This window comes from Saccoglossus kowalevskii, unplaced genomic scaffold, assembly GCF_978046115.1.
Source record: "Saccoglossus kowalevskii unplaced genomic scaffold, keSacKowa6.1 SCAFFOLD_139, whole genome shotgun sequence".
NCBI lineage: Eukaryota > Metazoa > Hemichordata > Enteropneusta > Harrimaniidae > Saccoglossus > Saccoglossus kowalevskii.
Genome location: NW_028188652.1, coordinates 31,439 through 89,633, shown reverse-complemented (window position 1 = coordinate 89,633; position 58,195 = coordinate 31,439). Strand labels below are relative to the sequence as shown.

At 36.1% G+C, this 58,195-nt stretch overlaps 1 protein-coding gene and 1 long non-coding RNA gene across 2 annotated transcripts; one reads left to right on the top strand and one right to left on the bottom strand.

Moving 5' to 3' along the window:
- Positions 1-19,857: 19,857 nt before the first annotated feature.
- LOC146725537 (uncharacterized) lies at positions 19,858-20,429 on the top strand. The gene is made up of 2 exons (XR_014928682.1): positions 19,858-19,906; positions 20,214-20,429. It is a non-coding gene; the product is annotated as an uncharacterized LOC146725537 (long non-coding RNA).
- Positions 20,430-32,197: 11,768 nt separating this feature from the next.
- On the bottom strand, positions 32,198-40,465 carry LOC146725536 (uncharacterized). The gene is made up of 11 exons (XM_085496323.1): positions 40,398-40,465; positions 39,997-40,127; positions 38,959-39,030; positions 38,746-38,841; positions 37,766-37,854; positions 37,270-37,372; positions 37,001-37,103; positions 35,206-35,313; positions 34,135-34,230; positions 33,273-33,371; positions 32,198-33,076 (listed from the first exon to the last, which is right to left on the bottom strand). Exons 1-11 carry the CDS (start codon positions 40,426-40,428, stop codon positions 32,847-32,849), a joined length of 1,158 nt encoding a protein of 385 aa, XP_085352449.1. The 5' UTR covers positions 40,429-40,465; the 3' UTR covers positions 32,198-32,846.
- Positions 40,466-58,195: the final 17,730 nt, after the last annotated feature.

Here is a 58,195-nt window from a genome sequence, read left to right as displayed (position 1 = left end):
TGGCCAACAAAATCCCGTAAAATATTTTTTTTTTTTATATTCCATTATCTCTCTACTACAAAGTTCGTCGCCATCGTCTCCTGTTTTTTTTAGGTTTTGGATATGAGTAATATGGCTGTTACAAACCAGTGAATGCATAATTCATCGGGTTCCAAGCCCAGTGGCTGTAGTGCCACAATACACACGCTTTATGGATAAGCTGTACTGTCATGTGACACACATAGTGAAATTCAAATTTGTATTGCGTTTTGCATTGGTTAGAATGCGACATAGTACCATTTCGATTAAAAATGTACAATTTGAGAATTTCAAAATATTACGATTTAAAATAAATGGATTCACATGCATTATCCATGCACTGCAAATCTATGTATGGTTTATGCCGTCCAATGGAAAATGACCTCATAAGCATATGTAAAAGTCATAGAAAGTCGTGATGAGAAGAAATGTTGTAATGTCTGGATCATGTGCATATATTGGGAGAAATAACATCTGAGCTCAGAAAATGTGAGATACAGAATATATTCTAGGGTCATGCCATAGACGACTTCTTCAGAACTGGATGATAATCGATCCATATTGCATTTTTTTAGTTTTAGCAGAATAAAGAAAAGATGTATTATTTGATAACAATACTTGTAAACGATATGGGGTTGCATTTACATAATCGTGATTGTACAGACGTTTTCCGGATTTCAATACAATTACTAAAATTTTTATTCAGATCAATAACAACTTAGTTAATGCACCTATGACCTTACTGACTACAGGGCAGATATGCTGACTATTTGTTACTCACTGTCTTCACCTCACATAAATAATATCGAATACACAACGCCGTACAAAGTACAAATTGACAAAATTAAGCATAAGATGCGTGGACAACTCGAACCGAACACGCACGATAGCAAATCGCGTTTCCCACCCGGCTACAGGGCATCTCTCAAAGGTATGCATATAAATAACTGAGGATACTAAGAACAAATCCCGTGAAACCCCAACCACATCAGTCGTAAGGTTGCGATTCTACTTTTTCTATCACCCCTCCCATAACTAGATAAAACATAGAACGTGTAAACAAAAAAGATAGATAGAATCTTACCAAATCACGCAATGCGTCCCTTAGACGAACAAAGTTGACAAAGTAACCGACCCTCAAAAACAAACAAACCCTTCTAACTCGACGAGAGCCTCATATTTACAAATTAAATTAAATTGAATTAAAAAAAGTCTGCAGTTCATTTTTCATTACCATATGGTGTACATATTGGCCATGGGGTGGTACCGTACATATTTGCAAAGCGGAAATGCTAAGTTAATAGTTTTTACTTTAAATCCAAACCACTGCAAACTGCCAAAACATGCTATTCAGTACTCTAGGCGTATGTCAACATTGTTTGTAACAAAGCACTGAAATAAGATATACGACGTTATTAATGGCAAATTGCTAAACTGTAAATAGGTGTTTTAAACGTAAACAACACCATATTTTTTAATTGGACAAGCCTGCCTCGTGTAGAAGAATTGGAAACACCTGTTTTATCTTACTGTTTTGAATGCACCGGTATACACTCCACATTTACGCGTTTTTTATTACACATTATTTGTATTTAAAGCAATATATTTCAGTACATAAGTTTATGTCACGAATTTTATGTTCGTCTGGCTGGTTTCCATTAGTTTATATCCGGTCGTCAAGGTACATACGAATTTATCCGAATGTTTAACTGTCGTGTTGATATACTGGCTTACAGTGTTTGGTTTTTCGGTTCAATGAATTGTTTCGTTTTAATATTGTTCATTGTTATATTGAAATGCAAATCACCGCAACAAATTGTATTCATAAAACCAAATATATTGACATTTTCTAAGTGTGTACTGCACATATCCCGGTGCGTTCGTGCGAAACTCCCAGCTGTTCGTCATTGGTGAGTATTAACCTACTGATTTGAGTTTTCATAATCGGCGTTGCATTGCAGAATATAACCTTCTGTTTGTTAATTGAAGGCTGTTCACAACAGTTCTTGTAGTATTTACGAGTGTTCTTATTACTCATGGAGAAATTTTGCGAGCGTACCCATCGCCTGAACATTGTCCCAGCTCAACACTTTGCAGTTAAAGATAAGGGGAGTTTCTTACTATTAATTTTAAGTAATATAAATATGGAAATTTGGACATTTTCATAGGTTAGAAATAATGTGTTTGAAGTTGCATATCTTTCTCCGTCAACAGAGTAGCTCATACCGCGCATAGACAATGAGTCATCGTAGAGTCAGTGTTTCATCCATCAGTTAATATTAAGTTTATATTTCAGAAACGTGGTTAGTACATGTATCGTTAATCGCATAGTGAACATACGTGACATATACAACACATGTTAATTATTTGGGATTGAAACATTCCAGATTAAACTTCAATCAACTAAGTCCGTGGGAATGCCCCCTTCGCATATTTCGTCTTTCAGAATTCAGTCCTGCCGAATACAGGAAATCAAGGCCAGTGACTTAAAATATTTAGTTGCAATGTTCGATCGCATACGTGCGCATTGTGAGTTGGGATGTTTTTAAATGACCGGGGCGTAACATATTGAATAATCCCAATTCGAAGAATGTTCCAGAATTCATAAATTCTCCAAGGAGCGTGCACAACATGCACTAATGCACGAAAGTCAAAGCTTATTGAACTTTCAGAACATGCTGATAAACTAAGTTTTCGTCTCCTTGGTGCCTGGCGATTTTGGAATATCGCGTAAGCCCCGTCGTACTTTGCAAAACCGTTATACATACAGTTGAAATTTACTTTAGGATTTTTTCAGAAAGTACCAGGGATTGAAAAAACACCATCAATAAGAATTATGTGTGCATGCATAAATTTATTTGTTTGTTAAAAACTATATGTACAGACTATATCCTGTAATAAAAACATCCCTGTTATCTTCCAGTTTACGTTTACGGCTGTCGTCACTGAGCTGTCGTTGTACCTACAAATATAAACATGGCTATTCATGGGTTTAGTTATCGTCATCGATCGTATATCCCCCGAGATTAAATGTGCGAGTGAAGAAGAAATATCATTTTCCTTACGATGAACAGTTGTTTCATGGAAAGTCATGAAACGCCTGAAAGTTGGGAATATTTCCCCAGTTTTATTAGCTCCGCTGTCGACTTTATCGAGCGGAGCTTGTCATATCAGTGATTGTCCGTTGTGTCCTTGTCAACTTTTTACTTTTTTGACTTTTTCTTGAAAACTACAAGTCTTATTGCTTTGATACTTAATGTATATGTAACTTGGGCGGACCTCTCTGTTAGATTTGTTCATTTCGTGATGGTATATTTAATTCTCTAATTTTGATGAATATTTTTGTAATTTTTGGTTTTTACATATTGTTTTACAGCTAAAACAAAGTCAGCTTAGACATTCAGTTGTAAGACATGACAAAATAAACGCTGCCAGTGATATTTTTTTCGAGAATAAAAGAACAAAATAAACTTTAATATCCACTCAAGGCTATCTCAAAAGACTGCAGGGAATTTACCCTTACCGACTCATATTTATGAATTATACAGGATTCAGCTAACCAAGTGTTTGTAACAGAGTATATCTAAAAATGCGCGAAAAAAACGAACTTTCGCGTGCAAACTTCGCCAATGGTTCCCCGACACTGATTCCTTTTTAACTTTTAATTTTTCCAAGACGCGCGAACTCTGCTCATGACTGGAGACGTCGTCTTCGTTGATAACTCGCCAATTTACCATAATCGTGGTGGTGAACTGTTTAGCTGATGTTTCAAATGATGGATATTCAATTTATATTCATCCCAACTTATTTGAATATTCTTCCGGAAATTTGAGCCATTGTTAAAAAGATCCTGGACAAAAAACCGTTACAAGCATCAGCAGTAATTTCTAGTACTGCCTGAAGAATCGCGTATTCTTTGTTTTCATCAGACATATCTCAAAATTTCCGAAAGCATGTTCTTCTGCATTAAAGTCGGGCGAATAAATTGGAGTGATTATGAATACCAATATGATCTACAAATAGAACAGTACACCACCACGATTATGGTGAATTAGCGAGTTATCAACGACGACGACGTCTCCGGTCGTGAGAGCTGGCATACCGCCATCCATGTCATGTGTTTGCTGCGTCATTGAAAAATTTCAAAAAGGAATCCTTGAATATGTTGGTTTTCTACTTGTTGGTCCGATAATCTAATTTGCTTGCAAACTAATTCATTAAGATTTACGAACATTAAATTTGTTATTACTGTGTTTCATTTCATTTATTGGTTTTCTCCTGAATTATGACATTTGATTGATTGTGCGCCATAATATTTTAATTCAAACACTACCAAACGCCGTAGATTATAAGTACAGCTGTATACCACTTGTAATTATTACGAAACGTTAATTAAACCCATCGCTAAAATGTAATTGTTACAGCTTATATTCGTATTATGTTTCATTTCAGAATTCGTCATTATGAAATTGATTACATTATTATCGCTATTAATGGGCTATTTTGCCGTCATTAATGCACGTGATTTAAGGGTACGTATAATTATTTGATATATAACAAATCATACAAAGTAAATTTCAGATCGAATCATTCCACGAGTCTGATATATTGGAATTTTTAATCACGTGTCCATCTGTACGTCTATGTACTTTTATCAGCACTTTGAGTAATTCTCTGGACATTGTCTGCAATGATTTAATGTCATTAGACCGGTGTGTTTTTTTTTCATTCCATTAAACGTGGCCAATATTAATTCATGATTTTCATCAAAATTGTGGATGTTGTGTTAAATATTGACTCAATAAAGTACGATTTCAAAATCACTAAATCGTTGGTATGGACATTTTTCTAGGTTGTCAAGAAACAAATTTCATTTGAATTATTGCGTATTGAGTGAATCTTTGAAAGGGTGTTCGTAAATATGGTTTTTAACTAAAATAGTGTTATACTTTTTATATACCTACTTATATATAATTTATACATTCAGCAGCAGATGGTAAATTTACCTCCCGATATATCAACAGGTGGGTGTTTATATTTAAATTTCTTGATTTTGTCAATTTCAGGGAGCTGAAATATTTCATGTTTAATAATGAATTTAAAACAAAAAAAAACATTATATTGTTATAGTTCTGTACACAGACACTGGCCACGAAAGCATATTTCCCTCTCTCGACATGATTATAGACACAATTTCGCGGTGTGCAGACTACCGATGATTTGTCAATTATTGTTGAACATTGTATTTTGGCATTTATTCCATGAAATTAAATGTCCATTCTTAGTCTTGATTGAACATTGATTCTGTAGAGTGTTTTTCTGTTTGATAGCCCTGTGTATGGTTGCGATATTGGAACCGTGTCCGAAGTACAGACATTTTCGTTGATATAAAACTTGGTTTAAATTCCTACCAAACATATGCTCGATTTACTTTCCCTGTACAATTAAATTTGCTGTATTACATTATACGCCTGGTTCAATGAACAATGGGTAATAAACACATTTGAAACAATTATTTGGACTAAATAAAATACTGTAAAACAGCAAAATACTAAGTGCATTGCGCTGCATTCGAGAAATGTTGTGATCAATGTTGTATGCTTGCAGATTAAGTGAGCATTATGTATCAACGTCGACTGTACACATATTAATTTAGAAAACATCATATATACCATTCCTTGTATTTTCAAGTGAGAGAATAGTCCACAAACTAAAAAATACATTTAGTTGATGTATGCATTTTCCTTTAATATAGAACCATTTGGATGTCTGATGGGAGATGGAACATTCTGGCCATCTGGTTCTTATCGTATAATGGACTGTGTCTTATGGTACGTACAAACATATATAATGCCACACATTATCTGTCATGTGGGTTTATGTAATATATGTTGTATGTGTTTCGATTGAAGTCAAAATTTACAATATTTGTTTTTTTTCTAATTCAGTCAATGCAAAGGCACATTGTTTGTGTGTATTGATAAGATTTGTGGTGAGTTGTTTTAATCATAATATTTCTCCAAATCTTGTAAACAGGATAATTCTAAATTCTTACGTTTTAATCAATTACTAGCATGTTTAAAAAATCTGTTGTATTTCAGAGATTTATTCTCAAATCTGTGAAGGCAAAATTACTCAGTAATTTAACTCATGTGAAATAGCAATTCAGCATACTGCCCCTTTTTCTGTTACATCCAATCAAGACACTGTATTACCTTTTTTGGATTTTAAGACAATTATCATCCACCACACATGCTGATATGTAAATATTCTCGTTCTGTATCAATTATGTAATGAAGTTTCATATCTGTTATTCTCCACTCAATGATTGTAGAAACATTTGCTTTGTTTTTAAATCGATTTAAAGTGTGTGTTGATTGAGTATATACATAACCAAAAAATATTAAACATTAATTTGTTAACACTTTTCAGTGTACTATATTATCTCAAATTCACAAAATCGTACTGTCATGTGATGACAAAGTAAACTTGTTGTGTTTCAACAGATGTCCATCCGTGTTTTGGTGGTGCTCATTTGATGTTATATGGTTCGCCAGTGTTCTGTGGTGGCACTCCTCAAATTGAAAATCTTATTATTGAAGAATGTCCATCCGGGTATTCCTGTCTCGCAGACTCTAACTATGAATATTCTCTGTGCTGTCCTGATGGTAAAATAATTTTATAATATCTTTAATATAATTCAGTTTCCACAATTGTATGAATAGTATGAATTTACCCTTTCAATTATGAATATTATTACGATTTGTTGTACTGACAGATACTATTTCCGGCTGCTTTGTGAATCGTACATTTATACCTAATGGTGATTACTATATTGACGATAATTGCACAGAATGGTGAGTTAGAGTAGTTAGTTGTGAGAAAGTTATTTGCTTTTTGATGTATATATATTCATTAACATGCCTTTTAACTTGATTACTATTTTTAACGTTATATTGTTTGTCGATGTGGCCCAGCAGTCAAATGAAATCTGGTGAATGTTGAAAATTTCACCTTATTTGTAACGTGGTTTATCTTTGATCAAAAGCTTCAAATGAAGGATTCCGTTGGTCACATGAGACATTTACAGTGTAACGTCTGCAGGCAGTACTCGTGTAGCTTATGACTAGATTGGATTAACCAAATGCAAGTGCTAATCTGAAATCGATGGTGTATTTCTTCATTGCTTCTAAATAAACAACGAAATTGTGTTGTTCAGCGACCACTCGGGGTGTGCTAAACATAATATAAATAAACTCATACACCAATAATTCGATTCACCTGAACTTTAACCATGATTAAATGTTGTTCTTTTATCTGTACATCAAGGTTAATGAAGCTAATGATGAATAGTCACATAGAGTACAAACAGACTGAACATTTGAAATTACTCGTACTCAATATTTAGATACTTGTTTGTAACATCAAACCCAAGCAATACTCTGAAACTATACTTCATACTGTAATTATTAATTTTTCTTTTTAGTCACTGTAAAGACGGTCGGATTATATGTAAAGATACACCATTATGTGGTACGTGTATATTCATTAAACGTTTTGTATAACACGTAGTTTTGAACAACAGGACTCATCTTATCACATTATGGTGTTCGGTGAAGTATAATATTTGAGCCAGCGATTATGATTTAGATATAAATGTATGTATTCTCGGACGGGGCTACGTCACGGAGCGTTCTATGTTTCTCGGCAACGCACCGCTGCACCATGTATTCCTATGGGCTCTATATGAGCTGTTGTGGACAGCTGGCCAAAAGCCGGTGAAGTCGAGAAATTAGCACAAACTTTACTTTGAGACAATCGTGGAAAACACACTTTATATATTTTGCACAGGTTAGAATAATCTTTTCAAGCTGTTGAAGGGAGTCACTGTTAACCCAAAACACAGTTTTTTACTGACAGTTTTCGAACGTTGTTTTTCTTGAGTGTAGTTGCAAGTCGGTGAAAATGCTCGAATGTTTGCTTCTCATAATTGTACGAGTTACTATTTGATTATCTGCGTTTATAACACAATTATTTGCAGATAAAATGTGTCCCATCGGTACACCCTACCAAGACGAGTATAACATGAACGTATTGTGCTCTAGTAGTACATTATCTAGGACCTGTCCAAGTTTGTTGTACTGTAACATGATAACAGATGCGTATGGTGTATGTTGCCTACAAAAATGTAAGTATATGAGCATGTTATTCCCATCTATACCATTAGGACATTGTTTATATGGAACTCGAATGCGCTACTCGGCGACTGTATGTCTATAACATCTACTCCATTCAGTAAAGATACATCGACGTTTGATTGTCAGATGATTGCCAGGTGAATTATTTCAATCATTACACTTGAAACTCATCAGTGTTTCCACTTTTGTAGCATTTGTTATAAATGAACCAATTATAACTCTCAATACAACACACCCTGCAAAAAATGGTGAGCCCCAAAGCAGGTTTTGGATTCTATGCAATATATATTTTAAACAAATATATCATACGAATATATGATAAAACTATATTCTACCTCAGTCTCCGGGATGATTTTTTATGTGAATTAATTCCCTTCTATTTATCAGCTGTTGATGATGCGTGCTATAATATTAAAGGCGTTACATATCCTAATGGCGCAATTGTAATATTGGACTGCGCTCTCTGGTAAGTTTCACATATAAATCATCGTTACGTAAACGACATGGTTCTCTAGATTGAGCATGCGCTGTTTCATAAACAAGCAGAATTGACAATTGTATTACATTAGTGTATTAACTTTTTGATTGTATTCCCAGTCAATGCCTGTATGGTGCGTTTGTATGTCTATATCCTCCTGGTCTTATTTGTGGTAAGTCACAACAATATTTAATGGTTATAGATTAACAGCAAATCAGTCGTAAGTTGTCTATTAACCACAACACATTATTTCATAGATCCATCAGAACCCATCTGCCCCAATGGTGATGATTACTATACAAGTACATCAACAGATGTTAATTTCTGTACACTTCCACTGGATGCACCATTGGATCTAACACAAGGGGATTGCCCGGCTGATTATTTTTGCCATCCTTTAGACCTCGGATACAGTATATGCTGCCCAGCAACTTGTAAGTCTTTCCTTTCAATAAAAATCGTCTTCAGTGGTGATTGTTAATGCGATCTTTCATCTCAACTCACATTGTTTACGGACACGAGATAATTGATGAGATCAATCAATAGTATGTGTATTTATATTTATATCTGTAGCTGGAGATTGCGTTGTTAATGGAGTTCTGATTCCAAATGGCGGAGTAATTTTGATGCCAGACTGTGTGTTATGGTGGGTATTATAGATTTCCCTATATTGTACATCATAAATGTAATGACATTTGCATATTCAATGCCCATTCTGAAGCAAAGACATGTTGTGACTACTTAGTACAATGCTGGTATCTTTCTCACTATAATGTTTTTTGTTAACATTTCCAGTAAATGTGTAAACGGTGGTATGAAATGCCTTGAAAAAATACCATGCGGTAAGTTATGTTAAATATGTAAGCAGATATTAGAAAAACAGCAACACATATACAATCACGTTCTTCTAGTGTGACTACGTTTATAATTAACGGTAGTATGTATATTATTCAGATGAAATATGTCCGAACGGAGGTGATCCTTATGTAGAGGATGGTGTTGGAACAGTGTTCTGTACAGGAGCTCTTCTGACATCAGAATACTACACAACGACAATTAAACATTGTCCCAGAGGATATGAATGTACTCCGCTAGATACGAGTGGTCTATCGGTGTGCTGTCCTATCAGTAAGTACCGTACCGCAGGTCATTTGCACTAATAAATATGGGCGAAAATAATCACACTTAATTATTGGCTAGAACACATATGATCAGCAACCTTGCACTATTTTTACCTGCCACGTAATATATTTTTAGCGAAAAACAATTTGAAAATTCCAATTTTAAACCAAATTCAATAAAAATCAAGTTTTATTTTGAATACAATGAATACATTTAAAGCCATAACTACTCCTCTTGATACAGCATGCCATATAAAGTCATTTTGAGATACAATATAACATGCAGTTGTTAACCATGTAAACCAAATCACCATTTACGTGTGTGATCAAAAGTAGTAGATGACAATATAGTGATGTCCTGGCTTTGTGAACAGCATCACAAAATAAAAACATGTTGTAATAGTCAAAGACGTTTGTGATAATGGTAGCCAAACACTTTAATATCAATCAACAATTATAGAATATGTTCTATTCAATACTATATTTGACTCATTTTTGTCTTGTTCATAGGAGGTCTAAAAGGGTGCCCCTGTCCCCAAATTCCAAAAGATACCTTTACAGTATGTCTAATAGACTGTGAAAATTGTATGAACCATCCTCCTCACGAAATTTGCTGCATTGATGAGAAGATTTGTCCAGGTCACTGTGTTGGCTTCGGTAATACTGTAGGTGAGTTATCTTTACGTTAAGTGAAGTAGATAATAACGTGTAATTACAATTACAAGTGTGTAAAATAAAGCATGTTCATGTTGTATTCCAATGTGTACCTGTGCATCAACCAAATTGTGTGTTTTTCTTGTAGGTTACTGTAAATATGATTGTGAATACTTTAAGCCAGGAGATACTATAAAAGTGCCTCCATGCACAGAATGGTATTTAGTATTTAATTATATTCTGTTTACATCGGTGTTGTTACAACTCATCTACCTTTATGTGGGTGTATGTTGTCTAATGTACAGTGTTTATCATTTGCAGCCAGTGCACAGATGGCAATTGGAATCCCTGCATAACCGACCCATCTTGCAGTAAGAAACATACCTTTTATGACAATGATTATGCAACTAAATTGTTAAATTAACATTGTATGCGTGATTGTAGATCTACGGAAGCAGTAACGGCATAATGCCGCTAAAAATATGCAGGGAGTATCTTATGAGTGATCCCCAATATTCGACTGGTTTGTTAACCGAGTGTAGTAACTTTGTTTCGAACCTTTTGTATAGTTTATTGTTTTACTAAACGAGTTAAATACATCTCATATTGTAGAGTCACGATTTTAATATCATGTGTATTCATGTACCCATTTCACAGCTTCTAAAGGTTAAATACTAACGCAATGTTAGTCCGTATTCAAAATATTGTAGATCGCCCTTGCTCATTTTCATAAATGATCGCCGTTCATGAACGAACATTACCGTTAGTTTACCTTATTACGATTAGGTAATATAGACAATTTTGAGGCATTACAATATTTAAGTTCAATCTGACCAATCAGATTGCCTTGATTTTATTACATACTACATTATAACACTGCTTTTTTTACACTGAACTGCCATGATATATGGGATAAATGCCGTTTTTATTTACTCGCATTACAGATTGTGTTACCCCACTAACGGATGATGCAGGTAATCTAGTCGAATGTACGCCAAACCAAAAGTGCCCCGAGAATGGTTTCACTTGTATCACTGGAGTATGCTGCAGCAATGGTATGATATACAATCCCATACAATATATTTTTCATCTGATCGACGCATATCTCTCGATTTCGCGACCAGTACGTAAAAGTCGAATGTTGCGCATGTTTTAGACTTGTGTGCATATAGTAATTTCGTTGTAACAGTGTATTGCACATGTTCTAGGTATAACACCTATCGTATTCTTCTTCCAACATGTGCCCATTGTTTAATATTTCGATGTTCGGTATATTTATTAGGTTTTATATTGCCTCACATATATACTAAGCATAAACACACACACACATCTCATTGTGCTCCTTTTTATCAATAGAGTGGGTTCCATGTGAGAATCCTTTGTTAAATTCAACTGGATTCCCGTACAATTGCGTGTATAAAGGGTGTCCAAGTGGGTATTCTTGTGTTGCGAATTCCGACAATTATGGAGTATGTTGTCCAGGTATGTTTTATCAAGAAGAAGCTTCTTACAATATACGGTCAGAAATGAACAGTTTGTCATCTTATCGAAATTTGGTTTAAAGGGTCTACTTACGTGAATATAATAATGATAACAGCAAAATACGCGCTAGTAATAAAGAGAAGTGACTTCGAAAGACTGAATGCTCTTTGTAAACTTCATATATTGGGCTCCGGTTTTAGTTATAAACTAACGTTCGCTTCACGTTCATGTTCTACCACGGCAACAGCTGAAAACATGTCTGTTTTTTGGGGACATGGATCGCCAGTCAGCTTGTTCTACTTTCAGTCGTATTATATTAATTAATATTAATTGTTCGGTATCTAATTACGCAGACAAATACCCATGCTGCCTTGAGCCCGAATCTGGACCGTGTGATGATTATATTCCACGATGGTATCACGACTGTCGAGATGACACGTGCAAAGAATTTATTTATAGTGGGTGCGATGCGAATGATAATAATTTCCTGACTAGAGCAGATTGTGAGAAAACATGCGGAGGTAAGAAAACAAAATCATGTGCATATTTATAAAAAAACAATGAAACGACTGTGAAATGGACTATTGAGGGGGGCATGTTAACACAGTCTGACTCACCACATAATATTATCAATATTTTAGGTGACTGTTGTTTGCCTGTCAACCCTGGTGAACCGTGTGAACCGGTTAAATTTAGGCTGCTTCCCAGAATTTTACACATTTGCAACAGTTAATAAATATCTGAACACGTGTGGGTGTGTGTGTGGGTGTGTGTGTGTGTGTGTGTGTGATTATCACCGTGATGAATGACATTGCATTATATCTTTTTCACACACAAAAGTTGGTCCATGTGTGTGTCCCAGGGATTTTGTGGGTGAGACTTGCTGGCTTACTTGTGATCTTTGTGATGAACATGCATCTGTGACGCCTGGCTATTTGTGTTGCGTAGACGACGGTTGTGCGGCACCATCGTGTTTAGGAGGAGTATACACACCAGGTAATAAGCTTTAAATTAACGTACTGATTTTAGGGGAATATCTGCCTTTTCTGTTTCGTATCCAATCCTGTTTCAGTCACAGAGGTATCGTTCAGAATAAATGTTTCACACTGCGGATTAGGTTGTGAATCCTGGAATAAATTGCTGCCAATTTGTTTAAATTTAAATACACTATAAAGCCCTGTATTGTTACTGAGAGTTAAAGTGGGGGAGTAGTCACATGCGCATGCACTAAATGGCTATAGTGTGTCATTGTTTACAAACAAGCGTCTACCCATGAGCCTTTGCACTTTTAGCGTGTGTTGTTATCGTCGCTTGGGACTTAATTCCCGCGCGTGCGCAGGTGACGACCCTCCCGCTTTAAAGTACGGCTACGAAGACACTAACTAGTAATCGTCCGTGACTTTGTAATACAGCCCATTTGGCGAGTTTTTTTTCTTCAGCCCTGTTATTACAGTGTATGTGTTACAACTAACCCCTTTTGCATATAATTTGCATCTGAATTTGCATATCATTGTAAAGTACATGTGTTTCAAACAAAAAAAAAGCTTGTCAATCTGATTACCGTTGCTTCAAAATTTAGAGTTTTGCTGCTCATAAAATGTACCATGTTTAAATAGAAAAATGTTGTGCTACCGTCTTAAATCACGTGAGAACAACCTAGTTCTGAACGACAGTTCTATCATGGTAATTTTCTTAGAACAAAGAACGTAAAAAAACGAACACTGAAAGAAAATATACCTATTAAGCGGGAATAACATTTTCCAGCGAAGCAATGAGTTTTATTGTTATTTTACATGTAAACGTGATTTTAAAAAACGAGCAAATGGTTGATGGATGTGCATTACACGAGTCTAGTGGTGTCACGTGATGCACATTGTAAATACATTTCGATAAAACCGACATATTGATGACGTAATCGGAAGAAAATTTACCATTAATATGCTCTCACAAATGTTCTTAATTTCCACAGAAGGGTTTTGTGAGTTGGACTGTGAATATTACTCGCCGGGAGATGTAGTGAATGAAGACTGTGAATTCTGGTAATGAGTTGTTATTGTATTGTATTGTATTGTCTTGTATTGTATTGTATTGTAACAGTAACAAAGTTAATACATTCTGCTTTGTTAATTAAAAGATTGTGAGATTGGTAATATTTATGTTTTGTTTTTAATTTCCGATAGCACGTGCACGGATGGAAGTTGGAATTGTATACCAGATCCGGCATGTGGTGAGTACCTCTTATTTTGACAAAATCGTTCATATATATATGTACCATGCTGATTCATTTATTCACATTTTCGTTCGTTCTTTCATTCATTAATTCATTCACTGGTGTGTATTCTGAAATATATGAAAACGATTTTATTTACAGACGGAGCCTGCCCCTGTCCGCCCGACTTTGTAGGGGACATGTGCGTGGAATCGTGTGACGTTTGTGTTGACGAAAGGAGCGTCAGTCGGCTTTGCTGTACTGATCCTCGCTGTCCACCTCCTGAATGTCTGTCTGGACAATATCTTGGAGGTATTTCATCATTTTTGAATTGTGAAGTTTTATTACACTTGGTGTATTATCTTTATACATTTTGACAAAATGCTACATGAATTCTGTCGTATGGTCCGCCAAAACACCATCACATGAATGCTCAACTTCTTTATTTGTTCAAAGGTTACTGTGAAAAGAATTGTACTTTCTACAGACAATTTGATATTTATAAAGAAAACTGTGAAATATGGTAAGCCTGGGGCAGATTAAATACTTCTACATTTAAATGACACCACTCCCATCAGTACATTTAGATGTTCAACTCTTTAGGAGCAGTTAGTGGATTTGTCGGTTTTATTTTTTTCTTTACTCTAAGTTTCGATAAATGATTTCGATGGTCTAAGATTGAATGCTGAATTAAGGTAATTTAGACATTCCTAAAGGCAACTAAGAATGCTACGAGAACAACATATATATTACTCGATTGCTTAGATATAAACTAATATGGTAGTGCATATGCCGTGTCATGTTTGTTTACGGGATTACATGACGGTCAATATCCCAATTGTGTTTTCGTTTTAATATTCGGGCTATTAAAACACCAGATTTCATGCGAGTGACATAACATTTGCAGAAGCTATGACCAAAATAACTACAAACATGTTACCGAAAATCCGTTGTCGGTAACATGTGCTGCATATTATATCGTACCCGGCGAAAGAAAGGGAAAAAAGAGATAACCCATTATACCCACATTCTGGGGTAATATAATTATTTGTGTTTGATGCAGATTCGAATGTTCAAATGTTATTGCTCTTCAAACATTCAATATCACTAATTTATGTGTTTGTTTGTGTTTTTTTTTAGCTTGTGTATAAAAGGTGCTTGGGGTTGCTCACCAGATCCTGATTGTGGTAGGTCAACTTTTTGAGAGTTATAAATGGTAATCAAACTAGTATTGCAAGCTGCTATTGTTGTATTTGTAGTATATACATTTATGCTGGTCTTAGAAACGACAGTAAAGAAGGTGCAAAATCGTATATCGCTATTGAGACCACTACTATGTGAATTCGTTGTTATATTCAATTGTGTTGATAGCGCATCTACAAACATAAATATTTGTATTTCAATATGTGGAGATGCTCGTCATATGAACGATAACACGAAGATACATGAAATGTTATCTCAACTGAGTGAGATATACAATTACCTATATGGTATCTTGTTAAACGAATGGTTGATCCCCTTGTACCACGGGATGCCTTTAAATAATGTTCAGTGTTTATGTGCATGTGATGTTAATCAAGAATTTCCTTTAAATAGTGTTGTCACAGTGTCACCCAGGATCTCCATTAATTGGTGATAACGGTTCTAGAGTATCTTGTGTTCGCGGTGCAGTTGAGTGTCCATATGGTTACCATTGTGTGAGCTATGCTCCCCATGATATATGTTGCCCAAATACAGGTGAATTAAGCTTTATCCATTTCTCATCATGAAGTCAGTGTTGTGCAATGATTGCATGTGTTTTTTTTCCCACGTATTAGTTATACACGGGTAAGTAAAAACAACATGTGAATAAAAACATTTGTTTTCAATTTCACTTGTAGAATGTGTGGACGGTGAATGGACTATCTGGTTCGATTTAGATAACCCAGGAACGACCGGCGACTGGGAAACGACTCAAGATATATTAAAACATTTCGGAGATCAAATGTGTTCCAATCCATTGGCGATACAAGTGCAGACCCTTGACGGTATTCCTGCAGAAGATACTGGTGAAATATTCTTGTATTATTCGCCAGATGAAGGCTTTGTGTGTCGGATGGACGATCAACCAGATAACATTTGCTTTGACTATCAAGTGAGATTCTGTTGTCCAGGTAACTAATATTTCTCGACATACATTATAATTTGTAATCACAGAAGACCATTTAAAATTTACGACATTATGCCATAGCTTGAATGAACCTGATTTGTTGTATGGTTTTGCGGCATTGACTCATAAATATGGATGTATTCGATTTATGTTATGAACTAATTCAATGAATTCATAACTAATTGCGAAACATGGTCTCCGTGAAGGTAATTGTATTCCTAATTGTGCATATAACACACGTGATGTGTATTTGAACAGCTGATCCACCATGTGATGGTGAATGGTCACAATGGTTCGATAAGGATAGTCCAGATGAAGGTGTTGGCGATCTGGAAACGCTAGCAACACTATGTGAAGAGACGTGCAAACGACCCAGCGCAATCCAAGCCCAGACTATTGATGGAATACCAGCTGAATTAACAGGCGATGTGCTCCTCAGCAATGACATCATTAACGGATTGGCTTGTTTGAATGAACAACAGGACGATGAAAAATGTGAAGATTATAAAGTCAGATTCTGTTGTCCTGGTAAATCAATATTCAAATATTCACAAATAATATATTATTTGTTTTTACGTTATTTTCGTTGAATATTTGAATTTGAGTATTACTTTGAATTGAATACTTATTATAAGCGAAAAGCTGTCTCGTCTCATTAACCACGTTTTTTCATTTATGTAATATCACTATACAGAACAGCCAGATTGTGACAAGTGGACAAAATGGTTCAACACCGATAAAGCATGTTAAGGTTCAGATGCAGATCGTGAAGTCACCGCCGTAATCCAAGATGAATATCCAAATGAAATGTGTAAAAGGCCGTTATTCATTCAAGTTGCTGTCGCCGCCACTGAACAACCTTCATCAAGCACCGGTCTGGTATTCCTACATCACGATGTCGATCCTGGATTTGTTTGTCTTGACAAAGATCATCCAGCTGGTGATCAATGTCATGATTACAAAGTTCGATACTGTTGTGATGGTACGTATTTATATACAATTAATATGTTAACTATTACGTAAGAACTTGTCATTTCACAGACAAAGTTGTGATTGCTGCATTCGCACCTGAGCGTTTCCATGAGGTGTAAAATTATTTCCTGAGAGCTCTAAACGTCACAATGCTTCCTTCCAGAACAACCTGATAAATCCGGACAATGCCCAATGGTACCATCTATCGACGCTGTCCGTCCAAAGGGTTACTGCTACTATGAATGCCAAGATGATACCGATTGCCAGAGGAAGAAAAAATGCTGTGCTTCTGGAATATGCGGCACAATTTGTATGGATCCTGTGTTCCCATGTTTCCATGAGGGCGTTATTTACCTGGAAGGCGATGGCAGAAAAGAAGACTGCAATACCTGGTAGGTTATTAGTGAATGTAGTGGACATTTCGTTACGTAATACTAAAGATGAACTAGATACGTTTATTATTAATTTTTATTCAAAAGACTATATTGCATTATGCTAACACCTTGGTTCGAAGTGGCTTATTTTTAAACATATATTATATATTCTTGTTTAATTTTGTTGCATTGCTTGATGGATTCAGTTATAGTGTGGGCGTTGAACCCAATATTAACATGCCAATCGTTTGGGACATTTCAATTCATAACGCATCTGTAAATTACAAAACGTATATGGAACCACTAAGCATGTAAGCGGAAGCAACTTCGAAAGAGCGGGTGAAGCCAGAAGGAGTAAACAAACAGTGATAGTATTATTAAAATATTTAGTGACACTGGCAGAAATGAGTGAGTGTCAAACAGCTCTACAAGTTATGATACACCCTGTCTGGGGCTTATTATTTTTAATCTTTCTGTCCCAATATTTGTACTTAATATGGCAGTTTGTTCAATTTAACTATTTTCAAATGTTCGGTTACTATCGTTACTATGATAACATGTTATTGAACTGCGAAAAAGATCAATATTTGGTTGCATGGTAATTTCTCACATTTTACCCTATGTAAAACAATTTTCCAAATAAAACAAAGCCAGCAATGCTCAGATGTCGTGTAGTCGAATAGCCTAGCCCTGAGTACAGTCCAGTAGGTTGGCCTCCTTCCGCTGATCATTCGGCCCCCACAGTACTGAGAAGTCGCATAGACCGAGGATTCGACACCCGCCTACAAATATATGGCGCATAACCGTTCTGCCGTTTTCATGATTGTAACCAGCTAAAACATCTATCGACCAACCTAGCGATCACAAATACCATTTGTGGCCGAGAAATGAACCTACAGTACTGGAACGTTGACGAAATCTAGTTTTACGCAACGAAACAACGTTTTGTTGATAAATACGTCAAGAACAAGATGGCGGCGTGTATTTTCGGTTGACGTTGGAAAATGTCGATTTGATCGACCCTAGTAGGAATCTGATGTAATTTTGCTTCCAGTTAAGGTATTTAGAATAGTTGGACGTAAAGACCTGCTTATTTTTTAACTGCAAAGCTGAATGCCTTTTATATCGCCCGAACATTACTTCACAATAGTGTCGAATTCCCAGTCTATGCGACTTCTCAGGAATGTGGGGGCCGAATGATCAGTGGAAGAAGGCCAACCTACAGGACTGTACTCAGGGCTATTGAATAGCCGTGACTGTCGGCACCGGTCGTATTATAAGTTTCACAATCCGTAACCGGAACCTAAATCTCGCTGCTATGTGTATCCATCATTTGGTTTTACATCTCTCAATTTTCTATTCTTAGCTGCATTACATATATATTGTTGAGTTCAAACAATTGAGTAATTTACAGTAATGTGGCAGTTGTGCCGGCCGACACTGTTTTTTGCAACTACAATACTGCATGATTTCTTATTAACCAGGTTTTGAGTCGTATTGTTCACATCATCACTAATATAGCTTTTTAATACATACTGTAAATATGCCTTTTTCGCGAGCATGTCTTTTTCGCGAATTTAGAACTCATTCGCTAATTCAAGATGTCGCTAATGACTTCATTATAAATTCAAAATGGCCGCCAAGCAAAGAAATCAACAATGACAAAAGAGATTCTCTAAATCAACATTTTACCACAATTTACTAAAATTGCATGCCGCTTTTTCGACATGTTTTACAGTTATATGTTTTAACAACCAAGTACTTATAAACGTTAAAACGCTACATTTCTCAGGTTGGATCACGAGGGCGCTGACAGATGGTCATTTCAATGTTTCGATATGATCTTATGAGAAATGCATTCTGGATGATAATAGGACCCTTTTCTTGAGCTTGAGCGATTGCTATAATTATAACATTCTTAGCTTGATTGATAATGTCAAATCGCAGTCAACACAAAATAATGAATGCTACCTTGTCTTTCTTATTTAGTTACCATAACGTATCCACCAAATTCGACTTCGTGCTTAATGATCCGTTTCAACCTTATGTCAAATTAACGTTTCTGAAGTGCCAATCCAAGCAGTCAACAGTCTGTGTGTATGATGATTCTATAGTGGCCAGTTGAACCATCATAATAACACATGTAAGCCAACCACTTAAATCAGTTTAATGACAATTATTATATCCTTTGACAGTTACTGTACGAGCAATGGAACCTGGGCGTGCGCAAAGATTCTGTGTGGGGATACAGGTACGTTTTATTTAACAACTTGTATTGTTAAGTTGTGGATACTCGGACCAAAGCAAACGACACAATTGTCCGAGTCACAATCTTCTACATTTAATACAACTACGTATCTCAGAAAGCAGATGGAAAATTTGAATTGCCTTAAGTTAAACTAGGGAACTACTGTAAAAACAATTCATGTGAAACAAGTTTGGAAATCTCGTTTTATTCATGAAATATACCATGTATATGGATGTTATTGACAATAAAGGTAATTATTACATCCATAAAATATTATAAAATTAAAATAATTTATTTAATTTTTTTACAGTTATCGAGGCAGTCGAGCTCGAGGCTACCGCTGAAAGACCGACAATAGGCTGAGCTAACACTTGATTGAATTCATCTATTTAAGTCATCCTTTAATCGGCAAACCCCTTCTTCGCAAATAAACTATACTATCAATAAATATGGCTGGTGACGACAGCTAATATATATTCAATAATTGTTTCTTCGAATTTATTCAAATAAACTCGGCCTGTAAATAGTGTTGTTGTTGTTGCTGCTGCTGCTGCTGCTGCTGATAGTGCCACTGATGCTATTGTACATCTTACTTATTCTGGATTGCCATCATTCGATTCAAAGGCAACTGTACTCGCATAATCCTCTGTCAACCAACATATCCAATCCATCCATTCTCTGCATACATCCTACGAACATTCTACTGCCCCTCTGACTTTATCACATCACTACACCAATATCTGGTTTATTATTCACTTTCCTGCAATATGTACATATCACATTTGGAACAACGCCCACTATGTTGGGAGGGAGAATAACATTTATTGTACAAGGAACCTTCAATTTTGTATTTTTTAATATTTTGAAGTTAGGTAACTCGTATGGTACCTTCTGCCTTGTTTCTTGTTTTAGGTCATCATGAATTGTGGAAACATTTACAGATAATTTTGATATCTTGCTTTGTTAAATGTGGTCTTCAATACGTTTCCCCGCTACACTGTAGCTAGTTCTTTTTTAACATTGTTGTTATTGTCAATTAAACAAATATTTTCTCTACTCAAAGTCTGATGGTGTTCGCTCCGCCCTCTATCGGAATAATAAACGATTTTTAGCCTGTCCTGTATAATGCTAATACGGTGGTGAGTAGTATTCTTTAAACCAATCAGAAATCGGTATGATTTGTGGCAAGTTGCTCAGCACTCATTGTTGAATAGATTGTTGAATAGTTCCCGCGATGAAGCGAAATATGGAAGGTGGAACGTGTTCAAATGAAATATTATCACGTCTTGCATTGCATTGACCTCATTGGAGAGAATGTTCACGTTGCCTGCAAAATCTAGTTAAATAATAAATGCACATATGTATACAGCAGACATAACCTGTTGGGGGATTTTACGGCTAGTGGGGTATTTCACGAAAATAGTTCTGTATTTCACTTGAGACAGGTAAAATACACCCCCCCCCCCATCCGACTGTAGCCAGACGACTCCTTGCCCTGGCCAATGCTAAGTAATTGGCACTGCCGAAGTCTTTGACAATTGCGGTCATCACTATTTCCACAATAATACTCTCCATACCTCATTCATAGTGTGACTTATATCCAGAGATCGCCGAGCACGGCCATCCAACGTACTTTGTGACATCACTACCGGTATAAATAGCGGTAATAAATATGCTCTTGTGTAAGTGGCAGAGGTGTTTCTATGGTCAAAATACATATTTTAATAAATCGGTTTACATGGCAACTGTTGACTTTTCATGAACTTTTCTTTAGCTTCGCCCCAAATGCACTAAGAGAACAAAAGAAATGGTGGCCTTGTTTTGCGTGAAAATCAAATCGTGCTACCGGGCCTTCCTCCTACATAAAAATAAATAAAAAATCAAACTATTCAACAGTCTACCACTAGGAGCTGCCAGGCTAGAAGTTGTCGACATGTTGCGAGATAAAGGTTAAAAAGTTTACTTATCATTTACAACTGTATGTTTTTTATTCCGCTTGCATACTGGAAGCGTCTACGTCTTGTCAGCTTTGTTTTGTTGTTTGCTAAGCTAGTTGATCTCGTTTTAGGTAAATCAGGGAGCCAGGACAGGAAGTCACAAACTAACTGCAGCAACTCACATGCATATAACTTACATCAAAAGCAACATAAACAAACTTTCAAGACTTTTAACCATATACGCGTGCCTCGGTTTCCTATATTTTAAAATCGTTTATTTTAATACGTTCCAACATTGACAAAGCTCCGAAATTGTCACGAAATTGAACACTGCCTAGCCAAGACTGCTTGTTGCGCCGACCAACGAGTACAAAATGAGACATGGAGGAGTCACCGGCTGTAATTAGTGCACGTTGTACCCAGGTCAAGACTCGTACTCGTGATTTTCATTAGAAGAACGCATTGGATTGTGGGAAAATACATGTTTACCACACAAATGTCGCACATGAGCAGCGCGATAACCACCGTCCTTCATGCATCTGAAAAATACAAACTTAGAACACGTTTACAGTTGCCAGGAATTGCCATACACATCCATGTACAACAAAACATTCTTTTCAATTCAGATAAATAAAACAACAGCTGACTGTAAAATGAATATATATTTTATTCATTAACGCCTTGAGATGATTTGTTTTGTATTCCATTCCCAATGTCCATCATATTGGCCCAGCATAACTAGACCCTTAATCAAATGAATTCAAATGTCACTGTATTTCCATGGTTTGCACACGCTAATTTGGCGTACGTTTACTTTACCTGTCGATTTGACACTTCCGGTTATTTGACAGTCTTGCACGTTTACTATAGGTTGTCGAAACTGAAACATGGTGAACCAATTCTGTGTATTTCAGGTCCACGTGGCGAGACATTTCTTGTGATTCTATGATATTAAAAACCAGTTTTCACAATAATTTAAAAGACTTTCTATCAAGACATGGTAAATGTACGTGCAGCTACGCAATATAATAGACGTATGTTTACAAGCAATATACGACCTTATTAATTGCAAATTCCGAAAATTTAACCAGACTACTTTGAAAGTACACATTTTACTTTTATTCGTTTCTCATCAACATTTTATTAGAAGTAACGGTAGCACATTTTTCCATATACAATTTTAAATATTCGGTACTAACTCTGTCTGCCATGTGGTCGCTTAGTTTATAAACCTATCATTTAAGCTTTGTATTTATGTTATATGGGATATAAAATTAGGACAATGTGTCTCAATATCGTTTAAAGCTTGACTCCTGGCAACTATATTGCTGCAAACATTATATTTACATGTGATAAATTACCCAGTGACGCAATAGTCGGTGGCCAACAAAATCCCGTAAAATATATATTTTTGTTAATGATCCATCTTCAACTCAGTCGTCGATATGATCAGTCGCTTATCTCACTACTACAAAGTTCGTCGCCATCGTCTTTTGTTTCTTTAGGTTTTGGATATGTGTAATGTGGCTGTTACAAACCAGTGAAAGCATAATTCATCGGGTTTCAAGCCTAGTGGCTGTAGTGCCACAATATACACGCTTTATGGATAAGCTGTACTGCCATGTGACACACATAGTGAAATTCAAATTTGTATTGCGTTTTGCATTGGATAGAATGCGAAATAGTATCATTTTGATTGAAAATGTACAATTTGAGAATTTCAAAATATTACGATTTAAAAAAATTGGGTTCACATGCAATATCCATGCACTGCAAATCTATGTATGGTTTATGCCGTCCAATGGAAAAATGCCCTCATAAGCATATGTAAAAGTCGTAGAAAGTCGTGATGAGAAGAAATGTTGTAATGTCTGGATCATGCGCATATATTTGAGAAATAACATCTGACCTCAGAAAAAGCGAGATACAGAATATATTTTAGGGTCATGCCATAGACGACTTCTTCAGAACTGGATGATAATCGATCCATATTGCATATTTTTTAGTTTTAGTAGAATAAAGAAAAGATTTATTATTTGATAACAATACTTGTAAACGATATGGGGTTGCATTTACATAATCGTGATTGTACAGACGTTTTCAGGATTTCAATGCAATTAGTAAAAATTTGTATTCAGATCAATGGACCTAGGATCTTACTGACTGCAGGGCAGATATGCTGACCATTTGTTACTCAGAGTCTTCGCCTCACATAAATAATATCGAATACACAACACCGTAAATACAAATTGACAAAATTAAGCATGAGATGCGCGGACAACTCGAACCGAACCCGCACGGTAGCAAATCGCGTTTCCCACCCGGCTGCAGGGTATCTCTCAAAAATATGCGTATAATTAACTGAGAATACTAAGAACAAATCCCGTGAACCCCCAACCACATCAGTCGTAAGGTTGCGTTTCCACTTTTTCTATCACCCTCCCATAATTAGCTAAAACATAGAACGGGTAAACAGTTCAAAAAAAGATAGATACACTCTTACCAAATCACGCAATGCATCGCTTAGACGAACAAAGTAAACAAAGTAATCGACCCTCAAAAACAAACAAACCCTTCTAACTCGACGGGTGCCTCATATTTACAATTTAAATTAAATTGAATTAAAAAAGTCTGCAGTTCATTTTTCATTACCCATCTTAAAATGTTATGTTACATATTTGCAAAGTGGGAATGCTAACTTAATAGTTTTTACTTTAAATCTACACCAATGCAAACTGCCAAAACATGCTATTCAGTACTTTAGGCGTATGTCAACATCGTTTGTAACAAAGCACTGAAATAAGATATACGACGTTATTAATGGCAAACCGCTATACTGTAAATAGGTGTTTTAAACGTAAACAACACCATATTTTTTAATTGGACAAGCCTGCCTCATGCAGAAAATTGGAAACACCTGTTTTAGTTCACTGTTTTGAATGCATCGGTATACACTCCACATTTACGAGTATTTTATTACACATTATTTGTATTTAAAGCAATATATTTCGTACATAAGTTTATGTCACGAATTTTATGTTCGTCTGGCTGGTTTCCATTAGTTTATATCCGGTCGTCAAGGTACATAAGTAGTTTAGCATACACTATAGGTATGGCCATGAGGGCGCTGCTCATAGTTGGATGCGATGATGAACAGCGCCCTCATGAAAAAGAAAATGTATACTTTATATACTCAAAATGTCATTTTTTATTCTTAAATATTACTAATAATATCATTCTTATATTACTCAGTTTTTAATCCATTCCTTTTTTATTACTTACTCAAAGAAAAAAAACAAAAACAAAAAACAAAACAAAATGTATACTTTATATATACTCTATACTAGTATTACAATTACTGTTTTTTAATCCACTTTTTTGATTAAAAAACAAAAAACAAAACAAAAAAATGTATATTCCATGTCACTGATCTTTTACCCTTCTTTGTGTTATAAACTCCGTTAGTTTTCAAAATGCATTTCAGCGCATTCGTGACTTTGACTGAATGATCTGATTGCTTATATAGTATCAATGTATAATCAATATATATTGTGAAGAATGTCTTGATTGATCTGAGTGCTGCTACCTTTCCACATAATGGCCCAATATGCTTTAAACTGTAAACACAAAGTTGAATTTTATATCAGTGCAAAAATATAATAACAGTAATTTATAACAATAATTTGTCAATGATTGTGAAATATGTTATTCTTCTAAAAGGAAACATTTTATTCTATTAATTTGTTGTTTGCTAAATTCGGTCTTTGAAACTATTTTGAAGTTATTAACACTGCTCATCTTATAATCTCGCTGTAGTAAAAAATACAGTATATACGGTATGTGCCTCTGACGTTACAATCTAGGTTAACAGTGTAAGATTTCACCCTAGAATTGATATCTATATCAATATTGATTGATGTGATGTTATTTGCATTTTACTGATTGTCAATTCGATTCACAGCAGAATAGACATAACGTTCCTTTAAAAATTTAAATATGTTTTTATTTTATTATGTGTTACATTTCCTAATTTAGTATTATTAATATATGCACCATTCAATATTTAAAATAATATTGCATCAATATTACTTGTCTAATGTACACCTCGTTAATTCTTAACTTTTCCGACTTACCTGGACAACAGAATCTGACTTTATAATCTTCACATTTCTCATCGTCCTGTTGTTCATTCAAACAAGCCAATCTGTTAATCATGTCATTGCTCAGGAGCACATCGCCTGTTAATTCAGCTGGTATTCCATCAATAGTCTGGGACTGGATTGCACTGGGTCGTTTGCACCTCTCTTCGCATAGTGTTGCTAGCGTTTCCAGATCACCAACAATTTCATCTGGACTATCCTCGTCGAACCATTGTGACCATTCACCATCACATGGTGGATCAGCTGTTAAAATACGCATCACGTGTGTTATATACACAATTAGGAATACAATTACTTTCACGGAGACCATGTTTCGCAATTAATTATGAATTCATTGAATTAGTTTATAACATAAATCGAATACATCCATATTTATGAGTCAATGCCGCAAAACCATATAACAAATCAGGTTCATTCAAGCTATGGGATAATGTCGTAAATTTTAAATGGTCTTCTGTGATCACAAATTAGAATGTATATCGAGAAATATTAGTTACCTGGACAGCAGAATCTCACTTGATAGACAAAGCAAGTGTTATCTGGTTGATCTTCCATCCGACACACAAAACCAATGTCTGGTGAATAATGCAAGAATATTTCACCAGTATCTTCTGCAGGAATACCGTCAAGGGTCTGCACTTGTATCGCCGATGGATCGGTGCACATTTTATCACCATACAACTCGATGGCAAGAGATGCCAGTTCCCAGTCCCCAGTACCTCCTGAGTTATCTCTTTCGAACCAGATAGTCCATTCACCGTCTTCACATTCTACAGGTGAAATTAAAAATGGTTTTGTTTTTATTCACAGACTTTTGACTAATACGTGAGTAAAATCATGTGCGATCATTGCATAACACTGAGTTCATGATGAGACTTGGATAACCTGTATTTGGGCAACATACAGCAAAAGCATCAGCAGGATAGATAACACAGTGGTAACCAAATGGACACTCAACGCCACCGCGACCACAGTACACTTCAGACACATCATCACAAATTAATGGAAATCCCGCGTGACACAACTATTTAAAAGAAATTCTTGACTAACTTGTGACTCAGAAAACATCACATGCACACAAACAATGAACATTTTTAAAGGCATTCCCGTGGTACAAGGGAACTAACCATTCGTATATCTCACACAGTTGAGATAAAATGCCATGTTTCTTCGTGTTATCGTTCATATGACACGTATCTCGACATATTGAATGTTTATGTTTCTAGATGCGCTGTTCAACACAATTGAATATAATAACGAATTCACATAGCAATGGTCTCAATAGCGATAAACAATTTTGCACCTTTTTACTAGTTTGATTACAATTTTCTTTAACATCTATGTACATTTACTAATGCGCAATTTAAAACTCTCAAAAAATTTACCTACCACAATCAGGATCCGGTGGGCAGCCCCAAGCACCTTTTACACACACGCTAAAATAACACACAAAAACACATATATTAGTGATATTGAATGTTTGAAGAGCAATAACATTTGAACATTTGAATCTCCATCATACACAAATAATGATATTACCCAAGAATGCGGGTATAATGGGTTATCTCCTTGTTCCCTTTCTTTTGCCGCGTACGATATAATATGCAGCACATATTACCGACAACGGATTTTCGGTAACATGTTTGTAGTTATTTTGGCAGTAGCTAGAATATAGAGGCAGATAACAGAAAACAAAGATGCAATCTTTCAGCCTACACGGTTACCAACGTCTTCTGCAAATGTTATGTCACTCGCATGAAAAACGGTGTTTTCAATAGTCGGAATAGTAAAAAAAAGCACACTAGCGATATTGACCGTCAGGTAATCCCGTAAACAAACATGGCACGGCATATGCACTACCATATTCGTTTATATCAATCAAGTAATATATACGATGTTCTGGTAGAATTCTCAGTTGCCTTTAGGAATGTCAAAATTACCTTAATTCAGCTTTAATTCTTAGACCATGGAAATCATTTATCGAAACTTGGAGTAAATAAATAAATAAAACCGACAAATCCGCTAACTGCTCCTAAAGAGTTGAGCATCTAAATGTATTGATGGGAGTGGTGTAATTTAAATGTAGATGTATTTAATCTGCCACAGGCTTACCATATTTCACAGTTTTCTTTATAAACATCAAATTGTCTGTAGAAAGTACAATTCGTTTCACAGTAACCTTAGAACAAATAAAGAAGTTGAGCATTCATGTGATGGTGTTTTGGCGGACCATACACCAGAATTCATGTAGCATTTTATCAAAATGTATAAAGATAAAAATACACCAAGTGTAATAAAACTTCACAATTCACAAATGATGAAATACCTTCAAGATATTGTCCAGACAGACATTCAGACGGTGGACAATTAGGATCAGCACAGCAAAGCCGACTTTTGCTCATTTCGTCATTTGTAACACAAACGTCACACGATTCCACGCACATATCCCTTACAAAGTCGGGCGGACAGGGGCAGACTCCGTCTGTAAATACAATCGTTTTCATATAGTTCAGCATACACACCAGTGAATGAATTAATGAATGAAAGAACGAATGAAAATGTGAATAAATGAATCAGCATGGTACATATATATATGAACAATTTTGTCAAAATAATAGGTACTCACCACATGCCGGATCTGGTATACAATTCCATCTTCCATCCTTGCACGTGCTATCAGAAATTAAAAACAAAAATATTACCAATCTCACAATCTTTTAATTAACAAAACGGGAGGTATTAACTATGTTACTGTTACAATACAATTACAACTCATTACCAGATTTCACAGTCTTCATTCACTACATCTCCCGGCGAGTAATATTCACAGTCCAACTCACAAAACCCTTCTGTGGAAATTAAAAACATTTGTGAGAGCATATTGATGATATTTTTTCTTCCGATTACGTCATCAACATGGCGGTTTTATTGAAATGTGTTTACAATGTGTATCACGTGACACCACTAGACTCTTGTAATGCACATCAATTAACCAGTTACTCGTTTTTTAATTGACTATTAAGAAAAATCCTCTAAATTAAAATCACGTTTACATGTAAAATATCAATAAAACTCATTGCTTCGCTGGGAAATGTTATTCCCGCTTAATAGGTATATATTCTTTCGGTGTCCATTTTTTTTTTACTTTCTTTGTTCTTAAAAAATTACTATGATAGAACTGTCGTTCAGAACTAGGTTGTTCTCGCGTGATTTAAGACGGTAGCACGATTTTTTTTCTATTTAAAAATGGGACATTTTGAAACAACGGTAGGCAGATTGACAAGCTGTATAGGTACACTACTGAATGAGCTAAGCAGGTGTTTTTTGTTTGAAACACATGTACTTTACTATGATATGCAAATTCAGATGCAAATTATATGTAGAAGGGGGTTAGGTGTAACACATACAATACATGTAATAACAGGGTTGCAGAAAAAAAACTCGCCAAATGCTCTGTACTACAAAGTCACGGACGTTTACTAGTTAGTATCTTCGTAGCCGTACTTTAAAGCGGGAATGTCGTCACCTGCCCAAGCGACGATAAAAACACACGCTAAAAACGCAAGGGCTCATGGGTAGACGATTGTTTGTAAACAATGACACGCTATGGCCATTTGGCACATGCGCAGATGTGGACTCCCCGCTTTAACTCTCAGTAACAATAAATGGCTTTATAGTGTATTCACAACTGTTACGAACGGGAATACGAGATAGTCTCCCGCGAACCTGGCCGCCAATATCTCGCACTCCAGAACGCAACACTAAAGGTCAAACAAAGGCACACAGTCAGGATATGTCCAATAATACTAATTTAATAATACAATAAGCATAAACCAATAACAGGAGTGTTATAAATCACAAACCGGTCAACAATGTACATCACAATAAATATAACATTAATGATAATAGCCCAGCTCGGAATTGTCTACCCTACCTAAGTGCAGAACCCGTATTGCGTAGTTTCAGCGATAGTACAGTTAATCACAGCAACGTCGACGGCGATATCAGGTCTACAGCTCCAAACTAAGAGGTCTCGGGGAATGCAAATTACACGACACTGACCGTAATGTTACGCGACTTCCATACCGTCCGTGTAGAGAGAAGACCAAGATCAGCAAACCATGCTTTCTGGCGAAACACCGGTCTTTGAATACAGTTTGTTTTACAGCGTAGAACCACAGCAGGCTGTTTTGCATCTATCAGTCCCACATGCCGAATTGGTCAGGCATTATCGTGAGACATACGTTGGCTGCCACGTTGACACTGCACCGGAGCTGAGCTGAGCTGCACTGCACTGGTCGGGAGCTGGGTGACAACTTGATTAACTCGTGTTCACGTTCGTCTTGCACTAGCATGAAGAATATTAATTAGCAATGACAATACATGCTGTCTATTCTAATTCCGCAGCTGGGCAAGCCTCACTAGCTAACTGGGCATTATCAAAATATATTAATTTTACAGCAAAAATAGAATATCATAACACAACCTAATCCAGTGTGAAACATTTATTCTGAACGATATCTCTGTGACTGAAACAGGATTGTATATGAAACAGAAAAGGCAGATATTTCCTTAAAATGTTAGATCAGTACGTTAATTTAAAGCTTATTACCTGGTGTGTATACTCCTCCTAAACACGATGGTGCCGCACAACCGTCGTCTACGCAACACAGATAGCCAGGCGTCACAGATGCATGTTCACCACAAAGATCACAAGTAAGCCAGCAAGACATGGACTAACTTTTTTTTGAAAATTATATAATGCCATGTTATTAATCACGGGGATAATCACACTCACTCACTCACACACACACTCACTCACTCACTCACTCACTCACTCACACACACACGCACACACGCACGCACGCACGCACGCACGCACGCACGCACGCACGCACGCACGCACACACGCACACACGCACACACGCACACACGCACACACGCACACACGCACACACACACACACACACACACACACACACACACACACATACGTGGATTGCTATATGTTGTGAGGACTAGGTAACAGCACCCCCCATACGAGGACACCATTTTCCCCTGTACCTACTGCCATAAAATTAAAAAACATATCATCAAATCTATTAAGGATATGCCCTGTTTACGCATTTTTAGAGTATCTCCAAATTTTGCTGACCTGGTTTTTCCTATGCCACAGAGGACAAAATTCCGAGGACTGTGATTTTGTTGCGAGGACAAGGAAATTTCAGGGGGTGTCACTCATAATCTTGTTGCAAGTCCTCGGAAAACATGCTAATAAACAAGATATTTCACTGCTCATCTAAAGCAGAGGTAACTGTTTCAAACATAAACCATTCAAGGCGATGACTTTTGGATTGTTTTTTTTTCTAAAACAGAAATAATTACACTATATTCCTTTTTAATTAGAAATGATTATTGCAAGACAATCCTTTTATATTCCATGTAATGAAGTGAATGTATATATTGTTGCCACTATTCATTGATATTCTATGCAATGAATTGACTGCATTTATTGATGTCAAAATTTTCATTGATACTCCATTCAAAGAAGTGACTTTATTTATTGATGGCAAAATATTCATTGATATTTCATTCAATGAAATGTCTGCATTCACTGATGACCCCAAGAATCTCCCCTCTAGATCTGCCACTGAAAATATTCATTCATATTCTCCATGCAATGAAGTGACTGTATATATTAATTTCACAATATTTATTGATATTCTATGCAATGAAATGACTGTATTATTGTTCGTAAAATATTCATTGACATTCTATGCAATGAAATAATTGCATTTAGTGTTCGCAAAATATTAATTGATATTCCACACAATGAAGTGACTGTATATATTAATGTTAACTATTGATAATCAGTGTATTTAAGTGACTTTATTTTTTCCAAACCAAAATATTCCAAGTAATGAAGGGACTGTATTTATTGTTGCCAACTTTTTTATTGATATTCCATACAAGGAAGTGACTGCATTTATTGCAGCCAACATTTTCATTACAGAGAGGGTAACCTCATACTCACTTTATTAGTACATGCTTCACACAGAAGTCAATACTGTTGTTTTTTAGCATATTACCAAGGCTGAAGTCATTCTCAAATTTCCAAATTATACACATATAAAGTGAATGTTTCAAACATAACTAAAACATAATCTCTACATAATAAATCATTACTGAACATAAAATTTGTTTGAATACCTTTTTTTTATTCTTAATGGTACACACTGAATACATGTACATTAAAAAAATCAGCAATAGTTACATAAAGTAAATGATATCATCACAGCAAATGTCAATGGTGGATAGGGGGTGGGGCGACAACAAATTATCAAATATTCAGGTTTTAATATACATGTATGAGGGGCACACAATGAAACCATCCGTACTTAAACACTAAAAATATGGCAATGCTGCGTGATGGGATGGGTTGTTGTGTGCCCAACAAGTGTTGAACAAGGTGTGATACAGGTTTGTGAAACTGATATAACCATCTTTTAGAGCCCAGGCTTCATCATATTGTGAAGCTTTGAAATTATGTTCATAGTTTATCTATTCATATGCAAACAAGTTTGATCTTGCATACTGTTATTACCTATAATTGAAAATTTATCTGCTCTATTTGAAGTGCATCTAGACAAGCACATAAACCAAAATTAATTTATACTGGATCAATATAAATTGACTTGTTTTGACCATAACCATATATGAAAGCACATGCTAACAGAAGCATTCAAGACACATGTAAGAAAGATGAAACTCATTCTTGCATGTATTACATATTTGATAACCCACCCCCAACCAACTAAATGGCATACAGAAGACCTGTAGCCAGAGTTAAGAATAATGCTGTTTTGACTTTGATTGCCTTTTATATGTTGTTATCAGATTGTACACACAATACTTTATGTTTTTCCATGACCTGCTGGCCAGTACTTGATTCTCTTTCAGACAGTTAGTACATTCAATCTTTCCAGGAACTTTTAACATTCTGATATTTCTCATAAAATAGTTTTTAACTATTGTCCGTTCTTCTGTGGTCCACATCTTTTTCCCATCACTCACACCTAAGCACAAGAGAAAATGTAATTAAACCATAAGAGGTCCAAAAGAACTTAGTGCATGGAAATAAAACTGTCTAGTATTCAAGACTTAATGATAGCAAGCAATGTAGAAACCACAAGACAAATTAATTTTTAACTGAGAGCAAAATATATATGACTTCGTGCTTAGGAAGGGAATACAATCAATCAATTATAATACCTTTATCAGGTTCTCTCTGTAAATAAGCTTTCTTAGTTTCTGACTGCATAGGGTTATCTGTGGAAGTTCTCTTGTTATACAGTGATGACATGATTACATCTGGAATAAAAATAACACAAATCAAGGCAGTTAGTAAATGAAGCTGAAATCACAAGTAATGGAGCACTGAAAACAAACCCAAAAGAATGACACCCTCGAAGGTTTCGCACACTATACTTTGTCTACATTCACTAGGAAAGTACTTTTTTGTTGCGAGCAGTTCAAATTTATGAGTTAAGACGTTATTCAGGAAATTTCTCCCAAACAAGCATGGATACTCTACTCCTACAAGCAGGAGATTTGTGATGGAATGCAACAACTAATGATACTTTCTGCAGAAAACCCATTTACCAGACATTATTTAGCAATAAGAGGTCAAGTACTAGTACAGGGATGTGTTCAATGAGCGAGATGCAGAAAAAACACATTATTTAAGAGGCCATTTCCATCCATTATGGCAGCGAGAAATCCATTATTTCAATTATAATGCCCAAAATGTAGTGATGTGCTCAAGAAAAAGGACAACAACTCTGTTGTTATTGCGTCCTGACTTTAACACGTTCACAAACAAATGGCATACAAAAACATGTTTATAGGTAATTTTGCAATTAAAAAGACCAGGATTTTCTAACTTAAACGACTAGTAATGGATTTGTTGTTTAAACAATCTTCACAAGTGCGGACAATTTGGTATATTGCTGATCTTTTTTGTGCATTGTCCTCAAGCACTACCCTGTTATTGTCTGATAATGTTACAGCATCTGGTACTGATCAACCAATGAAACCACACGATAACTAATAAGAGATAAAATAAAAACAATACCTTCCGCTGATTTTTTCTTCTTTTTTGGTGAGGAATCACTGGTAGAATATGTGGAGGTTCTTTTATTAGAAACTTGTGTCTTGTTCACAGCAAGATCTAGATTTGAATTAATAGATAAGAAAATTTAATGCTGTTTAATATTAATTGTCATTTTATCATTTTCCATGATAAATATTGTGGTGGAATACAATTTCTGTAGGTATGGGATGGGAAAATACTGATATAGAGATAACAAGCAAAGCAGTGACCGTAGACTTGAAGAGAACGTACACAAGTGTTATTATGACAAGTGTGTAGTGTAACTTGCTGAAAACTTGGTCAGAATAAGTAATGACTTTGCAAAGACTAAAAATTACGTGACCAACTAGGACTGAGTAGGAGAAATCGCCTGTACAGTTGTGCTGACTAGAGTGATATTTAACACATTTTATAGCAAGTCACTGTCAACATTGTTGGGAGTTTAATAGTTATGGTGTACTCACTTTGAACCAACTTGGAATCCTGACTCCAACAAGTGAGGATTGACTGGGGATTTGTAGATGTGTGTACCAGCCACAGAAAGCCGATACCAGCTTATCTGTCACTTGACTATTGTAGGGGTGCACCCATAGGAAAGCGGATTGAACCAGGCCATTAACGTCAATGAATTCCTACATTGCTTATTAGTTGGAATAATACTGGTGTACTTTGGATTTAACACTGGTACCAGTGGTAATCGCACAGGAGGAATGGTTAGAGGACTCTATTGACCGGGTAATTTAACTAAGATAGCAAACCCCTAACTCAACCACAGACACCCAAATGTGACCCTGGTAATCTGAGAATAAGCTCGTTGTAGACCACTCAGGAGACCCTGTGGGAACCCTATCCACTGAACCAATAAAGTGCTACCAGTGGTGTTAGGAAAGCTGACTCACCGCTGACTTATTTTATAACCAGTGGCCAGTTATTTAATAAAGTGCTAGAAAATATTTCTTGGACGAGTTGTTTCAAGTTAAAATTGCAACTGAGAACACAGATTAGTTACAGTTAAAAATAAGTTTAGTCTTACGGTAAGGGAAATAAAATTACCTTCAACAGATTTCTTCATAGGTAAAAGGAAATCCGTCTTCTTAAGTTCTAGGGATGGAGTATGCACAGAAGCTCTCTTTGACATGTGCGTCTTAGAATCTTCTGAAGCTAAAAATAAAAAAAAATACAATTTTATCAGAACAATCAATATGGCAAATGCAATTAATTTTGAACAAAATTATACCATGCATGTCTGGAAAACAGTTAAACAGATAAATTGATGTTATATTCAGTTGTTATTTCAAGTACTGTCTTTGTCCCAAATACCAATGAATCAAATCACGTTCAAGAATTCAACAAGTCATTGTCAATGACACGTCCCCGTTCCGTTCATATTTGAGTGACATATACATTCAAAGCAGATCATGACCGAAATGCACCTGCATATGTACAACACATTGAACAAAATCCATCCATGCATGACTGAGATCCGGTTCTGGAATTGGGAAAATACATGATTTTGATGCATTTTCGGCCTTAAAATGGCCATCATTCAGCTATTGTTAAGCGGATCATGAAACAAACGCACATATCTATTTGTGACATGATGTATCTTGTGTGTGTGAAGTTTGAACTTGATCAATCCAGACATGTCTTGGATACGGATCCAGAACTGAATTTTTTAAAACAAAATGGCCACCAGTCGGCCATTTTGAACTTGATCTGGAAAAAAAAATGACGTGCATCAAGGTCCTATTATGTTTAATGTATGTACCAAATTTCAACAAAATCCGTCCATGCATAACTGAGATCCGGGTTCGGAATGGTGAAAATGTGCGATTTCAACCTTAAAGCGGCCGCCATTTGGCTATCGTTAATGAAATCATGAAACAAATACACATACATATTTGTGACATGATGTACCTTGTGTGTGTGAAGTTTGAACTTGATCAATCCAGACATGTCTCGGATGCGGATCCAGAACTGAATTCTTTAAAACAAAATGGCCGCCAGTCGGCCATTTCGAACTTGATCCAGAAAAAAAATAACGTGCATCAAGGTCCTATTATGTTTAATGTATGTACCAAATTTGACTGAAATCCGTCCGTGCATAACTGAGATCCGGGTCTGGAATGGTGAAAATGTGCGATATCAATGCATTTTCGGCCTTGAAGCGGCCGCCATTTGGCTATCGTTAATGAGATCATGAAACAAATGCACATACATAATTGTGACATGATGTACCTTGTGTGTGTGAAGTTTGAACTCGATCAATCCAAGCATGTCTCAGATACGGATCCAGAACTGAATTCTTTAAAACAAAATGGCCGCCAGTTGGCCATTTCAAACCCGATCCCCCCCCCAAAAAAGACGTGCATCAAGGTCCTATTATGTTTAATGTATGTACCAAATTTGAACGAAATACGTCCATGCATAACTGAGATCCGGGTCCGGAATGGTGAAAATGTCTGATTTTGATGCATTTTCGGCCTTAAAATGGCCGCTATTCGGCTATCGTTATCGGATCATGAAAAAAATGCATGTGCATATGTCCCATATAATGTGTGATGTATGAGTGAAGTTTGAACTTAATCGGCCCATGCATGTTCGAGATACAGGTGATCACGGACGCACGCACACAGGGCAAAACATAAGTCCCCGTTTTCGGACTACGTTCGAACGGGGACTAATAAGCTCACTTCAGAAATAAAACTGTTGCCAGTCAGACAATGTTAATCACATCATGAAAAAAAAAAACTTTGTGAGATGATCATACAGAATTTGAGTGAAATAAGTACAGCCATGACTGGGAACTGTAAAATGTCTCTCATTATGTCTAAAAATGGCAGCTTACCTGCTTCTACAATACAACGTGATATATCTTCTCTAAATTGCACTATGTTGTCCATGTCATACATTAATTTTGTAGACTGTCCATTAGCAAACTGCTCTGCAAACTGAAAAGTATTATGACATTATCAGCAATAAAATAAACATTGCTGTCGATACAACGGCCTGATATATGATACATACATTGAGAAAGTACTGTAAAACCATTTATTTTCACTGACATTTAATATATCACTATTTTAATTTTAAATGCAGCTGAAAGTTCATAATTACCTTGATGACTAACACACCACATGATACAGCATCATCTTGCATTGTATGATCCACTTTCAATATAGTATAAGTACTGACTTCACCCTTCTTACTTGCATAATTACTAAAAGATAACAGATATTTTAGTTGTTGAAAATGAAAAATCTTGTGCAAGAGTTAGGTGCATTTTTTGTGTTACGGTAAGTAAACTATGGCATGTAGGTGGCACAGGATCCTACTGATAATTTATAGCAAACACTTGTATCAAGAATAATACTTGAAGTAGGAGTGCATATGGATCCAACCTTATCCAATTCTTGGTAATTTGCTCCACAACTACATGTATGTCATATTTTGTTATAGCAACCAAACACTCTTGGGGACATAGTTATGTTCAAACAATAACTACCTATTTCTCATACTACAGTATATCCCAGAACTTTGAGTTAAATTAAAAATCTACAAAATTATGCAAAAACAGAAAAAAATCAATTATAATTGAACTCTTCCTACTTACTTCCAATTCCGCTGAATTGTCACCATTGTCTCTTTACTTTCACCAGTAGAATTCAGATATATTATTTCATGACTTTTTTGCTTAACCACCTGTAAAGCATTACAAAAATCAATTCTCATATTGGACAGAAATAAACTAGTCATTGAAAATGACACAGTCCCCGTTAAATATTTGAAAGTTTTCTTTGTGCTCGTCATATTAAAGCGGAGGGGTTGTCGCGAGCGTGTCCTTGAAACTTGAGTTCCAAGTGGTGTATACAACAGATTGTTTATTTACATCAAAACACATGTTCCGTGTAGTAGTAATATGGCCAAAATAAAAACAGCCGTTATTCTGCCATCTTTGATCTGATTATGAAACACACTTGATATGTACGATGTATGTGCCAATACGAATGAAAATGGTACATAAATTGTGGAAATATAGTAGTAAGGCCAAAAAGTCAAATGGCTGTCACAATTTGTCATGGACATGCATCCTAACATGTATAAAGTAAATGTATGTGCCAAATTTGAATGAAAACTGACAGAGCACATCCAAGATACCACATAAAAAAAAAAAAAGATGCAAAATTCAATTGATCCAATTGCAAAATAAATCGTCATGGACATGTATCTTAGCATGTATAATCTATGTACCAAGTTTGAATGACAACTGACAAAGCATGTCCAAAATACAAAATTTTCAAAAAACAAGATGGCTGCTAGTCGGTCATTTTGAATCGAATCGCTGAACCACTGCATGTGCATATGTCCCACATAAGATACTAGGCACATGCAAAGAATTAACATAATCGGTCCAAAGGGATTCTGAGATATGACTCCGGACGGACGCACGGATCATTCGAACGGGGACTAATAAAATTGTTCAGTACTGATGGATTTATGCAAAGCAAATGGAAAACAATTATACAAGAATTTTAGAGTCAACTGTAAAATTGAAAATGGTGCCTGAATTATTTACAGTATTTTACAACTTACCACAAGTGTCCAATGTCCATTTATTATGCCAGAATTAGTTGTTTCTCCACCTTCAAACATAGCACCTATTACCATCTCATACTTGGAAAGATTTATCTGTAAATACATTGTATGCATTAGTAATAATACACATGACTAGTAACAATTGTTGCTAAATGGAAGAAACAAATTTCCACTAGCTGACTAGTCTGGAAAATATTAAATGATAATTACCTTTTTTGGTTTGGCCATTTCACCCTTCAAACAAATAGATGTCATTAAATTGTGGTCAAAAAAAAGAATGGCCTGAAAACAATATAAAATTACATTGTCAGCAATGAAATAAAGGAGATTATGTTTAATGATAAGCAATGAATAAACTGTGGCAACAAAGCATAACAGCAGACACCAATGGAGGAAATAAGTACTAAAAAACTGTTGAAGTGCACTACACTTTGGATATTGTGCACTAATAGGAAAAAATATATTTCAATACATATACACTGTATTTTACATAATATTCACATCAGATAGCATCAGAAAGTGATGAACAGTGCATGAATAACTCAATCTAAATAAATAAAATTCATTTCGTCCGATTGTGAATGCTCAACACAGACCTGACAAACTTTCATAGAGAATGGTCAATCAGAATGCATCTTTAAATAGTAGCACAAATTATTAACATATTCTAGTAGTTACTCAAGTGACTTATAAATGAATGAGTGTCAAATGTTAAACACTTTTTTAATCTCATTGATGATCATTATATATCTAAGGCATTCCCATTGAGGTCAGGTCAACAAAGAAGTTGTGAATCAGAGACCCCCCTCCCATCCCCTCCATTAATCTGCCATGCTGTTATGTTGACAGAAAAGAGAATCAGAGAGACCCACACTCCACAATCATCATAAACAAACACAGACTAAATAACACAAATACCAATGGTAACCAGTCAAATATCAAATTACAAAAGCAACATTGGGGAAAATACAACCAAATATGTTATCATACCAATTTAAGTTTGATTGAAAATGACATTGATATGTGAACAAAGTCTATCAATTTTGAACAAATTATCACTGTCAGGGTCAGGGATACCCTGAAACAGAATATCTACAAGAAAAACAAGATTTCTTTCCATTGAGCAGCAATAAGTAAAAGTTTACCAAAATCTTTATCATTCAATATGCAATTAAATCTTAAACTCAGCTTCCCAATTCAGCCATCACCATTCCACCTGTTCAGAACCTTTCAACATAAAATAAATACCTTTTTCTCTCTTGTGGCAATATAAATAGCAGAGTTCACAATATCATCTGACAGCTGTTTTTTATGGCCCAGGTCCAATATACTGTTCTTCATTATCGAGTAGGGCCCTACTTTCATTGTATCTACATCACCTGTAAAACAACATAAACCATTCAAAAACCCTATTACAATAAATACTTTTTCTATCAGGTTGATGTGGTTGTATCTTGTAGATCTGTATAAGCATCAGTGGCAGTCTTTTTCAGATACGCATGTTTACCTTCACAACATCTTCAACTAATGGAAGAAATTTTGGCATGTTCCTCTTCCTTTCATTCATAGTATTAAGTGCATGTAAATACTGAACACCAAGTGCCTTAGGAAATGGTGAATTAAACTGAACACTAAATATATGAACAAACCTTTAGAAACATCTTCATCATCAATATGCATACATTTGTCTTGTAGTTTTCCATTTATATCTGTATTATTATTATTATTATTATTATTCATTTCTTGAAATTCCTCATCTTCAATGATATTACCAGTATTCAGTAGGTCTTCATTCTCACATTCATCTATAATTCACACAATTTTGAAAAGTTAGTAAGCCAAATGACAAATATCATACGACTTATTTCAATTCTCGTCCTAAGACAGTGCTCAAAGAGATTACAGCATAACTACTGCAAAGATTGTTCAGTGTCATTGATAAAAACTATTTCCTGAACAAATACTAACCTAATATCAATACACAATAGACTGTTCATTCTATCGGTCATTCTGGTTTTTCTGCTGGCATATACAAGGGGACAATTTTTGTTGTTATCTTTAACAGTGTCAGCAAATACTGATAATCGTTGGCTAGTGTATATTTGATACTAATAACAATTCCCCATAATCATTGATTGAAATTCCATCAACAAATTCAGGCATTTCAATTTAGGGAAAGGTGACCAGCCTATATGCTAGTTCCATATTTGACATACAACTAAAGAAGGTGACGATGATTGAGTAAAAACAATAGTTGGAGTGTCATAGCAGTGAAACGCAGAATTTATCATGGGATAAAACACTACTCACCATCTATGTTGATTTCTATTTCATCAAGTCCTTTGTTCTTGAATTCTCCAATATTTCCTTTCTCAAATGCCATCAGAATTCTGCTGACCTTTGCAATTTGTAATGTATTCTGTGGAAGTCTGTAAAACTCTCGATGGACTCTTATGTCATGTCCCAAAAATCCAGCAAGGATGTCTTGCTCATTGTCTTTCAAATTGAAGATTTGTGACATTGTAGCAATTTGTTTCCTTAAATTTGTAGAGGTGAACCGTTCAGCATGTTCAATGCCACATTTTGTTACAAACTTTCTCAGGCATACTGTTGCACGTACTGGGCGCAGTGAGTTTTGTAAACACGCAAAAATGTATGGATTTGCCACATTGACTTCAACAGCTTTTCTTTTTTCAATAAGTAATTTTATCTGATTACAGTGATCCTTGGTTAATAGAACAGGCACATTTCTTCCTCTTTTGCCTTTTATTTCAACTCTATCAATCAAACGACACAGATTTTGCTCCCAACTTGTCAAAGATGAACCAGCTTCTTGATTGACTCCTCTTACTTCTTTAAAATCTTCTAGAAGCATTCTTTCCATTTCCCCACTCCTCCTCCTATTGAATAAAATCAATTGGGCTAACGTTATCTCGCTCAAATTCTTCCAGGTTGATGTGGTTGTATCTTCTTGTAGATCTTTATAAGCATCAGTGGCAGTCTTTTTCAGATACACGTTTACCTTCACAACATCTTCAACTAATGGAAGAAATTTTGGCATGTTCCTCTTCCTTTCATTCATAGTATTAAGTGCATGTGAACTTATCGACTGTGCCCACTGTATCTCACACAATTTAAGGAATTTCTTAGCTGCTAATTCGTTGGTAGAGTCTTCATTTTTGATTGCCTCAGCCATGCAGATTGTAGTACATTTCTTTAGAGAGTGACCCAACTTTAATGCGAGAGAAGGTTTTCCAAGAACTCTGTCGTCAAGGTTATAGTCTGCCAACTGCTGTGTTGCCTGGATTACGATTTCAAACTTTGAAGGATGAATATATTCTTTTAGGGAGGATGCATTTTTCTTACTGATCTTTCTAAGTTGTATTAGAAGTTTTGCAAGTTCTCTCATTTTCTGCTTCACGTACTGGATCTTTGCAGATTCTGTACCAACTTTCATATATTCCCTGGATCCAAATTCTATGATAAGATCATCATTTCTTGCAATTACTGCCACTTCATCCTGAGTCATTCTAGATAGCACTCTGTCCGCCATACCCTCTGTAACATTATCACTATGTGGTAATAACATTCCTGCTACTTGTTGTATTCTTCGGTGAATTATTTTTGGTGTTGCATTTTCAAACAGTTTGACAGGACATGTCTTGTTGTGTTTATACAGTTCTGCTTTGATGAACCAACCCAAACATTCAGGACAAGGGAGATACTGCGATACAGGAACTGTAAATGATGGTCTTCTGTATGGTATGATATAGCCATATCCATCTTTAAGTATTTCAACATTATGAGCATGGTTGCCTTTATTTGTTAGTTTCTGCCATAAAATTTTCCTTTCGGTACTTCCCTTTCTGAAACTTAATGCATAGACAACATCTTTCTCTGTACTGTGTTTATTCTCAAAATGCCTTGGTAACTTTGGATATTTGTTCATGCAGTAAACACAGTAAGCAAATTTGTCCCATTTTCTTTTCCTATTGGAATTATTTGTTGTTTGAACCTGCACCGAGGAAGGATTCACAGAACTGATTTGGATGTCATTCTTAAGATTCTTTGTAGTAGATGATGTACTAGGCAGATTTCTTTTTTCTGAAGACTTTACAAACTCTATGCTCATTTCACCTGCAGAAGTATTTTGATGATTCTTGTTTTCTTTCCCATGAAACTTTGATGACAATGGTGACACAGTATTGAATTCAACAGACTCACAATCCGACAGATCAGGAACAATGATACTATTGGAACAATTATCACTACTTTGACAGATAGCAGCTGATTGGCAAGCCTTATCTTTGGGGCTTATGCTAGATTTCATCCATGGCTTGTCATTTCCTGTAGTTTTCACATCACTGATACTATGCATATCTAATTCACAAGAAAAAGATACATCCGACTCACAATCTGAATTTGGTTCATAAGTAGGGTCAGCATCAGAATCGTCATAGTCTTCTTCAAAGTTTTCACTATCATTTTCATCTTCATTGTCATGAGTAGCTGCAGTTTTTACTTCCATTGAAGGATGAGTTTTAACCTTAGTTTGTACAGGTGTGAGAGGCCTAACTTTAACAACATTTTTACTTCTATCCCATTTAGATTGCAGAAATGGAAAAGAAATTTCAGAATCAGAAATGTCAGATTCACAGTCTGATTCCAAAACAATGTTTGAATCATATTTTTTAAACAAGGTTGATGATTTACGTACATTTTTACAGGAATTAGTATAACCTGGGGTGAGAAATTCTTCTGGTGAGGTTATAAATGGCAAAATGACTCTTCTTTTTAATGATTTTGTCTTGCCTCTATCTGACCCACCATTGACATCATTATGTACCAAACATGATTCTGGTTTCAAGTTGCCACCATCTGGTTCACTTCTGGCAGTTAAAATACTGTTCTGTAAGATGAATGATCCTGAATTCAAATTGCCACCATCTGGTTCAGTTCTGACAGGTAGCACACTATTCTGTATTATACACGATTTTGGTCTCACGTAGCCACCAACCGAACCATGTGCAATATACGATTCAAGATTCACGATACCACCATCTGGCTCGAACCTGGCAGGCAATAGACATGCTACTGGTTCTGAGTTGCAACTATCAAGTTTACTTCTGTCAATCTGCGTGAAATGTGATTCTGGTTCAGTGTTGCAGTCAACAGATTCACTACTGGCATTGTGGGTAACATGTGATCCTGGTTCAGTGTTGCAGTCAACAGGTTCACTACTGGCATTGTGGGTAACATGTGATTCTGGTTCAGTGTTGAAGTCAACAGGTTCACAACTGGCTTTGGCATCATTGTGTACCAAACATGATTCTGGTTTCAAGTTGCCACCATCTGGCTCACTTCTGGCAGGTAAAATACTGTTCTGTACAATGAATGATCCTGAATTCAAATTGCCACTATCTGGTTCAGTTCTGACAGGTAGCACACTATTCTGTATTATACACGATTTTGGTCTCAGGTAGCCACCATCCGAACCATGTGCAATATACGATTCAAGATTCACGATATCACCATCTGGCTCAAACCTGGCAGGCAATAGACATGCTTCTGGTTCTGAGTTGCAACTATCTGGTTTACTTCTGTCAATCTGTGTGAAATGTGATTCTGGTTCAGTGTTGCAGTCAACAGGTTCACTACTGGCATTGTGGGTAACATGTGATTCTGGTTCAGTGTTGAAGTCAACAGGCTTACTACTGGCATGGTGGTTAACATGTGATTCTGATTCTGTGTTGCAGTCAATAGGTTTACTACTGGTATTGTGGGTAACATGTGATTCTGGTTCAGTGTTGAAGTCAACAGGCTCACAACTGGCTTTGGCATCATTATGTACCAAACATGATTCTGGTTTCAAGTTGCCACCATCTGGTTCACTTCTGGCAGGTAAAATACTGTTCTGTACAATGAATGATCCTGAATTCAAATTGCCACTATCTGGTTCAGTTCTGACAGGTAGCACACTATTCTGTATTATACACGATTTTGGTCTCACGTAGCCACCATCTGAACCATGTGCAATATACGATTCAAGATTCACGATACCACCATCTGGCTCAAACCTGGCAGGCAATAGACATGCTTCTGGTTCTGAGTTGCAACTATCTGGTTTACTTCTGTCAATCTGTGTGAAATGTGATTCTGGTTCAGTGTTGCAGTCAACAGGTTCACTACTGGCATTGTGGGTAACATGTGATTCTGGTTCAGTGTTGAAGTCAACAGGCTCACTACTGGCAATGTGGGTAACATGTGATTCTGGTTCTATATTGCAACCACCTGGTTCACAACTCGCATTGTAGGTGCCGTGTGATTCTGGTTCAGTGTTGCAGTCAATAGGTTCACAATTGGCATGGTGGTTAACATGTGATTCTGATTCTGTGTTGCAGTCAACAGGTTTACTACTGGCATTGTGGGTGACATGTGATTCTGGTTCAGTGTTGTAGTCAACAGGTTCACTACTGGCATTGTGGGTGACATGTGATTCTGGTTCAGTGTTGTAGTCAACAGGTTCACTACTGGCATTGTGGGTAACATGTGATTCTGGTTCAGTGTTGAAGTCAACAGGTCCACAACTGGCATGGTGGTTAACATGTGATTCCGATTCAGTGTTGCAGTCAACAGGTTTACTACTGGCATTGTGGGTGACATGTGATTCTGGTTCAGTGTTGTAGTCAACAGGTTCACTACTGGCATTGTGGGTGACATGTGATTCTGGTTCAGTGTTGTAGTCAACAGGTTCACTACTGGCATTGTGGGTAATATGTGATTCTGGTTCAGTGCTGCAGTCAACAGGTTCACTACTAGCATTGTGGTTGACATGTGATTCTGGTTCTGTATTGCAACAATCTTGTTCACAACTCGCATTGTAGGTGCCGTGTGATTCTGGTTCAGTGTTGCAGTCAACAGGTGGTTCACTACTGGCATTGCGGGTGACATATGATTCAGGTTCAGTGTTACAGCCATCAAGCTCAACACAAGCAAGTAAGGCATTACTGTTCATGACACATGATTCTGATTGTTTGTTTCCACCACCAGGAACTTTTTTCTATAGATAAAGAAATAATCCAATGCGATTTAGGTTAAGCATACATCTTGCAATAGTGCATTGATAATTTTAACTGTACACCAGGAACTAAGTGTCTTGCAAATAGTACCTAAAGACTTGTTTTTCCCAACTTATTCAGGGAGATTACAAGATTACAAAAGCATTATACTAATGTTGTACTAATTAAATGCATGATATTTATGTTTGTCACTTCTCTCAGGTACAGACACATGTGCTTTCTGTGTTACTGCTGACACTAATCTACACCAGCTGATATGAATACTATTTTGCACATTATTCTCAAAACAAAAAGCTACCCAAAAGCCAAAACATAAAAAAATCCAACTGTGTAGATATAATACAGATTAAATATTTAATAATATTCAAAAAATAGAAAATATGGGCAGTTTTGGCCAAATATTGAGAATGGTCAATGAAGGCAGAAAATTATGCAAAGAAAGACAAGGAGGAACCAGAACAGAAAATTACCTAAACTTCAAGAAAAAATCACCAATAATGCTCTGAAAACAACAAAACATTTTGATGTTTTGATATGACAAACAAGTCAAAATACCACCACTGTCAAGCAAATAACAAATTTACAAAACAAGTCACTGTCAATGCCCTAGTCCCTGCTCAGTTTTTAGTGACCGCATTAAATATAAACAATGAAAATGTAGAGAAATTACAATAAATGTTAGGAGATTATTCAGCATGTTAAAATATGGTGTTACATCAAATGGCATCATATTCATGTTTTGTTCAGTCAAAGTGACACCTCCTATGAAAAAATCCACATAATCCACACATAATACAGTTGGACATTTTGAATCAAATAGCAAAACAAAACATATATGTTTTACATACCAAAATCTGTTAAAGCATAAAGCATATTTATGAAACTATGAAAAAAAAAAGCATAGCTGCCAGATTGAAGCAAATCACCAAACAGATTCACACGTGATAGTGTCATGTTCTCAAGTTTGAATAAAACTGACCCAGACATGCCTGAGAAACGGTTTACGAGCGTGTGAGGGAACAAAAATATATACTAGTCTCTCAAAAGTCATTGAAACAAAAAATAAATAAATCAACTTGTGTAATGTATTGTCTTTGTACTGATTTTCAACAAAATTGTTGAAATGTTGATTTTTGGTGTGTTATTGGACTAAAAAAATCGCCAGTTGGCCATTCTGAATCAACAAAACAAAATAAAGTGATCATGCAAGGAGTAAATGAAATCAGCAAAAGCATCCTTGAGAAACAATGACAATGGCAGGTGCAAATTTTTGAGATTTTATTGTTTTTGGAAAAGGATGCTAGTCAGTCATAATTTCAAAAAACAACATTCGTCTTGCGTTTGTACTAAATTTGAACAAAAAATATCTTGGAGAAATGGAGACCAGTCAGCCATTTGAATCAAACCATGAAACTATCATAATGTGCATCAGTCACCTGATGTTCATACCAAGTTTGAACAAAATCAACATAGGCATGTCTGGGTAACACTTCTTTTGAGACAGAAATGGCTGCTAGTCAATCAAGATCAACAAAATGACAAACAAATCCTATGCATATGTATTTCATTATGACTTGTCAATGAATGAACATATACACGTATACACAGACGGAACCAAAACACAAGTCCCTATTTTGGAATTTGTTCAACAAGGCCTAATAAAACGCAGCTTAATTAATTAATTTTGAGTTAGTAAAGTGTTTTTTATAGGCCATCATGAGTGAAGCTAATTCATAGACCAAATGTTTTAGGAACAGAATTACATAGTCAAATTTACATGAAGCAAAACATTTTTTTTTCTACTATACTATTTATAGGAAATGAAGTTCACACACAGATGATCAAAACTGAAAACACAATCTTCCAACCAAGAAAGAATCTCAACAACATTTCCCAGTCAATATATGTACAAATATGTACAAACTATCAAGTAAACAAAACTTTCATTGTAGCCAATATCATCTACAATATATGATTGTGTAACTATATCTCAACAGTAGTTAAGTGTAAGTACCACTGTAAGTACCACTGCAACGCCTTTTACAGCAAAAAAGTGGCTGCTAGTATTTCAGACAACCAGCTAATTCCAGTAAGAGTATAGATATTTACCTTAACTTCCCAAGGTAATCTAGTTGGTCCATAATTATAAAGAATCTCTTCATCAACGTCAATGTCTTTGATTGCAAACAATGCTAGGTATGGGCGACTCCTTAGTTCTATTACTTGCATTCTTGAATTTGGGTGCTTTCTTTCATGATTAACCAATCGTCCATATTTAGGACCTTTTGAAGGTTCATCAGTTGCATCGACACTAAAAAACAAGTTTTAACCAAGTTTGAGTTTATATAACCTTTCAAGCCTATATAGTGCTTTACAAACTTATTCTTGTAGTCAGCTTTACATACATGATTATGATTAATAACATTCTAAAACAAAATGGACATGGTCATATGAAAAATAAAACATGGGGTCAGTAGCAAAATTTGAAAAAAATATTTACATTCCCTAGAGTTAATACAAAAGATAATAATAATAATAATACCTGGTAATAATGGTAATAATAAGGGTAATAATGGTTTTGAGCGGTCATGAATGGTTTTAAAAATATATTGGAACTTTCATCAATTTTACTATTTATAGACAACAATACTTCTTTTGTCAGGTAGAAACAAACAGTATTGCCCATTGTTAAAAACAAATTACATAGCTCTACAAATGTACATCTTACTCTGAAGTTAATACTAATTCTTTATACTAGTAACCAACAGTATTTATTATGTAAAGGGCTGTCAGATTAAATTACCATTCATAATGTATATTGACTTATAGATATACTCGGAAATCTTCTATCATGCTCAAGCTCCAACCCGAGGAAGCTGCAATTGGTAAATTTTCCAGAAAAATATTTATTTTCCTGAAAATTTTATATGTAACAAATTAAGGTATACCAAAACAAACAAAAATTATCAAGTTTTGCATCACTTGTCACTACAAATACCAGTCTAAGATGCAAGGAAACTTGAGACTGATAGCAAAATGATGTGAACAGTTATGGGTCATCTCTATGAATTTTCTATGCATGAATTACAAATGCTATTGCAACGGCGGGGGATAGGCAAAAAGCATTCTGGGTAGTAATTTCAACAAATGGATGGAAACCTTAGTCAAAAAATAAAATGTCAAACGTGCCAAAATATTAATAGAAAATACTAACCAATAGCTTTTTCCTTTATGCTTGAAAAAGTAACGAAATACACTTTCCTTGCTGTCTTCACGTCTTTCACCCTCCCTTCCAGTTAATAGCTCACCATGATATTCTAAAAGGAAATCACCTTTTGTAAAATTCTTTGCAGCAAATACACCTCTACCTGAAAATAAAACAGTCAAAATACATCATCACATTGGATTTCGACAGCTTTTATATTTCCAGTAAGGCAATTGAATTGCATGTTCAATTGTTCAGCGACCAATATTATATTATATGAGTGTTCTCAATTAAACGCGAAGTCGGTACAACACCGGAGTATTAGTAAACTTGCTGCCAACTTGCAATGCAACGTGTGGGCGTGGCTACCCAAGATTTCACATGCCACCACTTTTCAGTGGCGTCAATGTTTTATCTGAAAAGTTGATTGCTTTATAAGCATGGATGGCACCGAAATACTTTCACAAAGCTAGATTACTGTTGACCTACAAATGATGATGTCCATGCCCGCAAATCTGAAAATGATCAATTCAAGTAATAAAGCGACACTGCTGAAACCACACTGTAGTTACCCAGAAAATCAGCGCCACAAATCAAACGAGAAGACAATTTGAATATAATCACCTTTCCACAAAACCATGTGTTTGTAAAACCCAGGCTGGTCTATTCCTTTTTGGATATACTCTTCGGCCACATTAAAACGGGTAATTCGGCCTTGATCCGTCTGACAACGACTTCTTAGTCTACCAGCAGCCAGTTTACAACTCGCGCTCGACACCGCCATTTTAAAAGCTTAACAACTATGCGCATGCGTGTCCTCGATTAAAAAAAAATACAGCGCCACAAAAATGTTAATCAACGTCCAGCAACACTTTACCAAACGCATAATTGTTGTCATGCTTAACATTTTATTTGTAAATACAAAACAGGGGAGGCACTCGAATTGGAGTACCTATGCTCAATAGTGGTTTTTGAAAAAAAAACGCTAAATGCATACAAACATTTGCAATAAATAAGCCATTCCACTGCATGTTCATACTAATCAAAAGTAAAACCTCTATTTGCGAAGGAGGTCGGAACGTATGATTGGATACTAATTCATATCGGGAATTCACCTAGGAGATTCACATAAGAATTAAGACATTGCGATTGAAAACCAAATATACTCTTTTTTTTCTTTTTTTTTGTAGGCAGACATGACTTTCTGTTTGAAAACCACTCATAATACGGATTTTTTCGTATTGCAGCATGCGTATAAGGCGGCGGCACGGAATTTTACATGGAGGGGCGAAATCTGATCACTAGCCTCGCGCCGAAAACGCGACCTTATTAGGGAGTCTGGGGCATGCTTCCCCTTTAAAAGTTTGAGGGGCAAAATTTGCTGACATAAAAGGTTTCAGCTTGATTTTGGAGAGGCGACGAGGGCACCCCCCCCCCCGCGCGTGTTGCCGTCACTGGTACAGAGTTAAGGAATATTTAAACATTTTGAAGGGCGGCAAAGCAACATCATTTGCCTCCCGTGATACGCTTCTGTTAATTTCGAACCCTGTGCTCAAATCAGACATCAGGGAAAGACGGGTAAATGTGTAACGTTGTGATAACTGCATTTCTAGTCGGGATCACTCGCATCATAAGCTACTAGCACGTGCATTGCATATTGTGACATTAAACAAAAAATCATGATCCCTTATTCGTGGTTCGGCGACCCTGTTTTTGCCAGGACGAGGGAAATGTATGCTTTTTCAACAAGAATATCTAACAGAACCGGGCATGAGACTAAGATATTTCTGTAGCAACCACACCATGTTCTAGAATAATTTCAGAAAGTTAAATGGACAATACGTACCCTGAAACCAAAGTCTTTTAATCCGCCAACTGAAACGATGATACAGTTTGCAGAGAAAAGCGCCACTATCCAAACGCAAACAGAAAACGCATCTAAGAAACATTCGCGCTGCATTCGGTACAAAATGGTAGTTAGGATAATAAAGTACTTTTAATTGTAGCTTAGAGGCAATGGACCACACGCGTGTACCGGGGAACAGTCTGTACAGGGTCCGGGGGTCACTCGGCAGAGCCGGTACCCTAATTGAGATCTGCCGCATCGATGATCGTCAGTCAGATTTTGTCGTGGACATCATACCCGTTGCAGGCGAGATAGAAGTAGTATCAGCCAAAAGCAGCATAGAAAATTGCAGTGATACAAAACACAACTTTATATCATACTTGGCCAGATTAGGAAAAAACAGCCTCTCCCATGAATACTACCAGTGTAGCAAATAAGCGACAGGTCGATTCAAAACCTCGTCTGAAAGCTGGTTCAAAGTGAGACTCTGTCGACAGTAATCTGTAATTCTTGTGAATGGTATTGCTCAAAGTAGTGCTTCAACGGGGACCCGGGATGTTCACCTCAAATATGAAAATCAACACCTTTACCAGCATTTTACTGCACTGTAAGGCTTGCTCGCAACAAATCCAACTCCTCCGAACCCAGCATTAGCTTGCAACATGATTCGTGTATATGCCGGAATGATGTAACTAGTTGCAGCCGTGGTAAATGTCAGTTCATTGGAATATAAATTTGCTCAGGGCAATTTCTGAATATGTAATAAATAAAAGGTCGAGGGTGTGTTGATGTGGTCGGTAGGTATATAAAGTGCTGGGGCAAATGTGGGTATATCGGTAAGAAATGTATTTATAGGTAATATATAGACCGCCGATTTACAAAAAAAGGAATAGGTATTACAGCTACACACCTTCAACTACTAACAAATAATAAGTCAATAACGCGGGACGTTTTACTGTAAACTGGAGCAATAATAATGTAATAACCACGAGATGACATTCAAATATAACCACAAATCACGTCGAACCCCGATTCCCCAAGCCACAGTCCCCCTGTCATGGGGACTGTGCTTAAGCCCAGAACATTGCTGAGACAGTATTCGCAATGATACGCACAGCCCGGGCACAATACATGCTCTAAGTTGATTACAAATAAAGTGTATGGACTTTACAGTGACACCCCGGCGTTTGCTTAAATTTGTCCAAGACCCATTCTTGCTTTCATCTACATACTGGATTTAACAGAACACTTCATTGTCCAATTTTTTTGGACAAAGTTACGATCTCAAAAAGTTTATTGAGCCGCCACAAAATGCAAATTTGCATTCTCAAGTGTTCAGTATAATGCGATTTCACACTATCCAGATCCAGAACAGAATGATATTTCATTTTCAAAATAAAATGAGAACTAAAGCGGTTATGTGAATGTTGTCAGCCTATAATAATACGACCCATCATGGTGTGATACATAACACATATAACTTCAATTAGTATTCCGTTCGGTAGTGGGAATCTCACCCGTTTCATAGGCAAAGTATAAGTATTCACTAGCTGTGACACACACAATCTTGTTATCAAATGTAAAACGTAACTAAAATTTAGTACGGATTGCTCTGGTCAGAATCAAGTGGGATACTCGCCTTAAAAGTGACTGTTTTATAGTATACCCACTTTATTTCGAAGGTAGTTCTGAGACGCATAAATCATCTGAAATGCTATATTTGCAACCATGAATCAATGTAATGATACCCAGTCCTAGAACTAGCATGCATCGATTGTAAATACATTGAAAACTAGCACCTGTTTTTCGGCGTTATAAGTTCAAATAGTTTCTTGTTAAAAGATAATGTGGATATAAAATCGTCTTTTAAGAAAAATCACGGGCGGCGGCTAGCGCTTTCGCCTTTCGTCTGAAATGAGCCTGAGGTAATGAATAACCTGAATTTATAATGTCTAATATATGTGCTAAATTTGAACTAAATCAAACATGACCAAGATATGGTCACACATGGCAGAAATTCTTGATTTATATGAATTATCAACATACTATGGCCACTATTCTGACATCTTAAATCATATCGCAACTCAATATGATGAATGCCGTATATATGAAGTTCACACATGACTTGTCAGCACAGGTTAAAGATATATCCAACTATTCACAACTGAGAAACGGTACCAGAATGGCAGTGATGGTTAATTTTAATGATTTTTTAATATTAAATTGGCTGCCATTCGACATTCTTGACTTAGATCACCAATGAATAAATGTTCATATGTACGACATGATGTATGTACGAGATTTGTAATGATGTGCTTGAGTTCGGACTGTTGACAAAACCATATGGTGCAAATTCACGCAATAATGAACTCTGGAGAATGCAAATGTGTATATTGTGGTCAGTCGCATCCTGCAGGAAATACTATATTGAAGTTTCATGTTCCCAGATGATCAGATAGTGTGCAATAACGCATCTCAATTCATTCAAAAGTGCAATTTTGTACCTCTCAATTAATATAAAAGTACTAATTTGCACATTCATTGGCACTTTCCAGATGTAGGTATATCTGCGCATATAAATTTTCATTGTAGCTTATGATATTTTCTTTTACTCTGGGATATTTGGATAAACGCCCGTTTGCTGTTAGTTTTGCATCATGTGTGTGGATTGTAAGTAGGGAATCAGCATGTTCCGGGGACTAACAAACACACTACCATTGGGGGACAAATAGTCCCAATAGTCCCAATATTTTGACAAAAAAACAGTTTGTTGTAATACATCACGTGTGTGGATTGCAAGTAGAGAATTAGCATGTTCCGGGGACTAACAAACACACTACCATTGCGAGGACAAATAGTTCCAATATTTGGAAAAAAAAACAGTTTGTTGTAATACATCACGTGTGTGGATTGCAAGTAGAGAATCAGCATGTTCCGGGGACTAACAAACACACTACCATTGCGAGGACAAATAGTTACAATATTTCGAAAAAGCCAGTCTGTTGTAATACATCATTTGTGTGGATTGCAAGTAGAGAATCAGCATGTTCCGGGGAATAAAAATCACACTACCATTGTGAGGACAAATAGTCCCAATATTTGGAAAAAAGCCAGTTTGTTGTAATACATCATGTTTGTGGATTGCAAGTAGAGAATTAGCATGTTCCGGGGACAAACAAACACACTACCATTGCGAGGACAAATAGTCCCAATATTTGAAAAAAAAGCCAGGTTGTTGTAATACATCATGTGTGTGGATTGCAAGTAGAGAATCAGCATGTTCCGGGGACTAACAAACACACTACCATTGCGAGGACAAATAGTCCCAATATTTGGAAAAAAAGCCAGTTTGTTGTAATACATCATGTGTGTGGATTGCAAGTAGAGACTTAGCATGTTCCGGGGACTAACAAACACACTACCATTGCGAGGAGGACAAATAGTCCCAATATTTGGCAAAAAAAGCCAGTTTGTTGTAACACATCATGTGTGTGGATTGCAAATAGAGAATCAGCATGTTCCGGGGACTAACAAACACACTACCATTTCGAGGACAAATAGTCCCAATATTTGGAAAAAATCCAGTTTGTTGTAATACATCATGTGTGTGGATTGCAAGTAGAGAATTAGCATGTTGCGGGGACTACCAAACACACTACCATTGCGAGGACAAATAGTCCCAATATTTGGAAAAAAGCCAGTTTGTTGTGATACATCATGTGTGTGGATTGCAAGTAGAGAATCAGCATGTTCCGGGGACTAACAAACACACTACCATTGCGAGGACAAATAGTCCCAATATTTGGAAAAAAGCCAGTTTGTTGTAATACATCACGTGTGTGGATTGCAAGTAGAGAATTAGCATGTTCCGGGGACTAACAAACACACTACCATTGCGAGGACAAATAGTTCCAATATTTGGAAAAAAAACAGTTTGTTGTAATACATCACGTGTGTGGATTGCAAGTAGAGAATCAGCATGTTCCGGGGACTAACAAACACACTACCATTGCGCGGACAAATAGTCCCAATATTTGGAAAAAAGCAAGTTTGTTGTACTACATCATGTGTGTGGATTGCAAGTAGAGAATTAGCATGTTCCGGGGACTAACAAACACACTACCATTGCGAGGACAAATAGTCCCAATATTTGGAAAAAAGCCAGTTTGTTGTAATACATCATGTGTGTGGATTGCAAGTAGAGAATTAGCATGTTCCGGGGACTAACAAACACACTACCATTGCGAGGACAAATAGTTCCAATTTTTGGAAAAAAAACATTTTGTTGTAATACATCACGTGTGTGGATTGCAAGTAGAGAATTCGCATGTTCCGGGGACTAACAAACACACTACCATTGCGAGGACAAATAGTCCCAATATTTGGAAAAAAGCCAGTTTGTTGTGATACATCATGTGTGTGGATTGCAAGTAGAGAATTAGCATGTTCCGGGGACTAACAAACACACTACCATTGCGAGGACAAATAGTCCCAATATTTGGAAAAAAGCCAGTTTGTTGTGATACATCATGTGTGTGGATTGCAAGTAGAGAATCAGCATGTTCCGGGGACTAACAAACACACTACCATTGCGAGGACAAATAGTCCCAATATTTGGAAAAAAGCCAGTTTGTTGTAATACATCATGTGTGTGGATTGCAAGTAGAGAATTAGCATGTTCCGGGGACTAACAAACACACTACCATTGCGAGGACAAATAGTCCCAATATTTGGAAAAAAGCCAGTTTGTTGTGATACATCATGTGTGTGGATTGCAAGTAGAGAATCAGCATGTTCCGGGGACTAACAAACACACTACCATTGCGAGGACAAATAGTCCCAATATTTGGAAAAAAGCCAGTTTGTTGTAATACATCACGTGTGTGGATTGCAAGTAGAGAATTAGCATGTTCCGGGGACTAACAAACACACTACCATTGCGAGGACAAATAGTTCCAATATTTGGAAAAAAAACAGTTTGTTGTAATACATCACGTGTGTGGATTGCAAGTAGAGAATCAGCATGTTACGGGGACTAACAAACACACTACCATTGCACGGACAAATAGTCCCAATATTTGGAAAAAAGCCAGTTTGTTGTAATACATCATGTGTGTGGATTGCAAGTAGAGAATTAGCATGTTCCGGGGACTAACAAACACACTACCATTGCGAGGACAAATAGTCCCAATAAAAACAGTTTGTTGTAATACATCACGTGTGTGGATTGCAAGTAGAGAATCAGCATGTTCCGGGGACTAACAAACACACTACCATTGCGCGGACAAATAGTCCCAATATTTGGAAAAAAGCCAGTTTGTTGTAATACATCATGTGTGTGGATTGCAAGTAGAGAATTAGCATGTTCCGGGGACTAACAAACACACTACCATTGCGAGGACAAATAGTCCCAATATTTGGAAAAAAGCCAGTTTGTTGTAATACATCATGTGTGTGGATTGCAAGTAGAGAATTAGCATGTTCCGGGGACTAACAAACACACTACCATTGCGAGGACAAATAGTTCCAATTTTTGGAAAAAAAAACATTTTGTTATAAAACATCACGTGTGTGGATTGCAAGTAGAGAATTCGCATGTTCCGGGGACTACCAAACACACTACCATTGCGAGGACAAATAGTCCCAATATTTGGAAAAAAGCCAGTTTGTTGTGATACATCATGTGTGTGGATTGCAAGTCGAGAATTAGCATGTTCCGGGGACTAACAAACACACTACCATTGCGAGGACAAATAGTCCCAATATTTGGAAAAAAGCCAGTTTGTTGTAATACATCATGTGTGTGGATTGCATGTAGAGAATTAGCATGTTCCGGGACTAACAAACACACTACCATTGCGAGGACAAATAGTTCCAATTTTTGGAAAAAAAACAGTTTGTTGTAATACATCACGTGTGTGGATTGCAAGTAGAGAATTCGCATGTTCTGGGGACTACCAAACACACTACCATTGCGAGGACAAATAGTCCCAATATTTGGAAAAAAGCCAGTTTGTTGTGATACATCATGTGTGTGGATTGCAAGTAGAGAATCAGCATGTTCTGGGGACTAACAAACACACTACCATTGCGAGGACAAATAGTCCCAATATTTGGAAAAAAGCCAGTTTGTTGTAATACATCATGTGTGTGGATTGCAAGTGGAGAATTAGCATGTTCCGGGGACTAACAAACACACTACCATTGCTAGGACAAATAGTCCCAATATTTGGAAAAAAGCCAGTTTGTTGTAATACGTCATGTGTGTGGATTGCAAGTAGAGAATCAGCATGTTCCGGGGACTAACAAACACACTACCATTGTGAGGACAAATAGTCCCAATATTTAGACAAAATTATTAATTATTAATATAATACAGAATAAACAGACTGAACACAGTTAATTAATAAGCTGCTAAGCTAATTATCTAAGTTTCAATTTGTTGGAAAAAGCTTTTACTATGATACTGAAATTCGTATGCAAATTAGCTAATTCATTTGCACATATTAATTATTAGATATTAATCTATACAAACACTGTGCATGTACTAAGTTTCAATCCACTGAAGGAAAATGTTACATTACAAACAAAACGTGATAAAAAAGTTAATTATTATATATGGATTAATTACAAAACTATTATCAGGAAATCAACTTACAAATGTTATGGTGAGGAATAAACAAGCTGAAATAATTAATTAGTATAAAATTAACTAATTAATTTACACATACTAAATAGAAGCTGTTATTATATGTTGATCTACACACTCAGCAATCATGAACCAAGTTTCAATGAATGTGTGCAAACAAATGCAAAGATACAAATGCTTAGACAATTATTATGCTAATTATCTAAACCATGCATAGGTTTGTAAATATAATCCAGTATATGCATTGGTTCAAGCAGAATATAGTAACCCTCTGCCAAGTTTAATTTCAATCTAGCCAGTGGTTCTTGAGATCAGTGGAACAAGATTTGAAACACAAACTGAAGGAAAATGGACGGACAGACATATTTGCAGCATTAGCTTCTGTTTGTGCTCTGCAAATAATCTTTATAATGCTGTAATCCTGTGTGTTAACAAATGATTAACATTTGTTCAAATGATTTGCTGATGTCAGAATGAAATGACAATACAAGATACTCTTGAAATAAACCAGTATAGGTATAACTTATCAGGGGCACATTTACCAGATATCTGGTAGGTCACACTCAAATAAACAGTACACAGTCTCACAGTGCACAGCAAGAAAGTCAGACAGTCATATTATTTATTCAGTAAAAATAGACTTATCAGAGCACAACTTACAGTACCCC

What these genes read in the sequence shown, in the direction of transcription:
- LOC146725536 (XM_085496323.1), bottom strand. Translation starts at nt 40,428, where the DNA reads ATGCATATTGATGATGAAGATGTTTCTAAAG. An exon ending in TGATGAAGATGTTTCTAAAG is followed by an intron (nt 40,128 to 40,397) that starts GTTTGTTCATAT and finishes GTTGTTTTACAG; the next exon opens with GTGATGTAGATACAATGAAA. An exon ending in ACAATTCAGCGGAATTGGAA is followed by an intron (nt 37,373 to 37,765) that starts GTAAGTAGGAAG and finishes GTTATCTTTTAG; the next exon opens with TAATTATGCAAGTAAGAAGG.